Genomic DNA, 70,059 nt, shown 5'->3' with positions numbered 1-70,059 from the left:
TCGCACCCCAGCCTCCTCCCCGCGAGCTGAGCAGTGTTCAATAGAGAAGCCTGTTTGGGGACAACCCGGGCAGCGGCTTTTCCAGGGCTGGCATGCATCAGGGGACAAAGATGAGAGCCACACACAGGGCAAATGGAAAAATCCAACCAGCTCACCTTGCTAATGGCTAACGGAGGGTTATTCTTGGCCACCCCGCCCCGTATCAAGGAGGAGTGCTGTAAACACTGTCCCAGAGCATTCCCTGCCTCCTGGTACTGCTACCTAATTAATCCACATCCTGAGTTTCAGGCAATAGCTTAGTAATGGTTAGAAATACTCACCTACTTAACCTAATTCCCAATGCCCAGGTGCTCCTTGGCCAACAGAGGCTAGATGTGTGCCGTGCTCCTCGGGTCTGTTCTCAGACCCAGCAGTACTAGTGCATCACTTTCAGGTGTGACAGACAGGGTTCACCAGGCAGATCCTGCCTGCCAAAGCACAAGTTTCTTTCCGGTCCCTATGCTAACCACCAGGCAATGCTCCTCCCCAATGTCTAAGAGCAACCGCCACAAATATGCTTCACTCATCTCCTAAGCACAGTAGGAAATAAACAGCCACAGTATATTTGTGGCTTCTGTACAGCTGCTGTTGTAAAGCTGGCGTATGTAAAGACAGAGGGGACACGGGCTGGGAGTTAGGGATGTGTGCAGAGAAATGGCCTTCTGGATTGGAGACAGGACAGAAACTTCAGGAGAGCCAGAGGGATGTTCCAGCAGGGAGTATCAGGCAGGAAAAGGTACAAAGTCCAGGAGGAGGAGAAGAACAGAGATGAGCTCCCAAGAAAAAGGGATGGGCACAACTTGAATGTAGTGCTGAATGACTTGTGTGCTTTGCTTCACCTCCATAGTCCTCCATGCTCAACACCTCTAACTTTGTGTCCTCTAGCCAAGCACCACCATATAGCCAGACCAACACAGTACAGCAGCTGAGGCAACACATAAAGAACTGAGCAGCTGTTGAAATGCTGAATTATCCAGGTGCTGCCAGCCCACTTGTGGCGCAGTTAAATATGCTGATGCCCCTGTCAAGGATGAGGAGACCAGGTCATGTCACTTTGCCTTCAAAATCAGTGGCATTGCTGTGAATATAACCCAGGAGTCCTGACTGCCGGTCCCTATGCTAACCACCAGGCAATGCTCCTCCCCAATGTCTAATAGCAACCACCACAAATATGCTTCACTCATCTCCTAAGCACAGTAGGAAATAAATGGCCACAGTATATTCGTGCCTTCTGTAGAGCTGCTGTTCTGTTCTGGCCTTGCCCTCAGGTAACCTGGGAGAGAGTGGCTCTTGTAAGACACCCAAGACATTGCTGGCCGCAGAATGATGTAAGCTTTAAAAATGAAGCGAGCAGCAACAATAAGGAAGACAAACCAGCTGGCAGTGAGCACTTCATTTTCATAGGGAAGAGCAGGATTTGCAAGCAGGAGAGTCTTGGGAACAAGAGTGCCGGGCCACTATAGAGCTATTTGTAGCCAGCTAAATATGTGTAAAGCAGAGATTTTTAACATGGCCCTGGGCAAGGCTGTATTCTTCACTTCTCTACTTTTAAAGCAGGGATAATGGTACTTCTGTGTGTCACAAGTTAAAGTGACACCTCAGTGTGGGTGGAGAGCTCAGACAGATCAACAATAGGTGCCATGCAATAAGGTAGCAACATGGGTCTCCTGGACATGTCAGTCCTCTACTCCCCATAGCAGTTTCCTTCAAACTAGGGTAAAACAGAAACTCAAGATCTTAGTTTTCAGGGATCTCACTGAGCCCAAGGGATCCAAAAATCCCAACAACAGCAAAAAAACCACCTAAATAAGGTCATGCCTCACTCACACAACTTTCTTTTTGGAGAGAAACACAAACACAGGTACAGCGAGGTCCACCAGGGAACCGAGAACTCCAGGGGATGCAGAGCCCCCAGTGATGGGTTTCATGGAAACACCCGGAGAGAAAGAGGTCTATGCTGGGATTCTCACTAGAGTATGGACAATGTTGAGCAACTTGAATCTATCTTGGGAGTTTTTGCATTAAAAGAACTGCTGTTCTCTGTGGAGTGGGATCAGTAGATGGAAGAAGCAGGCAAGAGCTCTTACAGTATGTTGGAGAGGTCTTCGAGACAGAACGATTGGCTGGTTTTACCCACTGAGACAGGGCTGAAATTGGATGGATCTAGCTGAAGGAGACACCAAGGGTTTTGATACCGAGGAGTAAGTCGGGCTCTTGGTCCTTGCTCTCCTCCCTCCATAGGAGTGGTGTCTCACCCGAGCGCTCCACACCTGACCACCCAGGTTGGCAGTCTGCAGCACTCGCGGGGTCTGGGGGAGGGAAGCAGGGAGCATCACGGCCCGCAGTAGCTTAGTTTAATCCCAGACCCTGATGCACATGCTGCCCTCCTGAACAGTTTCTTTCTTGCAGCTTGAACACTCCACATTGTCCTTCCCCACCATTTTGCAGGCAAGGTCCTTCTCCTGGTTGCTAGTGTTAACACAGGTTTCCCTTGTTCTGTCCCTTGAAATTTCCAGTAAAGCGCCTTTAATACAATCTCTCTGTGGCTGCTCTAATTATGTGTGAAATATTTTTCCCCCCATAAACCAAAGAAAACAAATCAACACAGTAAGATCCTTTCTCTCGGGCTGTTTGGCAGGTCTCACAGTCTTCAAAAAAGTTACCCAAGGTCCACACAGTCTCTGCTGTCTTTTCACAACAGCTACTTTTGGGTTCCTGTAAAAGGACCCAACAAAGGAAAGGGTAAAACAAATCACAAAGCCCTGAAAGGCTATTTTCCCACCTGAATAGTCCCAAGCCAAAGGACAGGCTGTCTGCTGAAGGGCAGAACATGTGTGCTCCGTGCCAGGGCTGTTTCTGAAGGAAGGAGGGATACGGGATGGGTCAGTCAGTCCTTTATTCGCACAAAGGCCAAGATGCATGCACGGTATCCAGGAAGAGAAAGGGAATTTATTTTGTTTTCTGAAAGCAAGGGACTGCTTAATCTCCACCCCACACCAGTGCAATCTCAACACCTTGCTACTCCATCCCTGGGAAGCATCCAGGTGTGCACACATACCTGACAACGCACCTCGGTCATAACCTATGGACCCTGTGCCCTTCACGGTGCTCCTCCGCCTGCAGCCCAAGGCTCTCTGCTTGCACCTCCGTCCTGCCCCGCAGCAGCCCTGCCCCAGCCCGGCTCTCCTCAAGGACGCATTGCCAGCGCTCCAGAGTCCCCACAGCCCTTGCTACCTAGTGCAGATTTCCTTGGTCTGCTTAATTCTGCTCTGGTTCATCGTTTCCTTCTTTGCAACCCTCAGCTGCTGCTCAGTTCCACTTTCCCTTGCAGTGGCTCTTACTTTTGCTTGCCATCCAGGCCATGTAACTGGCCTTTTTCAATAGTGCTCGGGAGAAGAGGATCCAGAAAGTGAATGACCTTCAAAATGAAGCACGGATGTCACTCCTTCCACACAGAGAAGTATTCTTACATCTTTTTTTCCAAAACCAATACCAAGCACTTACCATTTAAGGGAACATTATCCCCATATTTAGGACTTACTTGAAACACCACAAAGAAGAAAGAAAGAAGGGAAGGAGGCCAGGCTTATATGCTATGGGAGCAGCTAGTCTTGAGCTTGTAACGACACCAGGTCTGTTACTCGCTCATCTGGGCGAGTAACAGACAGGGTCCTGGCAGTACGTCAGGTTCAGGCTCCTAGCCCATTCTTTCTGAGGTGGCTGGTCCCCTCCTGGGGACAGTGACGTTACTCTTGCAGCCTGCCATCAGCATCATTACGTCAAGCTCAGCTTCTTGCCTGCTCTCACCCGTTTCAGGGCTGTGAGATTCACGTCACTGTTAACTCACCCCTACAAGGAAGCAGCGTTTTGACACGGTGACCGCGTGTGCCGGAGCAGCATTATTCCTTTGCAGACATCAGGGCTCTTCCCCCATACCCTCGGGCAACTCTGCCACCGTATCAAAGCCAATTCACTCATGCGTTTTGCTGAAGCAGAAACATCGCAGCATCAAAGCAACGCTTGCTGTCTGCTTCTCTGAAGAACAGCATAAATCTCATCCAAACTTCAGAGGGGCAGATTTGGGTTGTGAGTAGAGCCATCCCACCTTCGCCTCCCCCAGCCTCGCAAGGGCAGGTCTGGCGGGGGCTCCTGCAGCAGCCCCAGCCCCGGGTGTCCCAGGCTGAGCCCGAGGCAGCTGCCCCAGCCCTGCACACAGAGGCTTGTTTCTGGAAATGCTGCAGCTGGCAGGGCCCTTCCTATTTCACAAATATTGACACTGAGACCTCTGCATCCCAGCTGAGAAATAACATTTTCAGGGAGCCCTTGATCTGCAGAGCTTCTCCGTTTAGCAGGGGGATTTGAATTTTAGACCTTTGCTTTCCTCTCCACTGTAGCAATGCCTCAGGTGAACCTGTCCAACCCTGACCCAGCTTCAGGCACCAGGAACCTCTGGAGAGCCCACAGAAACACCTCCTGGAGGTGCAGCTGCCACTTTTCAGGCCAATGAGGGATGTTTCACAAAAAAGGTACAGATGCCAGGAAGCAACAGTTGTCAAAGAGAGACCTGTTCAGAGCTCTGAGCACAGTCCCAGCTGGGTTTTTAAGAAAGCAACAGCAATTGGTAAAGTAGAAGCGTACAGACTGCTGGGAAGGTGTCCTGAGGACTTCTCCCCTGCATCCTTACTTGGTCCAGTATTTGGTAGTGAGTGTGGATCTAATCCCAGCATGGATGCAAAAACCTAGAGCGGTTCTGCTGACACAAGCAGAAGCCAAGGCAAGTTTTTCTTACCAGCCACACCGCGTGTGCCTTGGCCCAGGCTCAAACACCTATCGTTCATCGCATCAGCCTGGAAACTCGGGGTCTGAACTCAGCAGAGGGCACAGAGAGACATCGACATGTGGCGAAAGGCTCAGCTGCAAGGAGCTAAGGCAAAGGAGGATGTTGTCTGGAGGTGTGTTTGGTGAGGCAGAACCTACCTCTGGATGCTCCTCAGAAAGCCACTCCAGTGCTGGGGGAAGGATGGGAGGGTCACAACCTGCTCTCCAACCATGGGTTTTTAATGGAAGGTTTGATCTGCCCCCCTGAGTACTTAGAGCTAAAAGGTGATGCAGGTTATATCTTGCACTGGCAGAAAAAGATGAGGTGTGCTATTAGGAGTAACCCTGAGGTTATTCCTGGGCCTTCTGGATTAAAACTCCAGCTCCACCTACCCAACCTACAATCCAGACAGAGAAATGTCCTCTCTTCTGCAGCAAGCAAAAAGATATATTTGTTGAAGACTGAAAAACAAGGAGTGAAATGCTGAAACCAGAGGATGAGGTTTCGTAGGTAAATAAACCAAGAAAGAGAAAGACTAATAATAAGTGTAAGAGAAGTGGAAGGAACAAGCTGCCAACTCACTGCCAACCCTGGGGCTGGATAATTTATCAAGGTCTCCATGTGTCACACCTGGAGAAGCCCCTTACACTCTTCTCCTTCTGTACAAGTCTGCTACTGCGCTCTGACAACTCGAGCAGGAAAAGGGCCGGTGGCAGACAGCAACGTCCAGCAGTGATCTTAAATCCACATCAGTTATATGCGGGTCTGTATACATATTATTGTCAAATTGTGGAGCTTTTAGTGGGATTTAGGGTTTGAGATGATTGACTTTTTTTACATTTTCTTGTTTACCAGCGGGAAAGCTGTTTCACTTGCAAATTAGGAACTGAGATACAAATGGGAAAGGGAAAATGAACACTCCAGGGCAGGACTGAGAGGGTTAAAAGGCTCCAGGGGATTCTTGTGATAATGGGATGACAGAAAAGGCTGACCTCCAAAAGATGAGTGTACACCCCTTGCTGAAGGTCTGAAAACCCATTTAACTACAGTAAGAAAAGCCTACTGCCTGCTGTGAATGTTCTTGGACTTTCTGCTTAAAAAATGACCTTTGGGCTGTTGCATGCCAACGAAGCCGAGTCTGTCTGAGATCCCCTTATTTATCAGCTGAAGCTGCTCAGCCTGGAGGATTCCTGGAAAGCAGAATGCTCTTTGCAATCCAGTGCCTTGGCCTAGTCCTGCACAGGGATTTTAAAGCGTGGGCACAATGACCATGACCTTCTGAGTAGCAAATACATAAGATGTTCCTTCTAGCTCCTAGGAGGAAGCCTTTTCTCCTCCAGAAACAAGTGACTCTGGGTGAGGAGCACCTCATTCACCTCTCGGCACTGAGATGCACAGGTTCATTCCTTCTGTTTCTCAACAAGACTGGCCAGAGGACAAGCCATACCCAGAGCTGCCAAGCAACTCCAGCCATGGTGGCAAGCTATTGCTGTTTCTGTTGAGCTTCCTTTTCACTGCCGGCAAATCAGCTAAAATAATTCTTTGTAGAAGGGCATTGGTATGCTTGTGTCAAAAGCCTCTCCAGTGACTTCTCCCACCTCCAAAGCAGCTGAAGAGCCTGACAGCCCACCAAGGTCAGAGAAGCTTTTTGAAGGCAGACAGAGCTACACCTGCTGCCGGACCCTATTTGCTGCCTGCTCTTTGCACTCCTACATCCCCTCCCCACCTCTTCCTCGCTGAGCTTAGACAAGCAAACACCTTCCATTGAAACAAAACAAACACCACAAAAACCTTGTTCGACAACAAAAAAAAAAAAAAAGGGCAAACAAAGCAAAAGGAGAAACTCTCTGCAGAGTTTCCCCTGAGCAGCCAATTTCACTGGGGGTCAGGGAGACCTCCAGGCTCCCCCGCTGCCGCACCAGTGTGCAGGGAGAGGTGGCCAACCCCGCTTCGGAGCCTGGCACGCAGCTGAGTGTGCACAGCGTACGTCACCTCTACAGCCAAAGCAACAGGGTGCAAGACCGTAAATATCCAGTCCAGCAAACCTGCCGGGCTTGACGTAATCTCTCCACCAGATTCCAAGGTCAACAGTGACCTGTTTATACTGCGCGGGGCGAGAAGAGGCATTCTGGGAGAAAAGTAAACAGAGGAGATGTCCTGTGCCCGTACAAAAGGTGCTGTATTCCCGTGTTGCTTCGTCCCAGGCTGGGAGGAACATAAAATTAGCACTGTTTTCATTCATTCATTGTATAAATATTCTGCGTGGTGCCCACCCCCACGTTTCCTTGCTGAGCCTGCAGGTCACCTTCAGGGAGGCTGGGAGGGGGGCAAAGTTAGGTTCAGTCCAAGCAGCTGATTAACAAGGTGAGGTGAGGGCATGCATGTGTGCAAAAGGAAAAAAAAGGAGAAAGAGAGAGCCAGGGGCTGTATTCAAAGGCAAGTGGTGTGCGAAGGGAGCGTGCATGAGCAGAGGTGTGCACAGCATCACCCTGGCCAAGGGAGCGGTCCACACTGTGCCTCCTGGACAAAAGCTGTTTCACCAGCACCCAGGGATGGCCAGGAAGGCTGGACACGTACTGCACAGTCTGAGCATGGAGCTGTGCAGCAGGAGGGACAGCAGGTCCCTTGTACTGCAGGAGCACTGTGGATGGAGCTTGACTGGCCGTGCAGTCACGTCTCGGCCGATTAACAGCCCCACGCAGCCCTGCCACCCTGGGCTGCAGCCTCGCTGGTGCCCACTTTTCTCACCAAGGAGGTGCCAGCCCTTCCCTGCACCAGGGTACCAGCCATCCCCTCTGTGTGCCAAGCCCCAGCCCAAGTAAGCCCTAACGCCGCTCATGTTTAAGCTAGTGGAGCCCGTTCCCCCCAGACCTTCCCTTCACACCCTGCCTGTGGCCATCCAAGGATGGAGATGGGATGCTGTGCAGCCAGGACGAGCACAAGAGGCCTCATCTAGGCATGCCTGCGCTGCCCAGTGCCAAATCCGTGACCAGAGGTGTCCGTCCTTGCTCTCTCCGTACAACCCTATTGAGCAATTGGAAAGACACTGAGAGGACAGGAGAAGCAAAAAGAAGAAAATATTTTTTAAAAACTCTGCTGCCAAACAAATGCCGGTCTGTGAGCACCATCCCACTTGCCAGCCTGGGCTTCTATTTTTATCAGGTGATGAACAAGCCACAATATCGGGGTGGGGGCGAGCTCCGCTGTTTACGTCTACCGGCGCAGGGACAGCTGCTGCGAGCAGAAGGCAGCTCATTCAGCAGGATCCGGAGCGTCCTGGTCCCTGCAGGTTGAATAGGTACATTGTCCGGTGCAGGAGGTTCAGGAAGGGCACCGTTTCCAATCCAGGATGCAAACAGGGCTGGGAGAAGTTGTATGTGTGTATGGGGTTTGCTTTTTAAATATGGGGTGAGTTTTCCACCAGCACCAACAAGGCTGATATTCACTCTGGAAGAAAGGGGCACAGGTGCTGTGTTTGAGGGGGAGGCTCCTCCATGCCCTTTTTACCCCCAGATGTTGACTCATTTCTTTTCAGTCCCCTCCCATGCTCTCAGGATCACAGCCTCTCCTGGGAGGCTTGAGACCCATCCTAATTTTTAGCTAGAGAGGTTTCAACACTGTCTCTTCCCATCCCTCCAGCGGGACCCCAAAGTAAGACCATATAATTCCCCCCCCCCAGGACCCAACGACACGGGCTATGCAGGAACACGGACTCTTCTGCATCACACCATGCTTTCCTCATCCTGGGATCTTGGCTTGGAGAAGTGCAGTACCCAAATGTGAAGGTCAAAGCTGATGTCAAGGCACCCAGACAGCAGCACTTGGGCAACAGCTATTCAGGCTTTGCCCATGAAATACTGGAGGCAATCCTTGCTGTTGTAGCCTCAGCACCAGCTCTAGAGGGGTTTTCTCCTGGTTTCACCACCAGGACACCCAAGGCTGACCCCTGGGTAAGCAAGAGGAAGGTGCAGCACCCATGCAGCGAGGGCTGCATGCATGGTCTGGGCTGTCAGCAGTACCGAGCGGCCCAAGAGGATGCGTATGAGCACATAGGTGTGTGAGTGCACAAGTCAGTGCCTAAACCACCAGCATTTCTCTCCCATGCACGCCTGCACACTCAAGTTGAAAGCCAGAAAGGATGCAAAGTGTCAGGTACCTGAGCAGAAACAGGCCATCTCAGCCCTCTCCCCACCGTCCCAATTAGAGGCTCGTTTCTCCCATCATTCAGAGCACCAAGCGCGCTCGCTTTGGCAGTGCTTGTCTTGCTCCTGCTGTGGGAGGTGTGGAGGCTGTCAGCCTGCTTCCTCCGCTCCCTGTTTCCCAGCCACCACTGCTGGTAGGCGAGCTCCGGACTGGCAGGTAGGTGGGAGCTGGCTCTTTTTTTTTTCCCCCCACCTGGATAAAAGCACAGCAGAGTTTTCTAAGCAGCAGCCTCACCCTTGCAGAGCATCGCTGCCCATCAGCGCTTCAGAAAAGACAGCTTAGCAGTGCAGCAAACCTGCAAACCTCCTGAGCTGCTGCAGCAGATCAAGGCCTTTGTTAGCTTCAAAAGAAGAAATAGAGCTGGGACCAGGGTTGTTCTGGCTCCAACACTGGCTTCACCCATAGCCTTGAGCAAGTCTTCTGGCCTCTGCATGCCTCGGTTCCACACAGTGCCAGTGCTTCAGCAGCACCACGGGGCAGCGAGAACTCAAATACTGTTATCTAAAGGAAGCTGTGACGGCTGATCAAGAAACATCAGCCGTAATGTGTTTTGAACTCCTCAGCCACTGACTGTAAAAGCATGAGCAGTACTTTTTAGACTCAAGCTCAAAGCTCCTGGGTTGCCCCTAGGTCTCCAGTGCCTTTTCCTGAAGACAGGTCATAGATTTAAATTGTGCATCACCCACTCACACTGGGATCCCACACCCCCTTCTCACATCCCTGCTGTTTTGGGGGTTTTTAAAAGCCTAATTAGTTCTTAATATGATACAATAATTTTAGAAACAGTAAGTGTTCTAGGGGCACAAACTCCTCCTTTTCATCTCGAGAGTAAGACAAGCGTTTGAGCTGACAGCCCCAACATAGCTGCACTGGTAGTTGCAGGGAAGGAACAGTAGTTCACAACAGCAAGTGGTTTGATTTGCACAATTTTTAAAAGCACTTTGAGGCTTTTATTCTTTATTCTACTATTTGTTCTATTTCCCCCCCCCCCCCCCCCCACCTCTCCGTCTCAGCTGGAAAGCCATATAAGCCTGCCTTTCATTGCTTTTGGAAAACTGCAAGCAACTGTCACCTTAACTGATACAACCTTTTTCTGTCTGGTGTTTTTCCCTTTTTTGCCCATTTTTATTCAGTGACTGCTTCCACCGTAAAAATTCTGGATATTCTATAGTTTTCATGGCAAAGCTATTATTCACTCTGGCCACAGGGTTTGTTCTCTGTTCAAATACTTGCGCTCCCTGAAGGCTGAACTTCACAGAGAATAGACATAAGCCTCCTTTGAACTTTATAATGACATGTAAAAATCTTACCTAACTATAAGCACTTTTGCAATGTGTTACCTGTATTTCAAAGAGCCCTGAATTGTTGCTTCACTGCTTTAAACATAAAACAAAAGCCATCTATGTGACTTTTTTTGACCTGGCCTCTCCTTAGCTTAAAAAACAAACAGACACAAGAGCAGTTTATGAATCACAATTTCTCTGAACATATTTAGCTGTTTTTCCAATCGTTCCTGATGCAGACAAAAAACTGGGACAGCCAGCAGGTACTGAGCAGTTTCTACCCCTTTCCTGAAGTTGCTAAGAAACCATTTGTGTGGAGCATCACATTTTCCTAGCTGGTCAGCTCCAAAGTGGAATTTTCTCTGTTCCCTGGCTTCAGCTCACCAAAGGTTTAGATGAGGTTTTCTTCGCCAAACCACAGTGGCAGCAGAGGGTACACAGGGCTCACAGTTATTCCACAGCAAAACAACTAAACATACACATTTCCCAAAAGGTCTTTATGTTACAGAGAGAAAGGGCTGTGGTTGGGCCATGAGTTGGAATAAAAATCAGTCAGGTCATATTTTATAGCTCCTGTCTACATGCTTTTTATCCCCAGCTGGAAATACCAAGTCCTGCCTAAAGCATGAGCCATCATACCCCATCTGAAGTGTGTTTTGCCTGGTCCCTCTCATTGCTACAGCTACACCACGCTGCCCGGTGCGGAGACCCCAGCTAGCGATGGGGGGATGCAGGCGATGCTCAGGCACAACCTGTGCAGGTCTGCCTGTCCCAGCCCACCCAGCAGCTGGAGGGGGTGGCAGCCCCTGGGATGGATCCGATGCCCTTTGGTGGTGGGAAAGCCCCCGCTTGACCTCAGCAGATGGAGAATTAAATTTGATGTGGACAGGCAGCACACTTACACACTGAAAAGCATGTGAGGTAGGGGAAATAAAGTCCAAGAGTTTCAGATGGGGCTGTAAACGTACTGTCCTTTCTAATGGTTGCAAAGTTTTCCCTCACTGCCCTTTTGACTTTCAGCATAAGGGCACCTGGAAAGTTAAGTTAAAATCTAGTGCTTCACTGCTGGGGGGAAAAAAAAAAAGGGGGTGATCCAAGGGGGAGATTCACAACCAAAATCTGATCATCTAAGGTGAAATGAAAAATCTGGAATCTCTAAGATGGAATAAGGTACTCACGGGAAGAAGCAAGTCTCCATGCATTACCTGTCAGGATGATGGATGCACGGCTCTCACGAGAGGGCACGAACACTGCAGAAGGGTTATGAGCCTCAGGTTTAAAAGTGAAACTGTCAAGGAAGCAAGCTTTGAAGTGAGGCATGGGATCAAAATAATTCATGGAGGGAAGAAATTTATTATAACCCAGAAAGCAAAGGAGGGTGCTGGGAAGAGTGAGGGAAGTACAGATATTAAAGATCATAAAAGAGGTGGAAGGAGAGAGGCTGAGGGCTGGCATAGGGCTTGGGTACAAGGAGGGCCTGAGGAGGACACTCAAGTTGTACCCTTACTTTAGGCTGGTGATGCTCTCTTCTATGTTAGGGAAAACAGCTTTCCCTATCTTAACCCAGAAGGTTTCCAATATTTTAAAACTTCTTTAAGTAGTAAGGGCTTTAAAAACTTTTCCCTTTCCCCCAGGAACAGCAGTGCACAAAGTAGGCTGTTAAGATTTGATATAATTTGACCTACAAAATTGTTCATCTCTGTGTCTCCTGCTCTTCTCCCTGGTAACCCATGTCACAGCCTGCACAAAGGCTTTCCCTTGGGCTGAAGGTACTGACTCTCCTGCAGTGCAGGGACTTTCACTGAGGAGCTGTGAGAAGTAGTTACTATCCAGGCAGCAACCTACAGTTGCATTTCTGCACTCAAGATCACCTCACCTTGATCTCTTGAAGATCTCTTAGCAGCTGAAATGGTGATGAACAGGGAGGTGAGAAGACTGAATCACAGTATGGACAGTCTCAGCCTGAGCTGGGGCCTTCTTGCAAGCCTGAGGAACTTCAAACCCAAGACCTCTGTCCACCCTCAGGTTTCACCACTAAGGTACAACAAGTTTTTCAAGCAGAAGAGGTTTTCACAATTGTGAAAAATCTCAGTATTTTCCCACCTCACCCCAGTTGCCATCTGGCCCCTTACAAGCCAAGGCATGAACCTGCAGCAACAGACCCATTCTCTCCTCCCCAAAACAACTTTTTTTTTTCCACTCAAAGTTACCAGAATCCCCCACAGAAAAAAAATAAAATTTAAAAAAAATCAAAACACATTACAGCCTCTTCAGCACTTTCTCACAGCACCAGAACTGCCAAGGATTCAGTTACAGGATCTTCCTCAAAGTTCTAGAGGTGATTGCTCCAGTCTCTACCATTCCTAGATGCTTACAGGCTCTTGTAGTTCTCCCCAATTCACTCCAACCAACTTTTAGACAAACTCACTCCCAACAGCCTCCTTTCTCTGCCTTTATCTCACTTATCAGTTACAGATGCTCCAGGTGCTTTCCATTTCCCAGCACTGAGCAACCCCTCCCTCCCTCTGCGCTGAGCTCCACTGCCATCACCTGCCTCCTCCTCTGCAGCACCCAGTGGAGCCGTGCAAGAGAGTTCCCTAAACTTTCCTGTCCACTGCTCTCTTTGGGCTTCCCAGTAAATCTGCTCATTTCTGCTCAGACTGCAGTGATATTGACTGCATTGCAGACACACATACTTTGCTCAGGTTCCTTAATTAGCTTCATCTTATTTTAGTTTGCATAAACCACGTTCTCTTTTTATTACATAAACTATTTCTTCTCTCTCAACCACTTGTGTTTGCTTCCAAACCAGAGGGCTAAATTTAATCCCCCACTCCCCATTCAGCTTTCTCCATTTACAGTATTTTTTTGGTCATGCTTTTTTTTTTCCCCTTTTCTTTTCTTTTCTGGGATTTTTTTTTTTTCCTTCTTTCCAAGAGGCTGGGCTTCCTTTTCTGTCCTTAAGCCCTCCTATTTCCCCCTGCCCCCTGGATGCCTGCCTACCTTTACTCTAAAATCCAGAGGAGGATCCAATACACTTAGTGTGCCAGCTCTTCAAGAGGTATCTAAGGAGGCTGACAGGAGTTTGATGGTCTCTCTTGCAGCCAGTGGCAGCTAATGTGGTCTGAAACCCTCTCTCTCTTTTTTGCCATTCACACACAGTACTTACTCTTCAAGCCTGCTGCTGCTGCCACTGCCTGAAAGGACCTGAAATACCACACAGGGAATTTTGATTTCTTCTGGGGAACCAGGGAAGAAAAAAAAAAAAAAAAGGCAGGAAAACTCATCTGGAGATTGTGAAGAAGACATACAGTAACAGCAAGAAGTGGCAAGCTCTTTCCTTCTTGAACGCCGAAAAACACCTCATTTCTCTGCCAGGTGTATGGGACTTAGATTCTGGAAGCACTGCACTGAACTGTTAAAGGTAACGTATTGCACTTTCCTCTCTCCTCTCTCTTTGGTATCTTTTCCTTAACTTTCCTATTTCTTTCCTCAGTGCTCTAAAGATGCAGGCTCTCAGTCAGTGGATTGGTTGTTTCCCTGGTGAGCAGCCAGCAGAGAAATGTGAGAAAAGTTGTAAACTGATTGAGCCCGAGTTTCTCCACAGTTTCCCTTCCGCAAGCAGCGCTGCTGTGAGAGGGGAACCTGTGCCTGGAGTGCCTGTCGGCACGATGGTCCTCACCACCAACCCACCCGTTACGGGGAGCAACCCTATAGCCAGATGCAACAACTGTGTGTCAAGTTTGTCAGTTGGCCTGGGGATGGGAGGGAAAGCAAGAGATCCTATAGCCAAAACCACGAGGTGGGAGAGCTGAGACAGGGTTATCCCCATTCTCCCTCCCCAAAAGACCCTCCAACACATCGGTGTTTATTTGTGATGGATTTCAGCTACCGCTCGAGCCCTGGTGATGTTTCTGATCCTGCTTCTGAGCACTGGGGAAGGAGGCTGCCATCGTGCTGATTTGTAGCAAGTGTCCTAAATCGCTGCGGGCTTTCTCGTGATTATTGCTTTCATCGGTGTCATTGCTTTGCTACAGGGAAGGCAAAGAGTGATCTCTGAGCTACAGGGGTGCTAAGCTCCGAATAGGGGCTGGCAGGTCTGGAAAGAGAATGAAAAGAGCCTGGATGCCGGATGGTTTGACGGCGCGCTCCCCTTGCGTGAGGATGGCAGGGACCGGCGGTTGGCAGAGTCTCCTGGGTTATTTCCAGTTAGCTGCTTCGGGCGTTACTCGGTACCTGCCCTCTTTCCGAATCCATTCACAGATGAAGCATATTTTTAGCAATAGTTTGCAAGGAGTCGAGCTCTTCTGCAGAAGCGGACAGAGCAAAAAAGGTTTTATTTTTCAGAATCTCTAGCAGAAATTTGTTCTTTTTGTTCATTTACTACTATTTAAGATTTTTCATTTAAACCTTGTGCTGAGTGCCAGTCTACCCTGTGCATGTAGCAGAAAGCATGCATTTTAACCTTTCCCTTTTAGGTTGTTAAGCCAAAAAACTTCAGTTTGAAAAGCTTTCCTAGCTTTCTAAAATAAGTTTGCCAGATGTGGAAAGGGGGGAACATCCCACAACGAAATAGTTGGGAGAGAGGAATTTTTTAGCATTCCTCACTGCTTTGGTTTTCATCTGTAAGCTCCCGATACAGGCTGTTGGCTGGGCAGAGGGGACGGTGGTTTGGGGACTGAGTTTGGTGGGTTTTCAGATCCTGCAAAGGAGGGCAACCTCGTGCGCTTGTGGAAGCTGAGCTATTTGGTTTTTTGCTTTGGTTGTTTGACGTTATATTTTCCTGCTGGCTTCAGAGACCGTATCTGCCTGATAGGTCAAAGGGGAGATGTTGCCCCTTCCTGAGATGTTTGAAGTTGCTGTTAGAGTGGACGGGGCAGAGGGTGAGGACTGGAGATGTACCTGTGCTGGCTGAATGCTCTCAGCAGCCTGAACGGTCTTTGGGGGAAAACTCCATCTGTTCCACTTGAACTGCTGTTTAATGTTTCCTATAATCACCTCCGTGCACGGTAGCAGGGTTTGACAGCAGCACGAGGGCTGGAGGATGGATCGCAAAGAGAGCCGACGAGATAGGAAATTGAGGGAGTGAGATGGAGGGAAAAACTAGCTAAGGAAAAGAGGATATCAAATAAAGTTCAGCAGACTTAGCACTGGCAGTGTAAACAGCAGCTCATCACTGTAAAATACTACCTAATTAGTGAGGAACATTAAGGGATTTAGAGGAGAAGAGGATGGATGTTATCACTTAAAAGACAGAAACGAATGAATGAATGTGTAAATGAAAAGAGAGACCAGATTGTTATTTAGCGCTCTGGTATCACCCGGGGATGCGTATAATGGTCAGAAACCCTGGGCACTCCAAAATCCACTCCATTATCGGTCTTTTCTCTCCTTTCTCTCTGGGGCAGATCCTCTGCAAACATAAGTTGCACAGATCCAGTGATTTCATTGCCTTCCCATGCTGACTTACACCCAGCGGGAACGTGGGCTGGTGGAGGGCCAGCTGGTCACATTTTAAAAATCAACGGGACCTTTCTTAGCTGCCTGAGACATCTTTTCCACCGCCACCCTCCTCCGTCTCCTCACTTCCCTCTTTCCCTTGCCAGTGGTGGGACGGCTGCTCTACCACAAGAGAACCTTCCCCAAGCTGCTGTCTTCCTCCTCCTCCTCCTCCTCCTCCTCACCCCCCCGAACCCGCTGCAGCCTCCACGTGTGAAACAAGCCGGGCTGTGTGTGCTGCTCTCAGGCAGCTTCCCAGCAGCAGCAACAAAAGCCGTGTTCATAGCGGGTCTGGACCACATACGGAGCCAGCGCGCGACGGCTGCCGAGCAGCCCAGAGCAGCCGGGGCTGTTTAAAGAGTGAAAGAGAGAGAGAGAGACGGCAAAGAGAGGGAGCTGTTATATATTTAAAAAAAAAAATTAAAAAAAAAATAAAATACTTGAGCCCAGTGCAACAACGGAAACCTTACAGTTTACTTTTAAAAACTCAGTGCTTCCTTGTGAGAGGGCAGAACAGCTCAGCCTGTGTGCGTGGAGCAGGTCTGCGGGCTCTGCCTGTGTGCACAAGGGCGGGTGTGTGAGCGTTGCCTCCCCTCCCCTCCCTCTCAATGGGCTCACAGTATAAATCTAAAGAAGCTTTTTGTTGGCCTGATGAATAGGTGGGGGGGTTTTGTCGTGCTACCCGCGCAGCCTTTTTTGAGACGCTTCACACTGAGATTTTTTTTCCTCTCTGTGCTTTTCGTTGAGCTTTCCTTTTTTAATAAAAATTTCCATTTCTCCCTTGCATGATATTCTCCCTCCCCAGTGATTGCACTGTACAGACCAGAAAGCAGAAGGGTGGGGGGAATGACAAATACCAGAATCATTTGACTTGTGTACCCCAAGAGCCTCCATGTGCTGTTGAAATGCCCCGAGGTGTTAAGTCACAGCCCTATAGACCACCTCGCTCCGATTTCCTTTCCCTGCTTTACAAGCCCGACTGCTGCGCAATCAGCTTTAGTGATCTAATGTTCCCGGTGGCTTCAGCCTGTTGACAGAGGCAGCTGGAGCTGTGTCACTGCCCCCACAACCAAGCGAGGATAAGGGAGATGATGTGACTTGAGCACATTGGCCATGCAGTAAACTCCAGAAGCCACCAGGTCCCCGTTCCTGCTGTATAAGCTGCATGGAAGCGGCCTGGGTTTCCATGGCTCTGCCTTTCCCTGGGGCTGGCTGAGGAGGAAACCTTCTTGTGCTTGGGAGCTGGAGGGGAGGACAGAGCAGAGGCCACAGAAGGGCTTTGCTGAGAGAAGAGAGCAAGAGGTGCAAGTGGGGGAACGGGATACCTATAACAAGCATAACAGTCTGGGTTTTCACCTTTGTAGTTGCTCTTTATGTCAACCAAGGCATAGCAATTCATGGCTTTTCTCCAAACCAAGCCAGAGGACATCTGGGTCAGTTGAAGTAGGGGGAACTTTGGGAGAGACCTATAATTAACTCAGGTGGGGAGTCCTACCTCAGTGCTCAGTTCCCCCCAGGTTGTCACCATGTCCTGAGAGTGTGCAGGCATATGATGGAAAGGAGAGGTGATTGCTGTGAAGAACTTGGTGATGGCATGTCCTGGGAAAGGCAGGTCGGTGCTGTTTGACCTGGCAGCTGTACTTGCTGTGACAGTTAGTGAGGCACCGCATGAACCTTGAACACAGGGATAGTCCTGGTTGCCACCATGTTACCAGGGAAGTATGTGGGACCGCCAGGGATCTTCTGACGCACCTTGGAGCTGCACAGGGGTGGAGGAAGCTGAACCCAGCCCTGCTCCATGACCAGCCATGGGTAGGGCGGGTTCCGGAGGAAAGGCACTCACTTCAACAGAGGCCAATCGGACAACGTGAAACAAAAAGGCATCTGCAAGAGCAACCATGTTGTATCATAGGGACGAAGTGATCAGGACAGGAAATTTCTTCTGGCAGGGTAGTGCTCATGGGTTATGCCCGAGAGGAGTAAAACTGTCTATTAAGCCATGCCCAATAAACCTAGCTTACATTAGCGGGAGAATATGGAATGTAAATACTCATGCTTCAAGGCATAAGGTAACCACTAAATGCCTACTGTTAAAAAGAAACTTCCTCCTCAGCAATTTATTCCCTATTTTTCGATGATGAGAACTTTGCTCTGAAGCTGGTGATATAGGTCTTGTCCAAGACAGGATACTGGCCTGGACACACCATTGGTTTCATCTGGTCTGGCAATTTCCACGTGCCTTTGGCTTCTCCAATGCCCTTGGTTAGCACTGGGCAGAGGAGTTGGATGCTTTATTAGCAGTAGCGTAGAAAACCACTGAAAGACAGAAGGAATCATCTGTGATGGCTGTAGGAGATACCGATTTGATTTAATAGGCGAGAAATTTAAATAGGAATAATTTGACAGGAAAAAAAATCCACAGGGGAAACTAACAAGAAATAACCAAGGAACATCTCCTGGCTGAGGTTAGATCGCAGACTGGAGGAAAAAGGTGTGTAAAGAAAATACAGAGGCCAGCAGCTGATAAACAGGTGAAAATGATGGTGCTGATCCCTTCCAGCTGGAGCTCCCATCCATCATTCACACCTCCGCCGGGAAAGCAGCCGCTGTGCTGGGCGATTGAATAACCTGTAATCCACAGCAAAACCTGCTGCTCCTGCTGGGATCCTGCACAGGGTCAGGGATAAATACCTCGCCACAACCCTGGAAATCCCTGGGCACCGCAGGCTTTGCACAGGGCAGGGGCAGATTCAGAAGTTTTGCTGGCACAAATCTATTGACTTCAGAAGATTACTCCAGCTTAGCAGTCCTGTGGTACAGCAGCCGTAGATCTAAGCGTAATTAACATTACATCATCTGTACCACAGTTTCAAGGTTGAAATAATCACGTAGTTCACATATTGGAAATTACAGGATGGCTTTCATATAAATGATTAACTGTCACTATTACTTACCCCAGAAAAATAGTTTCTATGGTGTTTGGTGTATAAATAATACCCTGTACCTCTATAGCGCTCAGCTTCAAAGTAATACTTCAGTGCTGTACCATAACGAATACCCTCCCATTCTGTAATAACCGGTCTGCAAATGATGTCTTTTCCTCTGTTGTAAATTATACCGTGCAGTTACTGCCACTGCTGCTGTTGCACTCAGTCTGGTTAGTAAATAATACTTTTTCCCTACCATTGTATCTGGGGTTTAAATAATACCCTGTCCTCATATGGTAGTTGGCATGTAAGTGTCACCCTAATCCTGCTCGGTACTTTGGAGTGCACAGAACATCCTGCTGCTGCAGAACAAATTGCAGCCTTCCTCTCCATAGTATTTGCCCTCTAAATATTACCCCACGGTTTTGTATAGAACTTACTGTATAAATAATACCCTGCTGCCTTGTAGTAATTGATATGTAAGTGATACCACCAGACTGCAGGGTACTTAGTCTGCTAATACTGCCTACCACGCCGGCATTAGATGACACGGCAGGGCTGTGCAGCGGGGGATGCTGGGCTCCCAGCTCAGCCCTTCGTCACTGTTACTTGGGCCTTCTCTCAAAAAACAAGGTGGTCAGCAGCCACAGCCGGAGCTATCCTGCAACCTTCCCCGCGTGTCGGCAGGGCAAGGGGGTCACCCTTTGCTTAGCCAGCTAGCCTATGGGATCTTGACCCTTCCTGGTGTCCTTCACAATCACAAGCTACTTTCCAGAGACAGGGCAAAATCCTTGTCCCTTCATGATTCCCAGATTCCCTGCAGTTTACCTCCTAAAAAACCCCTTGATGCTAGCTAACAGCAGAGATCACCTTCCAGTCTCAACAAACGGTTTCCTGCCTGTTTTAGGACAGCACAAAATGATTCAGCACCACCAATAATGTTGAGTCGTGTTTAGCAGAGGACAGAAGGGTCTTCATTGCTCTTATTGTTCAGCTCTGAATCTGCCCAGCATTTTGAAATGCTCCAGACCAACCCCAGCATGCCCCTGAGACTACAGCTCTGTGCAGTGTTGTACTCATTTTGCCTGCAAAATTATTCCTGTATCAGTACCCCGATAGGCATGTGCACTTCCCTTTATACCTTTCTGAAGTATGTGAATGTTCATTTGGGCCATTCTCTTGCTGTATCCAGGCAGGTATGTGGGTTACAGGCTTGAAGATCTGAGAGTCAACCAAGATCTTCATTTCAGTTCATCTTCAATGCTGTGCTTCCAGCTCTCACTAAAGTACCCAAAGTAACTTTGAAGTAGCTAGCCCAGGCACCGTCACCACTCTGACCAAGACAGCACTGAGTTCAGTGTGGGCTACTAAACCTTCCTGAGAAGCTGGCCTCTGCTGGACATCACGCTGCCATGGCATGGTACTTAGCCAGGGGACAGCCAGCTACAACGCCTAGAGACATTCCCCTGGAAGAAATTAGAGCAAGTGCTCCTCAGTCTTCACCTATGTTCTCCATTAGGGAAAATATGTATTTTCCCCTAGAGACCCTATTTCAAAGAGTTAATAAGCTTCTGTCCTTTCTGCTAGCCCCACCAGATGTTTTTTTCTTTAGTCAAGGTTTGTAGGCAGAGGTGGTATCTCCAAGAGCAGCTGAGAATGCTGGAAAACAGAGATGCTTTGGCTAACACAACCCCTTTTTCCAGCTCTTCAATCCACACAGGCTACCTCGCTTCTGCTCTTGTTTTGGCCAGTTTCATAGAATTGCCATTGGCCTCCTACTTTGAATAAGCACATCAAACCGATATAAACCTTCACACTTTATGAATATTATGGTCAGCCCTTTCTTTCGCAGGTTCTAAGGTCTTCCACTCACCCTGTATCCTCTGTGGCAGCTCATCTGTTCGGGAGTTGTTGGACAGAGGGTGTTTTGGCCAGTTCAGAATCATAGTCTAGCATCAAAGACAAGAAGGTTGGGTTTGCTCATGCTTAAAATGGAAACATCTTTGTCATACTGCAGTCTCAGAGTAATGCTGAAGCCTTACTCTTGCCTCCATTATGTGTATTGGTGAAAGTGAAGATACTTAAATTGGTTGGTTGGCACCTCTTCTTCAATCCTGGCACAGTTTATTTCCCATTTCTTCTATTCTCCAACTGGATTGTTCTCCGTTCTGCAACTGCAGCTGGCTGTTTTTCTGTAGATCTGTGGTACCTCATCCGTTAGAGATGTCTCTCTCATCTGTGCTGTTGGTGTAATTAAACAATAATATTTTGAAACTGATTGGATGTCAGGGTCATTAGACACTCAGATAGCTGATTGGATTTATCTCCCTTATAAAATTATGTCCTTTTCCAGAAGTTGCTTTAGGGACTGAAGGCCATGTTTTGCAGAAGCAGCAGAGTGCCTGAAGACACAGAGAAGCACTCTTTGCAAATTCCATTAGGTGCCTCGCTCATCCATTTGCATCTTTAAATTCTGAAATACCTTGGACAATTTGGCAGGCTATCAGAGTTTTGCTAAACAATTTTGACATTCCCAGAAATCTCACAGCATCTCACAAGAATGCACTATATCATTTGCTATTGTATCAAAACTTGTATTCAAGATCTTTTAAAGCTCAGTTTAGAAGCCATCTGCTAATTTTGTTAACAACCAGTGGGGTTTGTTCCTCTTGCTCTCCAAAATACTTGCTCTTACTTTTCATTCTCTTTTGCGACATCCTTATGGTAGGAAGGAGGTTGCACTGAGTCTTTCAGAGAGCAGTCACAGAGCGCACAGCCTAAGGGGAGAGGATGTCCAACATGGCTTTTGAACATCCTCAGGGGGCTCAAGAGGCCCCAGACATTGGCTGGAGAAGCCTGGGGTCTGCATGGACCAGTCTTGGGACCAGAAGGAATATCAGTCGTAGCCCCTCACCTTGCCAGTATACTTCTATTAAAAATCATTAACTTAAAAGTATGACTCATTCAACCATGGTTGCAGGAATGCTCATCCTAAATGTTAGAGAATATTTTTGTTCTTAACATTTAGCTGTCAACTAGTTTTTTGGAACATCGCTCCCGTTGTGTGGTTTATTTAAATGGTGTGGATCAACGTGCATTAATGCTGTGACAGCTTTTCAGGCACAGCTATGGAATTACCATGATCTACAAACTGCTCCACGACAGTGCCCAAATGTTACGTATGATTAGATCCAGTTCTCATCCTGTGTGTAAAAGCCAAACAGGATTTTCCTTGTTATATTGTCTTATGGAATTCATTCTTCTTCTATATGAAAGCAGGGTGCTCTGTACAAATCTGTGTGGTTTAGACTTACTTTTCAGAGCTCTCCCTGCTGTCTGTTTGGGACTTGCAAGCAGTTACTTGTCTAGACTAGGTTTTAATACCAGAACTCAGGCTTAATGTTCCTAACCTCAGAGGTAAATGGCATCTTTTCTACTGATTCCAGTGGTAACTGGATCTGGCCACCAAATACTCTACCTGCCCATCTTACTGGAAGAATTACAAGATAGTTTGGTTAAAATAGATCATAATTATTGCTTGCCCTTGAATTGGTCTTTTATGCCAATAGTATGAAACAAATTTTACTTTTATACAGTTTCTCTTTATGAGTTTCTCTTGTGTCTGAGTTAAAATACTAGTGTAGCATGCCCCAGCATCCATTTTAAAGCCCACATGTCCTCCATCAATGCCGGACCATATTTGCTGGTTTGAAACGCTTTGCTAGGCAGTTATTTTGCCTACAAGGGGATCTATGTTGGTGCTTTTCTGTTCCCCAAAATGTGGGCACTGTTGGTTTTGAGCTGTTCCGCGTACCTCAGGAAAAACAAAATTTTTCTGTTGCCCTTATAGAACGCTTCACCAAACGCTGGGCAACATTTTGGCTCTCTCCCTCAACCACATCTCATACATAGGAATTTATTTGCCTCTCAGAAAACTTTGTATTCCCATCTAATTGCTGTTGTGGTTTCCTCCATACCTCGCTTTCTCTTTTTGAAGGTATGATATATGGACTTTGCTTAACAAACTGTAGATTTGGGCTTAACAGCAGTGGCTCTCCAAACATCTGTGGCTTATGTTAAGGTTAAATTTCTTTCCCCTCACAGTCTACACCTCACAGAATGATTTTATGTTTCATGTAAGAGCCTTGCTTTTATTCAGGATTCCCATGGTCTCCTCAAATTCATATTTGTGCTCTCTAGGCTTGGTCAGCAGCATACTTTCTAGATTGCAAGATCTTTGATTGCAAGACTGTTGTCTGCCTGTGCTGGGGTAATTCAGTGGAGCCCTGAGATTTGAGCTGTAATGAAAAGATTATTGATACACATTCATTGACCCTAGGCCGAAACTAATTTTGGAGAGGCTAATTATCTCCATCTTGCTCTCTCTTTCAATGTCACATCATCACAGTTGCTTCCTAAGTAATACTGTACCTAAACTCATTTATAAATTCATGTATATGTAGAGAGAATGCTCTCTATATACATAACGTACATTCAGGTCAAAGAGTTGGATTGTTTTTAAAGTGCAGTGTTTCTGTTCTTCAGGCTAGTTTCACCATGTGTTTGAGGGGAACAGACCTTTTAGTGTGGGCAGAGTTTTGTGAAGACATTGACATCTCCTTTGGAAAAAAGCAAAAGGCTGTGATTCAGTTTTGGATTGAACAATGGGTCTCATATAATTAAAAAAATATCCTTTTATATTTGTTGCTAGTTTAATAAAGTGTTTGTCTGAAGGATTTTCTTGGAGAAGTTTTGGACTGACCCAATATGGGAATCTCAACCAGGGAACTGAAACTCTTCTGGCAGTTATTCCCTTGACCCATGCTGAGGGGTCCTGTTATCTTTTCTGCTGGGTGGATGAACACATCACCCAGAGACCAACATCCACCTTCATGGAGGGGCCAGTGGCTAGAAGAGGACAATTTCTTAGGCATCTTTTCCATTACCTTGCTCCTTCTCTTCCAGCAATCTCATAAAGTAGGGCTTAAAGCTTCTGAGGTCTCTGATGGATGGTCTTTCTCTGTGGCAAACCCAAAACAAGCTTGTTTAGCTGTGAACAATTTTGTCGTTATCTTCTTTCTTGTCATGTTTTGTTTTCCGCTGTACTATTTGGCTTGGTTCAAAAGCATCACTATAGTAGAAAAAAACAAGAGGAAGATTTATTTTCTGCCTGGAGTCCCTGTTGGTTTCTTCCCAAGAAGAAAAGAACAGGCTGAACCAAAGGCAGGAATTACTGTTCAGATAAAGTGACTTGACAAGTGAATAGGAGCAGCAGATGAGTGTCTGTGCCCAATGGGACTGCCTCTAGCAAGGAGAGCTGAGCATCCCTTGGTGTTCCCAACATGGTGAAATCCCCTTGGAGCAACTGGTGCAGGACAGGGCAGATGGCTGTGTTTTGAGGTACCTCCGTCTCCCCAAAAAAGATGGAGCAATAGTAAAATAAACAGGGAACTTATTGATGGAGCCAGTTAAATTGAGTTAAATACACACTGTGTGTCTTGGCTAAGAGAGAAGAGGGCACTGCATGCCAGAATGGTCTCCTGGTACACGAACGGTTTGAGCACACAAAAAAAGGAAAGAATTGTACAGGGATGCAGAGCTACCAGGTGCCATGAGATGGCACTGGCTGAGGGAGTGACTGAGGATGAATATAAAGGAAAAACCTGAAAGAAGAGCCTGGTGAGATTTTAACAGGGCCTTAAACCCTCCACACACTTACAGGAAAGCCCCTGGTTTGTGCAGCCAGACAGTAGCCACGGACACTGCCCCTGCTGAGCACCCACCTGCTGCGTGACTTGGTCCCTGGAAGGGAGACGAGGGGGAGAGTATTGTCCGTGGTCCACATAATCTTCCACCACTACTAAAACTGTCAAGAGGGTGACAAAGAGGGCTGGGAGAACTGGTCTATGAGGAAATGAGAGGAGACAGCAAGCCATTCTCCTGCTGTCATGCATGAGGTGGTTTCAGGGGGTGCAATGCCCAGCCATTGATTAAGCTTTCCTAGAACCAGAGCTGGGAGTGAAAAGCTGCTTCTCTCTCTTAATCCATCCTGTACCATTCAATATCCTAGATTAGTATAAGCTGGCATGGCTGTGTTGTGCTCAGTCTAGTTGTCAGAGGTTTGCTGGCAGAGGAAACTGAGAAGTTGGAGAGTCTTCCTCAACACAGCCAAGGCAGAAAACCCCTCATTATAGTCTGAATGTGAAGTCTGTGGTCTCTGTTTATACCGTGTGCCTTCTCCATAAACTGGAAGGCAAAGCCAGCCCAGTGCCTCCAGAGCTGATGTTCATCATATCAGTCCCAGACAGCAGACAACTTTGATGAAAACCTACTCCGACATTTTGGAAAAGACCCATCTTCAGACTCTGGAGTGCATCAGATCCTTCACCAGCAGTAGCAAAACCCACACTTGCATTATGTTTGGGGGTTCATGTTGCTGCCAGAAAAAAATATCTGAAGTTCTAGTGACTACAGGCTTGAGAGGAAAAGCTGTTTTGCTCCTAGGAGACTCTCTGCTTGCCTGCACAAGGAGTGCATGTGCACATTAGATATGCATGTGCCTTTCTAAGGAGTCACAAATAGTTTGAGCATCTGGAAACAGGAGTAACTAGTAATCCGTTGCCTCTCCACTGAAAATGCCAGTGATCTGCTCAGTAGGAAAAAATGGTTCTCCAGCTTCTGGGGTTGCGAAGAAACAAATGCCAAGAGATTGGTAGATTTCAAATCTTTCAGATTATTTCTGGCAAGCAGTAACACTTGCTTGGACCACTAGCACTACACCTGAACAGCACGTGGCAGGATGTCTCCCCCCTTTCCAGCCAGTAACCGGAAAGCCCCAGGCCCTCTCCTGTGCCATTTGCCCTTTTGTCTTCCAGGTCATCCCAAAAGGAGGATCGAGTCGAGATTCCACCTTCCTAGCAAAACTAAACTGTGTATGTCTTGAATTTATGAGACAGGAAATCTATTTGGTAGGAAAGCTAGGGCTGAAACAGCCTCATTTAAGTAAATCTAAGCACAGTGTTTACACAATGTCTGGAATTAATGCAGAGAAAACTTTCAGGTGCCAACTTTGGAAAGAGAAAATGGGGAGCAAAAAGAGGCAGATGCTGAGACTGTGATGAAGCTGGAAGCTCTTCCTCCAGGATGGATGGAAAGTTGCTTTTACTGCTGTTAAGCACCAGCAGCATGTTATACGTGGTAACACAAAGGCCAGATAGGATGTGATTGCTCACCTATCTCTTTTGCGTCCAAGCTGTGACAGTGTGAGTATATTTAGTATTACCAGCTGTGTATAATCCCAGCATGGACGGCCTCACCAAAGATCGTGGTGCAGCATGATACATACAGCACATCAGTAGAAGGTGTCCTTAGCAAGAGGTTGCTGCAGCCTTTGTACCTTATAAGAGGTGCCTTTCACGTGAAGGGATGTTAATGCAAGCCAAAGCTATGCACAATATTACACGACTGATACCAACCAGAAATGTGGTCACACTACTTGTCATTAGCATGACCCAAATGTGTGGTTATTACAGAGACCCTACAGCCATGCACACAGTCTTGTGGCTCTCACCCTGAATCTGCTAAGTTTGTTGACTTTCCAAGCCAGCGTGATGTTTTTTGTCTACATGGAGCACAGCAAGAGGAAAAATCTTTACCATTGTGAAGCTGACAGGGATCAGCTTCATGATGTCTCTTCCAGTCCTGCCCAGTGCCTTGCTAGGTCAACTTTCATATCATATTTCTTAGGAGCACATATGTTGCATCCAAGGCAATTTTGGGTAGCAGAATATTAACAGATATCAGATTTGGCCAGTAACTGACAAAGTCAGTGAAGACTTAGGTCTCTGTGCCTATGGATTCTGTATTAAAACATGGTTTCAAAGGCATTATGGATTTCTGGAAAACCAGCCTTCTGAAGGGCTGAGCTGGGTCAGAGCAGAAGAGATGTGAGGCAGAAGATGCCCATGAATCTTCTGCCAGCGTAGAAGCACTGCAGAGATTTGCTTCTCTACAATCACATTCGCGTCTTGTTCTGTAGCCAGAGAGGGAGGTTTTCTCATTTTTAAGGATGCTTCTTTGCACAAATGAGGTTTCAGCCTACTCATAAAACAAGTGAAAAGTCAAATTCTGCACAAGTGAAAATCCCCAGGGCAGCCTGTGCATCATTCACAGCAGAGTAATGTGCCAAGGGGGGCTGTCAGTCAGCTGAGCTTTACACGTCCCACACTAGCTCTCTCGGCATCTGCAGAGGACCTACCTGCCCGTTTAGCTGATGCCTGCTTGGAGCAGGTAGTTATGTGATGATTTAGAGGGGCCTCACCAAGTTAATGGAAGGAGGGTTTTCCAGGTCCGTCAGGCTTTTCTTTCTCCCGCTCGGTACTGGACTTAGGTAGCTCAGATCCTAGGTGCACAGGAACAACAGCTTTTCTAACTCTCAGTGGGTTTTATAGTGAGCCAGTGCATTTGAATGGAAAAAGTTGTCACTTGCAGGGCTTGTTCCTTAGATGATGGCCCAAGCTGCCATCTTCACACCTGACATCCAGGGAAGATCTGGTTTCTCTTCTTTAGTGTTTTAGTGGGTTTTCTTATTGTGTCTAGGGGAGCTTTGCTCAAGGCTGACAGCAGCTCCAGAAAACAAATGTAGATTGTTACTTTCTCTCCGTGGGATATAATTTTTTACCTGCCTCTTGCTACCAAAGAAGGGTGATGGGTGATTGTCATTCCCAGAGACACCATATCCTGGAGGAAAGAGATTTCCAAGTTCCATTGCTTCTCTGTAGATTAAATTCTTCATTCCTATCCCAAGCAAAGGGATAGATCCCAATTACACCAAATTGTTGTGCATAAAGAAGTAGGGTATAAGGAGGCTTTATGAAGTGCATAATCACTCTCCCATCTCTAAAAGTTAGATGTCTAACAGTGCTCCAGACTCCCTTACTACCAGACAGAGAAATGGCTGAACCACTCTTTAAAGATTCTCAACCGAGACATCTATTTCATAAGGAGATGAATTGCTCTTTAGAACTTGCTTTTTCTCCCCTTGGAGTAGAGAGGATTTTGAGTGTGAGCTTCAGCTAGTCTCAAAGGCTCATTGTTCCCTTGAATTTAGAGGTTTTTAGGGGCGGTTTGAATGTGGCTCTTGCTTTCCATATTGAGCAGACACTCCGAGCCATGGCAGCTTGGGACTTGGTGCTGATCCCACACCTTGCATGAAAGGCTCCAGCTGTCATCTGCTCACCATAATGAACATTTTACAACTTCTCTGTCCTTGAAGGGTAGGAAAATTGTTGGGGTGTGTGTTGCCAGTGACAGACAATTCTGGTTTTCCTGCAAGAGAGCTACTTTTGGGGTGGCCAGTGGTATGGGTTTCTGCTATTCTGGAGCCTGTGTGTTTAGCTTGCTTCTGATCTCTTAGGGTGGAAAAAAAGAAAAAAACAAAAAAAAAGGAAAAAACAAAGGAGAAAAGCTGATGAAGTTAATGGAGATGTAATGAAAATCCATCATAAATCAGGGGAGAATGAGAGATGTTTGTGGTATATACCAGAAAAGAGATAAAATGCTTATAAATCTTTTTGTGTTCAGTAGGACATTTGTTCCAGACCGTATGTCTGAGCTTGGATCACTAACTGAACCTAGCATATGACTGTTTAGGTTTTGCTAAGATTTCCTGTGGCATCTTGCTTATTGAAAGCATGTCCATACATCCTTGAGTGTTTTGGCTTTTCCCATATTGTATATGCAATATAATTAGATAAACAATCAAACTATAACAGACTGCAACTCTTATTGAAAGAAAAATCATAAAGCCACTGAAAATGGTATAGCATAGAACCAAAATTACAGGTCCAATCAACTTTGGTTCTTTATGGAGAAGGACAGAGAGGAGCTCTGGACCGCACGTTATGGCTGAGGTGCACTCTGATACCATTATTCCTACTCTTCAATAAATGTTCTCAGTTTTGTGCCTTATGCACTAAGAATGTGTTGGCGCCGTCAGTTTGCCATCTCCTGTAGCAATCCAGGCAGCCAATGCTGCAGGACTGTCAGCGTCTGTAGGACTACATCCCTCGATGACAAAATATCTGAGCAGTTACTGCCGTGTGTCTTTCTGATTGGGGGAAAAAGGACTTTATTGTTCCAGGGATGGTTTCAGAAACAGAGCAGGCGGGAGCAGCATCCAAGCTGCTCTGTACATAAAGACCTCGCTCTCAGAATGGTTTGGAAGCCAGACAGAATGGAATATTTCTCCTATTTTCTTTACAGCTGAAAAAACATGAAAAATCACAGGAGTGCATTTATTGCCGTATTTCAGTTCCAAAGTTTGCCTTATTTAAAAAAAGAAGAAGAAGAAATAAAATTGGTTTTGCCCACCCCCTTCACTCCCCCCCCCCCTTCCTTTCCTCCCATTTCCTGGACCAGGCTGAGATTTTTAACAGAAAAGCTCTCAGTCCTGCACAGAGGCTGGGAACGTGCAGAGGGACAATAAAGTGTTTGTTCATAGAGATCATAGAGGAATGGTCTGTAGTTTTACATGGTGGAGAAACCACCGTTTGACGCTTAAGCCTACAAGGACATGGGACATGCTGTCTAAACATACATGAGAACCCTCCCCATGTCTCTGCTAGGTGATGGTGTCTCCTCAGACCTCACAAACCCCTTGGTCTCCAGTATCAGTCCCTGAAAATGGCAGCAGTGAAATAAGGCTGGGTGGAGGTGACCATGTGTCCTAGATAAACTAAGGTCTGTTCCCTGATGGGGACTAAACAGGGGACGGAAAACCAGTTGAAGAGAGAGAATCCAAGGCTAAATGAGTAGTGCTGGTTTTGACTCTTGTTCAGGAGCTTCTTTATATCCACAATTTTAAAGGAAACATTGTCTTTGGAAATACCTTTATGGCCAGGCATATCTTCTAGGTAATAACTGGCATTTTATTAGCTGCTAGAAATAATATGCAAGTGTATTAAAGGTCTTCCAAATTTGAGAAACAAGGAAGCTTAAAATGCCCCATCCGCCCCATCCAAAAAAAAAGACAAGAGCAGGATTAAGGGTGATGAAAATAAATTTAATTGCAACAAGGGTGATTAACATGGTCTGGAACAAGCAAAGGCCACAGGAGAAACTGCAGATGGGACTCAATTAAAATAGACTAGAACAGAAAATGCTTTCCAGCAAGCAAACAAGTTAGACTGTGCTGCAAATGGGCCATCTGGCTATTTTCCACTGTACAGTCTTATTGCGTAGGCACTTTCTTGGACTTTCACTGTAGTGACTTTTCCTTTTCTTGCTCCCTCCAGATTCTTCAGTCCTTTGAAAACCTGGGGACAGGGTTGGAAGAGCAAGGGATTAAACCTGTCTGTACATATGTACACACTTCCCTCCGCACACACTTAGATTCTCAAATAAACATATTTATATGCAGCCAATTTAGGACAGTCTGCACACAACCTGATACAGAAGCACGGCCTTAGGCGTAAAATAAAGTGGCAATAAATTTCAGTGAAAGGGACAGTTGTTCTCCGGGGTGGAGAGCTCCTGAACCTACCAGCATTTCCTGACTCTGTCTTTTTTGGAAAGGCAAGAGCTTTTCCTGAATTCTTCCTGACCCAGGCTGAATTGGAGAGGGTCTTGCTTCTGTCTCGGTCACTGGTTAGAGAAGGTAGGATGGCTAGGATTTTTGTGGCAGTTTGGTTGGATTCTTGTTCTTCCAGATTGCTTGGTACCCTGCACATGGACAGTTATTCTGATGCAGAGGTGTGGGTGTGACCTTGCTAACTGGTCCTACCTCCTCCTTGCCACGAAAGCTGCCTGCTCCAGCTGTTCTCCCAACAAGCACAAATGGAGTTTTGCAAGAAAGTAATCTGCAGGGCTGGAAGGTGTTTTTGTAGCATGGACCTTGCAGAAAGCATAGTGTTGCTCGTGTGTAGGGCTCTGTGCTGCAAGAATTAGTCCCTCCCAGTGCTCCCCACTAGAGCTCGGAAAATCCTCTTAGTAGTCACCCTAGGAGGAGCTCCACCAAAGTGTCTGCAGAACCTCTTCTTTTCAAGGTGACTTTTTCTACTAGAAGATAAGGACCCTGCAACTGAATTGGAGTTGGTCAGCAGTGACCTGGTAGCTCCTGTGGGTTCAGTAGTTCACCTTTTTCTAGTAGCCAGGCTACCCCGATGATTTTTCAAAAAAGTAGTCAAATGAAGTTATGTCCAGAAGCCTGTGTTATTTATGACATATGTGGTAGGGACATTATATCCCTAACACATTGTTCAGGTCCTCCTCTCTCAATAATCTGGTTTCGATGTTGCTTTGGAATGAGAAGAACAACCTCCACAGTTCCCCTGGGTAGACAGACTGGGTCTCTATCATCTGTGCTATCCATGTCTGCTCAGACAGACCTCTGTCTTTACTTACTTACTTACTTCCAGAACTGCTCCTTCAAGCAGCTGTTTGCTCATTATCACGTGCTTGGACATCCCACTAGAGACAGTGTGGAGTGGAACTATTGCAGTATGGAACTATTGCTGTAACAACGGGACATTAATCAAAGACATTCCCAGCTTAGTGAATCCCAACAAGAGCTGTGTGCAGACTCAGGGTTGGATCTCTTTAGGGTGCTTAAGGGGAATGAAAAATGGAGATCAACATTGCAAACAGCACCCTGAGGAATAGGTTGGGTTTCTTACTGGCAGGGAGTCAACACTTTCGCAGAATACACCCAAAACATTGTTATTGTGATTTGTTTAACCACTGCTCACAAGGAAAAGCCATTGTCTCTGGGCTTCAGTGGGACAAGGGGAGGCTGGGGGTTTTTCTCTATAGCTAAAGCAAACTGCAAAGATACCGCTGGTCCCAGCTGTTATCATATGACAGTATTTTTCCCTGTGAAAGACCAGCATAAAGCTTGAATAAAACTAGGAGTGCATGGGCTTGTCTTAGCTTTTGGGACAAAGTGAATTTCCTCTATTTAGGGCATTTTTTCTGTGATGTCTAACTGATGCATGGATGAACCCGTTCTACTCATTGCCTAAGCACACAGCAATAACAACTGTGTGGGACTCAGAACAATACCACTTTGCTGTAGACACAGACTCTAAAAGTCTTTTCAGCCAGCCAGCTCCTGTTTTATTTAAACATTTCTGTTTCCATGTTCTAAGATGTTTCTGTTCTTTAGTAGGCAATCCTGGTCTAAAGCTGCCTGCCTCTCCTGACTGAGCTTATCTCATGACACTCAGGGTTATTCACCTTGCTTTGATTCTGGCAAAACACAGAGCCAGCTGAAAAGTACCTGATTTAAGGAATCTGGAGAAGTAAGAGCTTTTATTTAAGGCTCAAGCAATTATCATTAGTAAAGACTTAGTTACTAATGGTAGGAGAGTGTCCTCCACCTGAATACCCTCCAAGTGCCTTCTGCCCTGGAGGGTCCACCCCTGCTCCCAGGACTCACATGATCTTTGCTTTCCTATTTCTCCTTTTATCCAGAGGATAGAATGGAGGATATCCACTGGAATGGCGGCTTTGGGATGGTGCAAGCAGAAATAATGTGATCCCACCCCACAACCTCATTCCAGGGAGAGGGTCCTCAGGTGATGTCAGGCTGGTCCATAGTGAAAGCAGTGGCCTACTCTAGGAGGGCTCTGGATGTATAGTCCCACAGGCACGGCTGGCTGAGAGTGAGCAGGGAAGGGGGTTAATTTTACAGGATGTCTTTTTGCCTTAGATCCTATAAGACAGGTGAAAAATGTGTGTGATATTCATAAACATGATTCTTTGTACTGCCTAGAGCCAGACAAGATGAATAATACAAGAGCAGAGATTGAAACATTGATACATTCGTATTTGTGAATTTTAATGTCAGAAGGGACCATTCTGGGCTGGTCTCTGAATGTAAGCCCCTTAAACTTCACCCAGTTACCTCTGTATTGACCCCACTAACTTGCATTTGCCCAGGCCATATCTTCCAAAGAAGCCTTCAAGTCTAGATTTGAAGCTACTGAGAGATAGAAACTCCGTTGCTTCTGTTGGTATCAGTTCCAATGATCCATCACCCCCTGTGTAAAATGTGGGCTTTGTTTCCCATTTGAGTTTACTTGGCGTGTGGCTCCCAGCTATTAGTTCTGGTAATGACTTTCTCTTAGATTAAAGAGTCCTTTAGCATCAGCAGCTTCTGCTTGAAAAAAATATTTGTGCACTGTTGTCAACTTCTCAATCTCTTTTTTTTTTTTTTTTGTGGTTACAATAATTAGATTCAGACTTTCTAGTCTCACCCCATAAAGCGTTTCCTCCAGCCCTCAGATCCTTGCTAGTGGATATATTCTGCACCACCTATTTCTGATATCCTTATGCCAACCCAGAGGTGCACATAGTATTCCTGTTGCTTACCACTGATGCACAGAGACGTATTCCTTTTTGCTTTATGTCAGGTGATGGCAGTAGCTCTCTCTCCATAGGACACAACATCCCTTTGTCAGGCATGTTTTGCATCCCTTGTATAATTTTATATTTAATTCTATTAAAATATACTCTATTTGGAAACACATTGGATCTAATACTGACCCCTGTAGATGCCCATTAGAAATACCTCCTTCAACATCAGTGTCACTCAGAGGCTTCTTTTAGAGACCTGCCAGTTAGGCTTCTGCTAAGTCATTTTAATGTACATACTACTGACATTACATATCTTCATATCACATGGAACCCTGTGAAAGTCAAACCATATCAAAATCTAATTACAGTGTGTTACAACCATGCAGGCAGCTTTATCAGACAAACTTAGAATCATGCCAACTAATATAATCAAGTTTGGAAGCACCTGTTTTATATACAAGTGCCTCAACTAAGATTAATATTATGCCTATTCTTCAGCGCTTAATGAATTGAAGTCTGTATCAGATTTTCCATTATTTTGCCTGGAATTTATGTCAATCAAACTAGCGTGTATTTATGAGGCTCATCGTTGTATATCTTGACTGACTGTTGGCACAGTGCTTTGGTATTCGGGACCTGCCCCAGTGCTCCAGCACAGATTATAAATGAACATCAGTGGCCCAGCAATTTACTCAGCCAGCTCTTTAAGGACTCTTGGGTACGGCTGTTTAGCCAAGCTGATTTCAGACTGTTTATCTGTGGCAGATGGTGTTTCCAATTCTTCTTTGCTTACTGATGATAGAAGGCACCTCATTGCCCCCCACAGCCCATCCTATGGGCACGTCCCCCTGCCATCATCCAGGTACTGACTGCCAAACACTTTGACCTGCAGCAAGGAGGTTGACTTGGTACTGGCCATCAGTAGGGGGAAATGGTGGAGTCAACTGTCATGCTGCAGAAGAGGTTTATAATACATAGCTTATGCAAGTATCATTCCTAATGGGAGAGACACCCAAAGAAACACACAACTCCAAGGTTTCCCCCTGAGGTTGGCACTTACCTGAAATTTTATTCCCAGGCCCAGCAGAAATTGAGATAAACCCATTTGATCTTGTTCAGCCCTGCAGCTGCAAATTCAAGCCTCCCTGCTTCTCTGCCAATGTGTTCCAGCCCTGTTCTGTTCTAATTTCTGCCAGTGCAAGTGCCTCTATTACCTAAAGATTTCACAAATACAAGATTTTGTGATGTGTCAGGTTGAAATGAATGGAGGCCAATTTTTTCATCAGTGAAAGGCTAATGCTGGACTGTACAGAATGAAGTTTACTTTTGGCCTTTACTTGTGCCAGTGAGGATATTTAACAGACTTTTCTGTGAGGTTGATAGGCGTATACTCAGAATGTTCCCTGTCGGCTGAAATCAGCTGGGATCTTTCTAGATCACAGGAGTTAAACAGCCAATATTTGGACAGGTGACCTCAAAGGAAACACCAGTGATTCAGTAGGTGTGGTCCTTCCTTCTGAGTCAGTGCTGAAATGTGATCCCAAACGATGCTGTGTTGTTGGAGAACATGGTTTTTATTTGAAACATTAAAACCAAATTGAGCATTTATGGCTGTTCAAAATCCCATGATATTATACTGGATGATAATCTAATTGGGATTAATTTAGTTGGCCTGCCTATATTGCTTCTGCCATTCAATGTCAGGAGGATGCTCCTTTCCTTTCCTAAAGCTTCCAGAAGTAGCAGGTTGCTCTGACTAATTGAGGGATCCCAAGAAGATATTTTATGGTGGATTTAAGATGCCCAGAACTGTGCCCTGTGGATCTCTTGTATCAGTTCAGGATCCATTTGCAGTTAAGGCTGTATATGCTGTCAATACAAGAGTATTGGACCAAAGCAATATGACCTTTGGCTTTTCCACCATATAGAGGGTAGATTTCCCTTCAGAGCATCTTAAGGTATACAAAATGCATCTAATCATGTGGCCCGAGAGTCAGTGCTGCCTTGAATGGAGGATGCTGGTGAGGGACAACTCCTGTTCTGAGGCGAAGGCTTCGTGAATGCGATGGTCCCTCTTGAGTAAATACGTAATAAGTGAAGATCTGTTGGAAAATTGTCTTTCTGCTCCACAGGGAAGACTGAATCACAAGAGAGAGAATGGGAGAGCAATATAATAAGTGATCTATAATAACACTTCAGTCTGTTGTACATAGCAGAGTATCTTATTTGTTTGTCTCACAGACTCATTTCCTGAAGCAAGAAGCACTTTGAGACAGCGTCCTTCCCCAAGGACCAGCTTTCACTGCCAGCCACATGTAGGAGGCTTAAGGGGTGGCTGAAAGCATTGCACTGGCCCGCAGCAGCATCCGCAGCACTCCACTCCCTAGGAACATATGGTAGTCATAAATCCTTTCTCCCTGTGTTGTTTCTTGCAGGTAAACTATGACCACTTTGCTATTAGTGTTTGTGTGTTTGCGAGTCATCACCGCAGCCGTCTCTGTGGAGCTCTCAGGTACGTGCCCTGTGGTGCGGGACAGCGGGACTGAGCAATGTGCTGCACTCTGGTCCCATCCCTGAGCATGGGCAACTGTCGGAAATAAGTGTACCCAAAATCTGCTCTGTGTACACACAGGGCTCCTTTATTTGGATGGCTGCTATGCCATAGCCTGTCCCTGTTCTTGTGCTTGGTGGGGGGGCGGGCAGGGAGATAGCTCCAGGCAAAGGCAGATTTATGGGGAAACTAAGGAAATTTCAGCATTCCCCTTTTTAAACCCTACCAGGTGTGATCTCATAGCATGGGCAGTAGCTACACTGCAGCAGAGCCCTTCAGTCCCATCATTCCTGCATCCAGCACTGGTCCATATCCCAAGAGCAACCATGGCACAAGGGTCATGGTTGCAACTTCCCTTTCTGCAAGTTATTTTCAGCAGGCTAGACCAAAAAGGGTATGTCTGAATATGTGGGTACAGGTTTGCAAAGCAGATAGAGGCATTGGACATATGGAAGCACTGGATGTTTTGGGTTAAATGTATTGTTGATGTAACCATTGCTTTGTTTGGGAACTGGCAGACAGTAGTGATGGCCTAGAAGTGAAGATACCTGAACAGTCTCCCCTGCGTGCTGTCCTGGGAAGCTCCCTGAACATCCCCTGTTACTTCAACATCCCAGAGGAACAGGACACCAGTGCTCTGCTGAACCCACGGATCAAATGGAGCAAACTCTCAAACGGGACCGAAGTTGTCTTGCTAGTGGCCACCGGAGGGAAAATCCGGCTCAATACGGAGTACAGGGAGGCGATCTCTTTGCCCAATTACCCCGCCATCCCCACTGATGCCACCTTGGAAATCAAGGCGCTGAGATCCAACCACACTGGGATTTATCGCTGTGAAGTGATGTACGGGATTGAGGACAGACAAGACACAATAGAGGTCCTAGTGAAAGGTGAGATCCTGCCCTTCGTCTTTCCTCTCAAGATCTTGCTGCCTGGCCTAGGCAGAAGGGAGGAAGAAATACATGGGCAGAGGTTTATGCCTCCCCAGGGGCATAAACCCTTTCAGTCAGGTCATGGATAAGGCAATGTACAGGTGAGCAGAAGCCATGGGCCAGGCATTTATTTTAGCAGGCTGGGACCAGACTAAACAAACCAGTAAAATATATAAGGTAATAAAATGGCTCTTCTGGCAAAAGGTGAGTTACAGAGACAGCAAGATGACATCCTTGGCAGGAGGTGGTACTGGATATGCTGGGCTGTTGCTCAGAGGGGTGAAACTGGAACAGGGCCGTTATAAGAACTTTTATTTCTTCCAAACATTTTAGGAGATGGGATGCCCTCAGCTGGAGAATTGGTTTGTTCTGGAAAAACTTTCCCCATAGTCTTGCAAAGCCCAAAGTGGATAAAATAACACAAGTTACGTTTCCTACAATCCTTGTCTTTATTGTGGCTTTTGCTTTCGGTGTAGGCCAGGGAGACAGCTTCCACTACAACAGTTAACCAGCAGGTCTCTGCTGGTCGCATGCACTGGAGTGTATATCTGACAGTAGGGGCTGGGAGCCCCCTCATTGCCTCCTGGTGAGTTTTCCACTTAATGGTCTGCTCATGCCAGACCAGAGCGTACAGATAGCCATCCTTTGTCCTTCAAAAAAAAAAAATCCCTGTTCTTCAAAAAATACAACTTAGATATGTTTGCAGCATATCTGGAGATTTCGAGTGGATTTGCCTCTTTTTACCTGGGTGTTTGTACAGTGGTTGACACTCTGCACCCGTGGTCCTCAGCAGGACCTTGAGGGGTCGCAGCTTTCAAACGTGCACAGCAGCATGGTGCCTGCTCTGCACCGCTGGCTGATTTCTGAACTGTGCATTTAAAATTCTGCACAGAGCTGTATCAGGAAAGAATCAGGTCCTTCTGACAGTGGTATAGCTCTGTGTTCTGGGTGATGGGTTTCCTCCCACTGCTCACACTACTATTCAGGTACTGGCTTTTAATGCACCGTGACTATTACAGCACCATGGGAGAGCAGTCGCTGTCCTAGGTCACTGATGTGCTCCACAAGGTCCTGTGAAAGGAGCCCACCAAGTCACCCTTGGCTTGAAATGCTCAAGTACAGACAATCGGAATAAATAGTTCATTGTTTCTAATTGACAGGTAGTATCTGTTCTTTGAATCCCTAACTTCTTTGGAAGGAAAGGGGCTGGTTCCTCTCTAGCAGACATGTGAGTGATGGCCCTTGTGTTTTCCAGGCATCGTATTCCACTACAGAGCAATCTCCACAAGGTACACCTTGAACTTCGAGAAAGCAAAGCAGGCCTGTATCCAGAACAGTGCTGTCATTGCTACCCCCGAGCAGCTGCAAGCTGCCTATGAGGATGGCTACGAGCAGTGTGATGCTGGCTGGCTGGCTGATCAGACTGTCAGGTAATGAACGGGGAAAGGAAAGCCACAGCAGGGTCGTTAGGGAAGAACTTCTGTAATGAAGCCACTGACAGAAAACAGTTGGGAAACAGTTGCTAAATAGCAGCTGTTGTAATTGCTGGTGTGCACAGGGAGGTGGTGGGTTGGAAGCCATTCTCTGTCGGGGGGAATCTATAGTAGAAAAGCAGAGTGACCACTATCCTTCTCAGCTGGTGGTGACAGCTGAGTGGACAATGGCTTAATCCTGATCCTTCATCCTCCCTGAACAAAACAGGTGCTACACCAAGTTGCGCAAGTGTGGCTCAACTGTACTGAGCTGTGCATCCCCCGCTGGGGAGGCACCTTGACCTGCTGTTTTTGGCTGGTGCTCCCAGGGACCTGCTGTGCTTCAGACCATCAGAGAGAGGGCAGGACAGCAGATCATCCTTCCCCTTCCCCATAACCCAGGAGAAGCCATAAAGCATCACACTGCACTGTGCTCAGCAGCTCCCTCCCAACCTCGCTGCGGCTGCCAGGGTCCTGCCCCCCCCACTCCTTATGCACCGTCTCTTCCCAGGTACCCCATCCACTGGCCTCGGGAGCGCTGCTATGGCGACAAGGATGAATTTCCAGGAGTGAGGACCTATGGCGTCCGTGAGCCAGATGAAACCTATGATGTTTACTGCTATGCAGAGCAAATGCAAGGTGATTTGGGGTTTTTATTGTCACTAGACACAGAAGCAGCCAAAGCTCTGATCATGCCTAGACTGGACAACAGTAAATACAGAGGCAAAGGTTCTAGAGGCAAGACAGGTTAAAGATGGAAAAGCACATACCCCAGAACGGCCAGATGTTCTGTACAGTCTCTTTGTTACACCTTGGAGAATTTTAACGTCAATGATTAATACAATACAGAGGGAGGAGTCCATTTAACCTCCACCAGAGGCCGTGCCATCCTGCATGTCTCTGGTCGCCCATATGACGGTGTGACATTCAGAGATGTCCATCACCCATGCTTATGACAGGCGTCCATCGAAATATTCAGCACATCAGAACTGAAATTGTCCTTTACTTTCCTCTTGCCCTGTGGCTCCAACTGGTTTGGTGTGTTTTGGTCCAATCTGTATTGGGTCTGTAAGACTCCCTTCTTCTGGTCTTTATAGACAGTCACCAACATGGGGTTGCAGTTCAGCTGCAATACACAGGAATTTTCATCTTATCCAGACTCTCAGGAATAGGAAGAGGAAAGAAAGGGAATTGGGATTAAATTCTACAGCTAATTCCTGTGCTAATGGATGGTGTGATTGCAGGTAAAGTCTTCTATGCCACTGACTCCAAGAAGTTCACCTTCCAAGAAGCTTTCAACAAATGCCACAGTTTGGGAGCCCGTTTGGCCACCACAGGAGAGCTGTACTTGGCCTGGAAGGATGGCATGGACATGTGCAGCGCAGGCTGGCTGGCCGATCGCAGCGTCCGCTACCCTATTTCCAGAGCACGGCCCAACTGCGGAGGAAACCTGGTGGGCGTGCGAACAGTGTACCTGTATGTCAACCAGACGGGGTACCCTCACCCCGACTCTCGCTATGATGCCATCTGCTATAGCGGTAAGTGCGTCGGGGCTGTGGGACTAAGCAATGTGTCATCTACAAATCGAGAGCATCTCAGCTACTCCCCCTTTCTTCTAACTGCACTCTTCCCCCTGCAGCAAGAAGGGGGCAAAGCACAGTGGTATGTGGTCTGTTCAGGATGAACAGAGGCTGATATTCAAATAGGACTGCCATTCTTAAAAAAAATAATAACAATGTTTTAAAATATGTTTTGAAACCCCTTTGATACAGACCGATTTTGCCCAGATGCATGCATGATCAGTGTGTCAGGAGGACCTGTAAAACCTCCCTGGCCCTTTGGAGTAATCCAGCTACGTGGCCAAGCTAAAGACTGGTCCACCAAGCCACAGCCTTCTGGTTATCTCAGGGCATGCATGTGAAACTGCTGAGCACAGCCAGCCCTTGCCTGAGCATCTCTGTCTAATTCTCTGAATCTCTTGAGGTCTGAGAGGTACTGGCTAAAGTGAACTAGCAGAAAAATGGAATTGGAAATAAATAGGGCAGGGAAAGCAGTATTAGGGGAAAAGCCTGACAGTGTCTCATTATCTCTCCCTCCCCAGCCAAGACCTGCCTCACTGCATATCCAAGATGTCCCATCCCTCCCTAACCTGCCCAGTTCTCTTTTATGCTGCTCTTTAAACCACCATCCTTACCGTAGGCTGACCTGCTCAGTGGCACATTAAACATGTTCTCCTACAGCCAGGGATGTGACTTGAGCAAAAAAAGTGATTTGGGAGGGGAAAGGTGTGGTGTTTGAATGTATTTGGTACAGCGACTGCCTTGGCTGCCTTGGTGATGAGCTTAGCATGCCTCTATGTGATGAGCTCTTAGGTCCTCACCCGGGCAGAGCAGAAGGAGATAGTGATCCTAGTAAGACTTCATGCATTGAGTGTGAGGATCCACTTGTCTTTCTCCCACGGCTCAGACCTGCTGTGGAGGTTGTCCAAGCTCCCCTACTTCCCTCCGGCCACCTTAAATTCCTTGCAGCAGGCACTAGAGGTCAGTGCAGACTTGAATATGGGCAAGGTGTTCCCGGGAAGGAGAGCAGCGAAAGTCCTCTCTAATTTACCGGCTGTGGGGCACGCCGTGCCTCATTGCCTCTAAGTCATGAATATGCTCTCCGTGCTGGGGTGTTGTAGAGAACCATAGTGGAGGAAGGAAAACCACTTGTTTTACAAGGACGTCATGATTTCCCTGCTCGTCTCAGAGTCAACAAACACCCAGCTTCTTCTCGGAGGCAGCACCAGTGCAGGACACCTTGCTAGACTGACCACATCCCCTCTGACCACTGCTTTGTCTCTTGGTGTAGGGGACGATGTTGAGACTCTGGTCCCAGGGCAGTTCATCGATGAGACGGGAAGTGAGCTGGGCAGTGCCTTCACTATCCAGACCGTCACCCAGACTGAAGTGGAGCTACCTCTGCCACGCAACGCCACGGAGGAAGAGGCTCGTGGCAGCATTGCCACCCTGGAGCCCATTGAGATCACACCCACTGCCACCGAGCTGTACGAGGGCTTCACCATCCTGCCCGATCTCTTCACCACCAGTGTCACAGTAGAGACAGCTGCCCCAGATGAGGAGAACGTGACCAGGGCAGATGTCACAGGGGTGTGGGCTGTACCTGAAGAGGTCACCACCGTAGGCTTAGGCACTGCCATCACCACTGGAACAGCAGAGGTGAGCTCAGTGGAAGAAGTTATGGGAGTGACTGCCACACCAGGACTAGAGTCTGCCTCAGCGTTCACAGTGGAAGATCAGCTCGTGCGAGTGACAGCAGCCCCCGGTGTCGGTCTCCTCCCCGCACAGCCCATCTCCCCCACAGGTAAGTCACCAGGACTCTGAGAAGCCTGAAGATCAATTTCTCTTAGAGGTAACCATTCAGCTGAAAACGGTCTGAGCTCCTGCCACCACAGAGGGCATCCAGGTCCCAGGAGGTGTGCAGACCTGTTTGGCATCAGGGACAGGCTAAGCGCCTCCCCTACGATAGGACAGAAGGGGTGAGGAGGAGGCTGTGGGTCACCCCATCATGTACTGAAAAGGGCTCAGCTGCCTGATGCTTGGGACTGCAGCAGTCACACTCTGCAGTCCCATGTGCATCTGACTCCAGGGAAGGGGAAAGTCGAGGTAGGAAGATCCTAGACGTGGGCTAAAGAGACCCCCAGAACATCACCCTTGATGGCAGCAGAGCTCAATGAATGAGGCATCTCCATCAAAGTGGGTCTGACAGGCACTGGTCCCTTGCACTGTTGTTGGGAAGACCCTTTCTGGTCACGTATCTTGGTGGAGGGGGGATCCAATATCTGCTGTCTCACCACAGCTTCTCTTCCCGCAGGTGTGGTGTTTCACTACCGTGCCGCCACCAGAAGATACGCCTTCTCCTTCGTCCAAGCCCAGCAGGCCTGTCTGGAGAACAATGCAGTTATCGCCACTCCGGAACAGCTCCAGGCTGCCTATGAGGCTGGCTTTGACCAGTGCGATGCCGGCTGGCTGCGGGACCAGACAGTCAGGTAAATCTATACTGACTTGAGGAAGACTCAAAATGACTATTCAGCCATGAAATTGAGGCTTTACTCTGGTCTGTCCTGCTGCTCTGCTCTTCAGCTTCTAAAGCTTTCCTGACCTAAGGTTGTCTCCAGGCCATGATATCTAGTGGCCAATAGACCTGTTCTTCTCGACCTGTTCTACCCGTTTCCTAACCTGTGTATACATCCTGCAGCAGTGAGCTCTCCTGACATGTCGCAAAAGTGGAGGAAAGTTTGTATTCGTTGCCCCAAGCTGTAAGTGGACTCGTTGCCAAGTCATGCTGGGGGCACTGAGCACCTCTGACAGTGAAGTGTTCGTGTCCTGCTCCCGAGTACACAGAGGTTTTTCAATCCAGGGTAATAAGGCTGACCATAGGTTACCTCCTCTCTTCTTTTGGTAGGTATCCCATTGTGAATCCCCGAAGTAACTGCATAGGAGACAAAGAGACCTCTCCAGGCGTGCGGTCATACGGCATGCGCCCAGCCTCAGAGACCTATGATGTGTACTGCTATATCGACAGGCTCAAAGGTACATTCTCCCCCTTCCTCTGGGCACGGCTGTGGAGCAAAAACGTGCTTCACACCTCCACATCTGCGTGTGCATGGGTGGGATGCAGGGACTCACGCCTGCTTTCTCTCCCATCCCTCAGGCGAGGTGTTCTTTGCAACCCAGCCAGAGCAGTTCACCTTCCCAGAAGCTCAGCAGTACTGTGAGAGCCAAAACGCCACACTGGCCTCTGTTGGCCAACTCCACGCTGCCTGGAAGCAGGGCCTGGACAGATGCTACGCTGGCTGGTTAGCCGACGGCAGCCTCCGCTATCCCATCGTGAGCCCCCGTCCCGCCTGCGGGGGGGATGCGCCTGGTGTGAGAACGGTCTACCAGCACTACAACCAAACGGGCTTTCCTGACCCGCTGTCCCGGCATCACGCCTTCTGCTTCAGAGGTACCCTCCCACCCCTTGTAGGACTTGTAGACCGATGTCCTCAGGGAAAGGGATTTCACAAGGGAGGTTGGGCACATCGGGGTGTTGGTTTGAGCAAAGCAGTTCACCAGCATCTTGGACTGTGAATTTTTGGAAACTTCCTCCAATGCCTTTCTGTTCCAGCTCTGCCACCTGCGGAGGAGGATGGTGTCACCTCGTTCTTTGAAGAAGATGTGCTGGCAACCCAAGTGATCCCTGGAGTGGAGGGGGTACCCTCTGGGGAAGAGGCGACCATGGAGACAGAGCTTGCCACTCCACCTGAAAATCAGACAGCCTGGGGGACAGAGGTCTTTCCAACCGACATGTCGCTGTTCTCAGGTGGGTCAGAGCTTCCCCATCTCCTGGGTCATGCCTGGCTGGTGTTGTAGGTTTGAGACACTCCCAAAATAAATGGGCTGTGTCCTTGCTGAAGGGGATCCTCTCTGAATGCAGCTAATTATCACCACATTAGCAAAGTCTGACGCTGTGCACGCAGGTACCACAGGAGAAGCTACACATGTATATTATTGAACTTTTGTCGAGGACTCTAATGAAATGACCAGCCATCCTGCCATGCTGCAGACCAGCACACACAGCTTTGCCAGAGCACCTTACAAAATGTTGGGTACCCAGGATGGGGAAGGCAGGATAGAAACAGATCTCAGGTCATGTCTTCTAGGGAGGACAGAGCTGCAGTGTGGTCAAAGCAGCATCAAACTTCTCTTCCACATGTTATCTCTGAGGAAGCAGTAGCTTGGTTTTGGCACCTGGGAATTGATGTCATTGTTGCCATCATCCCATGTCAGTAGATTATATGTTCTGTCAGTTTCCCAGATATATTTAATTTATAGTTAACATAGTTAACAAATTTGAAGGGACCAAATGAACCATAGAACTTTGTGCCTTTATCCCAAAGGTGTCAATTTAGAGGTAAAGTCAACCAGGAAATTGTTTATAGCGCCTTTAAAACAATTTAGTAAATAATTTTCCTTTCTCCTTCTCTTTGTTCGCTCTTTCTTTTCCAGTGAGTCCATCTGCTTTTCCTCCAGCTACCATAATACCAGAGGAAACAAGTACTAATGCTTCCATCAGCAAAGTGTCAGAGGAGGTGACTGAATCTGGAGAACATCAAGTCAGTGGTGAATCTTCGGCATCCGGGTGGGTATCTGGAGTCCCAGATACAAGTGGAGAACCAACTTCTGGAGTTTTTGAACTTAGTGGAGAACACTCAGGGATCGGAGAAAGTGGATTACCATCAGTGGACCTGCATACCAGTGGCTTTCTACCTGGAGAAAGTGGGCTACCCTCAGGGGACCTGAGTGGGGTGCCTTCTGGCATTGTTGACATCAGTGGCTTACCTTCTGCAGAGGAAGACATATCAGTGTCAACTTCAAGGATACCAGAAATTAGTGGGATGCCCTCTGGAGTGGAAAGCAGTGGGCTGCCCTCTGGAGTGGAAAGCAGTGGACTGCCTTCTGGATTTAGCGGAGAAATCTCTGGCACTGAGCTAGTCAGTGGCGTGTCATCTGGCGAGGAAAGTGGACTCACCTCTGGTTTTCCTACCGTCTCTCTTGTGGATACCACATTGGTGGAAGTTGTAACAGCAACACCGGAACGGCGAGAGGAGGGAAAAGGATCCATCGGAGTCAGCGGTGAAGGAGATCTGTCAGGGTTCCCATCTGCTGAGTGGGACACCAGTGGAGAAGCCCAAGGGTTACCCTCAGGAGCTGAGATCAGCGGGGAGCCCTCTGGGGTACCTGAGATCAGCGGGGAGCCTTCTGGGGTGCCTGAGCTCAGCGGGGAGCCCTCTGGGGTGCCCGAGCTCAGTGGGGAGCCCTCTGGGGTACCTGAGCTCAGCGGGGAGCCTTCTGGGGTGCCCGAGCTCAGCGGGGAGCCCTCCGGGGTGCCTGAGCTCAGCGGGGAGCCCTCCGGAGGGCCTGAGATCAGCGGGTTGCACTCAGGACTGGATGTCAGTGGAGAACCATCTGGAACACATGAGGTCAGTGGCCTGGTGGACCTAAGTGGCCTTACTTCTGGTATCGATGGAAGCAGTGAGGCCTCGGGCATTACCTTTGTAGATGCCAGTTTGGAAGAAGTGACAACCACCCCCTCAATTACGGGAGCAGAAGCAAAAGAGATTTTGGAAATCAGTGGATTGCCTTCAGGAGGTGAAGATGCATCAGGCATGGTATCTGGGAGTTTAGACATGAGTGGTGAGCCTTCTGGGCATGTAGACTTTGGTGGGAGTGTTTCTGGAGTGCTTGAAATGAGCGGACATCCAAGTGGGGTGATTGACAGCAGTGGAGAAGTCTCTGGAGTTGATGTCACCAGTGGCCTACTCTCTGGAGAGGAAAGTGGACTCACCTCTGGCTTTCCCACAGTCTCTCTGGTGGATACCACTTTGGTGGAAGTTGTAACACAGACATCAGTTGCACAAGAGGTGGGAGAAGGGCCATCTGGGATGATAGAAATCAGTGGATTTCCTTCTGGAGACAGAGGACTATCTGGAGAAGGGTCTGGAGCTATGGAGACTAGTGGGTTTCCTTCAGGGACGGGAGACTTCAGTGGAGAGCCATCCGGGATCCCGTATGTCAGCGGAGACATTTCTGGAGCCACAGATCTAAGTGGACAATCTTCAGCAGTGACTGATACTAGTGGGGAGGTCTCAGGGCTTCCAGAAGTCACTTTAGTCACTTCTGATTTAGTAGAAGTTGTGACAAGACCAACAGTATCACAGGAACTGGGTGGGGAAACAGCTGTCACATTTCCCTACAGTTTGGGGCCAAGTGGTGAGGCCTCTGCATCTGGTGAACTAAGTGGTGAAATATCTGCCTTGCCAGAAAGTGGTCTAGAAACATCAACAGCTTATGAAATCAGTGGTGAAACATCCGCATTTCCTGAAACTAGTATAGAAACATCCACGATTCAAGAAATCAGTGGGGAAACATCTGGATTTCCTGAAACATCTGCATTTCCTGAAACTAGTGTAGAAACATCCACGATTCATGAAATCAGTGGGGAGACATCTGCATTTCCTGAATTTAGCATAGAAACATCAACAATTCAAGAAATTAGTGGGGAAAGTTCTGCATTTCCTGAAATTAGAATAGAAATATCAACAAGTCAAGAAGCCAGGGGTGAAACATCTGGCTATCCTGAAATTAGCATAGAAACATCCACAGTTCAAGAAGTAAGTGGGGAAACCTCTGCATATCCTGAAAGTAGCACAGAAACATCCACAGTCCATGAAATTAGTGGGGAAAGTTCTGCATTTCCTGAGATTAGAATAGAAACATCCACAGTCCATGAAATTAGTGGGGAAAGTTCTGCATTTCCTGAAATTAGAATAGAAACATCCACAAGTCAAGAGGCCAGGGGTGAAACGTCTGGCTATCCTGAAATTAGCATAGAAACATCCACAGTTCATGAAACCAGTGGAGAAACATCTGCCTTTCCTGAAATTAGCATAGAAACTTCGACGGTCCACGAAATCAGTGGAGAAACATCTGCCTTTCCTGAAATGAGCATAGAAACTTCGACGGTCCACGAAATCAGTGGAGAAACATCTGCCTTTCCTGAAATTAGCATAGAAACTTCAACGGTCCATGAAATCAGTGGAGAAACATCTGCCTTTCCTGAAATTAGCATAGAAACTTCAACAGTCCACGAAATCAGTGGGGAAACATCTGCCTTTCCTGAAATTAGCACAGAAACATCCACAGTCCATGAAATTAGTGGGGAAAGTTCTGCATTTCCTGAGATTAGAATAGAAACATCCACAGTCCATGAAATTAGTGGGGAAAGTTCTGCATTTCCTGAAATTAGAATAGAAACATCCACAAATCAAGAAGCCAGGGGTGAAACATCTGGCTATCCTGAAATTAGCATAGAAACATCCACAGTTCATGAAACCAGTGGAGAAACATCTGCCTTTCCTGAAATCAGCATAGAAACTTCGACAGTCCACGAAACCAGTGGAGAAACATCTGCATTCCCTGAAATCAGCATAGAAACTTCAACAGTCCACGAAACCAGTGGAGAAACATCTGCATTCCCTGAAATCAGCATAGAAACTTCAACGGTCCATGAAATCAGTGGGGAAACATCTGCATTTCCTGACATTAGAACAGAAACATCCACAAGTCAAGAAGCCCGAGGTGAAACATCTGCATTTCCTGAGATTAGCATAGAAACTTCCACAGTCCATGAAATCAGTGGGGAAAGTTCTGCATTCCCTGAGATTGGCATAGAAACACCAACAAGTCAAGAAGCCAGGGGTGAAACATCTGCATTTCCTGAAATTAGCATAGAAACATCCACAGTTCAGGAAGTAAGTGGAGAAGCCTCTGCATTTCCTGAAGTTAGAATAGAAACATCCACAAGTCAAGAAGCCCACGGTGAAACATCTGCATTTCCTGAGACTAGCATAGAAACATCTACAGTCCATGAAACCAGTGGAGAAGCATTTGCATTGCCTGCTGCTAACATTGAAACAGCTGCCACATCTTTGGCCAGCGGTGAGCCCTCTGGTGCTCCCGAGGAGAAGGAAATTCCTGACGCAACATCTGGAGCTGTGACACACTTGATCACAGGCATTTCAGAGGAAACATCTGCCCCAGACATTGTAATTAGTACCAGTACTCCAGATGTTGAACCAACACAGGCACCCAGGAGCCCTGAAGAAGCTCAGCTCAAAATAGAGCCCTCCCCTCCCGCGGTGTCAGGACAAGAGACAGAGACAGCTGTTGTTCTAGACAATCCCCATCTGCTGGCCACTGCTACTGCTGCCCTGCCTCAAGTCTCACAAGAAGCAATAGACGCATTAGGACCCACTACAGAAGGTACCGTGTCTTCTTGTATGGAAGGGAACGTGCTATGGAAGGGAAGGGAGGGAGGGGGCATAGCTGTCACATTTTGCTGCTTCTACAGCAGAGAACATTAACACGGAAGCAGGCTTGAACAAAATATTACTATGATGGGAAGCCATAAACATGTGGGGTTTTCCACAGGTCATATTAAATAGCTTCTGTCTTAACAAATGATAGTCTCTGTTTGGGCAGGTAATGCAATTATCCAGCCAGGGTAACCATATCCCCAGAAGCCTCCAGGGCCTCCCTTCTGCCTGCCCACAATAATTACATGCCCCTGGGGAGAGCGGCAGAGAACCAGTCTGAGGGAAGCACCAGGAGATGCTTATCTGGCCTTCCCACACTGCACCATAGCAGTAGGCATCAGCTGCTCCTCTGCATTGCTGTTCCTGGTGGACACAGCTGCATCCCAGCCACAATGAGCAGCCTGGTGGAGCTGGCACCTGCCAGGAACATGATGGAGGCATCATCTGCTTGTGACCCCAGGGTACCTGACTGATCGGCGGGCACATAAGTGAGCTCTCCCCTCCATGCTGTCAGAGGTGGGAGCTCAAAACAGAGTATTCTGTGAATGGTCATTGAGAGCTGCCATGACCAGGCTCCTGGGCGTGACATAGCTGGGGAAGGCACTAGGACATTCACGCCCTCTCTGAAATTGCTCTTAGCCATTGCTATAATCTAGAGGAAGCAACAACTTGTTTTCTTCTCATGTGGAAACAAGAGCAAAGACAGCTCCACCAGCCAGAGACTTCCACCCTGGCTAATGAATGCAGATGAGAAATTGGATAAGATGGGCTGCAAGTCTCTGTCCTGTTTTATTTCTCTTTCTGTGATGTGTTGACTTGTTCCCTGTATCCCCGAGTGCTTGCTCTGGGGTAGGAGGCTGGCCATCAGCAGCTTTGCAGTGCCTAGGGGCAAGAGGCAAAGCAAGCCAGCCGGGGACAAAAATCTCTGCTCTCAGCATCATCTGTGCTGAGTGCAATGTCTGCGTCAGGCAAACTGCTCCGGTGCCTTTGGCACAGAGCGTGGCTGGCCTCTGGTCTGCATCTTACTCTGCTCTCTGCAGCTAGAACAGGCTAAATGTGTGACACGATGCTTGGAGCATCACTACCTTTTGTCAGCTCTGCTGATAAATGCCCTTCCTTCCACCTAGCCCCTTTTTGGTGTTTTAGCACTGTCTTTGGTAGGACCCCTTGCTGCCAAGTATAAACAGATACAATATTTAAATCTGAGTAACCATTTATGGTGAAAACACTCTACTAGCTTTCTGACAAGCAATCCCCCAAGCAGTGTTCACGTGCTGTGGAGGCATTAGGGTACTGCAATGAGAAGAAAACGAGATGGGACATTGTGCTTGCTGATGTTGCTTCTTAGCCAAGGGAGGAGCCCAGTCATGGTTACACAGGATGTCCTGTGACATCCCTGGCCACAGCGTGGTTTCAATCAGGAGCAGGATCCTGGGGACGGGCCTCATTTCAAAACCGTCAATGCTTGTGCTTTTTTAAGAAGGGCCTACACATGTTCAGTTCTCAATGGGCTGGCTGTGTGTTCATGTAGGACAAGTTGCTTAACTACGGTACAAAATGTACATGCAAAGAGATTTGCTCAGTTCGTTCTAACAAATGTAATATTAATTCCACTCCCTTCCCACATTACCTCCTGAACTGCTTCTTTTTGGTTAATTTATACCATCCAGCATAGGTAGCTCTGGACTCAGTAAGAGTCTACAAGTGCAGAGCTTTGTGAAGCCCAGCCTGGTTTCTAACTTCATTTCCATCCCCAAAGTGTTTCAAATGAGTCACTGCATTTCCCTCTGCGTCACTGCTCTCCCTCTGAGAAAACAGGTAATCACAAACCTTTGTTCCATCCTGCTCAGAACACATCTGAGGTCCTGTCTGTCTCTGCTGAGCAGCTGCAATGCAGATGCTGCAGGAGTGGGTGAGGGCGAGTCAGTGGGGTCGTTCCCGCAGCACTGGTCCAGCCTGGCACGTCATTCGGGGCTTGGCAGGGTGCTGCAGGAGTTACGCACCCGAAAGTCCTGCTTGCACATCTAACGGGCTCTGCTTTTGGGCCATGCCTCCTGCCACGTCCAAGCCTGGAGACAAAAACAAGCCAGCAAAGGCAGGATTGAGGGGAAGGAAGGAAACTAGTCAGTGAGGCTCAGGAAAAAAAAAAAAAATTGGCCCCAAAGTATGGTTTTATTTCACTGCTTTTTCTTTTTATAAATTACCCACAAGGCGATTGCCAGATTCTTCGGAGCATTTGTTAGCCAACATTCTTGTGAAGTATTTTGAAAGAAAACCATGTGTTCAGCAGCTCATGTGTGAAGAAGCTTGAAAAATGTTCTGAAATTGGAACACTTTGTGTATTTGCAAGTCACAGAGATGACGATGTAGCAGCTGGGGTTTCTGAGCAGGTGACAGGGAGAGGTGAACGATGGCTGCACGAAGCTTAATAGTAGACTCTTTATAGACTAGACATGGGCTTCATTATAGATGTGTGGCTGGTGCTCCCACCAGGGAAGATATTCCAGGGTAAAACTTCTATCGGTAAGCTGCTTTACTACCGTGTCCCTGTAGGGTTAAATGCAGTCCTGGTCAGGGTCTGAAGGAAGCTCATCCAGTCGGCAAGAAAGTGTATTGACCATGAACATACAACACCCCTGCAACAAGGCGAACTTCTTCTAGAGAATTAGAGCAAAAAGATGACAAAAGAAGGGGAAAAAAAAGGAAAAAATAGTCACAGATTTCCTTTTTTGGGTCATTACTCTTTACAGTGCTCTGGGGATTGTGAACATGGAAAGTCTACAAGGAAGAGCCATAAGCTGGAACCCAAAATTATATTTCCCATGCTGCAGCTGCCTTTTTACCTGAGGCTTCCCAGTCTTGAAATTTATCTCTTGCAAAAAAATCAGTTCTAATACCTATGCCTTGCTCTGTGCTCTGAGTTTGTAGGATGTCGTGAATGCCCATTAAGTACAAATAATTTTGACTAATATTAAAGCACGAATGAAGCTCATTCAGTTCATAAAAGCAGCTTAGAGTGAGGAGCGTGTGGCTGTTGCCCTCTCATCATATCATTGAAGGGTTCCGGTTAGATCCAGCAATCTTTTTAGTGGGATAATTTACAAAGAATGATATTTTTCTGCTCTGCTGTAGCCTCTACTTATTCCTAAAAGCCAGAGCCAGAAGCACAAGACAACCAAAAATTAACGCTTGGAGTGCCAGTATTTTTTAGTATTTAACCAAATTGAAGGCTACACATGCACATGTCTTTAGTCAGCAGTTTGATTCCTCTGCGAGGACAGGAACCCCACAAGCTTGAAGAATTGTCCATAGGCTTGGCTTCTTCACCCAGAGTTTTGCGAACTCAGTGGGTCTTTTTGCTTCTGGTAACATTTGAAGACAAATAATTATTAGCTGAAAAAAGCATACTGGCACTTCAGTGAAAGGCTGTGGTTTGGACCAGTCGACAACTTAAAAACTTCACTAAGGTCAGGGGAAAAAAAGAGAAATGTGCTGAAGTGGCAGCTATTCATGTCAAGTTTTGCTTGTCTCTGGTGAAAGGAGTTTATGGACTGCTGCCTACAGCTCCAGCACAGCTGAAGGTTAGAATCCAAATGAGGAAAGGTCTTGATGGGGTTTCCTCCTTCTTCACACCCTGGAAGTCCAAGGGATAGAGTTTCGTTGGTCCAGTGAAGATCAACCCAGAAGAAAAAAGTCTAGAAAACAGTCACCCGTTTCACCTAACATGGACTGGAGAGTATGCTCTCAAGGAGGACATAAAGGTACCAGTCCTTGCTGAGGGACAGGCAAAAGCAGAGCCATTCGTGGCTAACCAGATGATTTGATGTCTCCTGAATATACTGTCCATTTTGCACCAGAAGTTTATTAGCTTAATTAAAACCTTTATCTGAAGAGGCCACCTACAGTCCTGGACTATTTTTTTATACACATCAGTTTACTTCTGCATATAATATTTTGGAGGCAGTGATGTCCGAATTGCCTGAGCTCTCCTTCCATGGGTGTGTGGGACAAATCAAAGGTCCCAGCAGATCGCTAGATTCTCCTGGAAAGTTGCTGTTCTCTAGATGAATATAACTTTTTAAGGCTGTAGCAATATCTGCCCCTTCTGCTGCATGGAGGCTTTGGTTTAATTATTGTAGTTAATTATTATAATGACTTAATTGCTGATCATAAGTCACTAGCTGGCTATGTGATGTTCAATACTAGCACTTTACTTAAAATGTGAGAGAACTGTTTTCCCCAACTCTTCCTGTTCTTTTCTTGTAGGAGTCACCCTACTATTGATCCAATGTTTCTCTTCACTGTTTGAGCTATCAGATCAGCAGTTCAAACTTCCCAGGAGTCTCTGGAAAGCAAATTTAATTTGTATCTGGATTTTTTTTTCCCCTCGGTCTCTAGAAGATAATTATCTAGCTGGTCTCTGAGTCCCCGTACGGATAATTGCACTTACAAGGAGGCCTGTAAAGAAAGAGTGAGGGGCACAACAGGGACCATAGGACATCCTGAAAATGCCTTTCCTCTCTACAGAACAAAAATAGGAGTTTAAATCCTACAGTATATTTCTTCTCTGTTCTCAAGCTGATTCTGCTTAGTAAATGTTTTAAGCACAGAGCTGACCTTGTTTAATAGGTATTCTTGCTCAGGCTGCCATTGAGAGAAATGCACAGACTGTCTTGTTTTAAAAAGTGTTAGCACTGTTTCTGGTATTGTCTTCTTAGCTTGGGATGAAGGATTTTAAAAGCATTTCCTTCTCACCACTGACACTGTGTGTTCACTTTTGCATGCCATTTGCCTTCTGAGCAAAACCAGGACCAATCTATTTCTCTTTCATTTCTGAAGGATTTCTCTTTCCAATTTCCATGACCTAGTACATCAAGTTGTTTTGAAAAGCACTGGGAGAATAATTATGTTGTGTTTAGTTGCACCAGAAGAAAGTAGTTCTGACTAAATATAGTATGTATCTGGCAACGTAAGAGAAAGCTTAGGAAGAAAATGGTGAAACAAATTCAAAGTTTGCATTGTAGCTATGTAACTCCCCTTGCTTTCTCCAGGCAACAGTTTACATCCTCCAGATGCAAGACCCTGTTTACATTGGATATTTTGTTTTAATTGTTTTATTTAAAAAAAAAAATCTAGAAGTTAGACCTTAGGTCCTGTTAGTAGCAAAAAAAATAGAAACTGCTGTGACAATAGATTTGAATAATCTTTTGCAACTTCTAGGCAATATTAACTGCAGTACAAATCATCTTCTAAAGAGCTGCTAATTTTGCATTATCCTCAAGAAGTGAGTTAATAATATGTTCTCAATTGGCTTCCTATCCTTGGCACTGCAAGGCATTTTCTTCCCTGTCTTTGTTTTAGAGCTGAAGCTCTTGAAAGTGAGCGCTGCCTCTGTTCTGCATCCCGTGCCACATCGCTGTCCTTTGTTAGCACTGGGTAAAAATAGCAGTAGTCTTGTCTTCTTGTTGGTTGATAAGCACTTGAGCTGCATCTCAAAGCAGAGCTGACTTTTTGAATGACTGCTCACCCAAGCAAATAAATAGCTCGTGTCTGCATAAGATCTTTGGGTGTCAAGGTGCCCGGCAGTCAGTGCTGTGAAGTGGGGGCTCACTCCATGCTGAGCAGAGCTGGCACACCTAGCGTGCTGCAGGCCTTTCAGCTGGCTGAAGAGGTGTACAGTGATTTACTAACCTCATCTAGCTCTAAACTCTGTGGAAGTGGACACATTTATGGTATATAAAAGGTTATGAAGAAAATAGCCAAGCGTTGTGTGATAGATGGGATTTTTTTTTTTTTTTTTACTGGAGTTCTCACCTCCTGTAAATCCTATGGCTTTGATGTGATATGCTAGAGACACCGACAAACTGACTTGCCAGGGTTTCCAGAGACCTCACCACTTCCAATTTTACCATTTAGAACTTTTCTAAAAGCCCTCCAAGACCCTGATTTTCTGGGAGGATCAGAATCAGCAACGCTTCCTCCAACTCAGCTGATATGTTTGAGTTTCCTGTTATCAGCTTGGTGAGATGATTCTACATCCAGATGGAGGTAGGGTCACTGCCACAACAGCCCAACAGGATGAAGGTGAAGTTTCATGTTTATGGTCATCGTGTGTTTAAAATGTCTTCTCTCCAGCCTTTTGCAGCATACTTCTGGGGAAAAAAAAAACCACCTGTCTGTGTCTCACTTGTATTTGTTGTCTGCTTTTCCAACACTACCTACAAGTACACACCCTTTGTCTGTGTGTGATATATAAAAAATATATATGTATATGTATGGAGAGATATATAACATATATATTATACACAGAGATTTGTTTTTACAGCATATATAATATATGCAGTCATGTTATATACAATATCTGTAAAAGGAAATTCTGTTCCAGTGTTATTTCCCAGCTGGAAATTTGTGGCAATGACTTTGCACGTGTGTGTGTGCTCCCTCCTCCTCCAAGACCAGGGATGGCAACTCGCAGCAGCTCTCCTGCATCTCAGAAGAGATCTTGGATGTGTCAAGTTTTAGTCCACACTGCCGAAGACAACTGAAGACTCATTACTCCCTGTTAAACATTCTGCTTTAGCCCTCATATGTGCTTTGTTCCCACTTCTGCAGCATGCTCTCCACTTCATGGAGTCTAATGGACAAAGGACAGCCTTTCCTTACTTGTTCAGCTGGAGCTCACTGGAATCAGCACGAACTTCTGCTGCCACTGCTGCTGGGAAGCCCAGCAGGGCTCTACAGCTGTAATCATCCCTCAGGATATCTCATTTCCCCTTATGCTCTCTATCTTCTAGGAACTCCAAGCATGACTAATAAGCAATAGCCAGCCAAGTTCAGCTCCTCTCTTGTACTAGGCCCATGACCCACATTTTGTTCTGGAAAGTATTTATTAGTGTAATGGAAACAGGATCTCCAATTCTCTTCAAATTGCAGTGAACAAAGAAATCCAGAAAGCATTCATGAGTATTTAGAAGGGCAATCTAGAGGAAAAAAATTCCTTCTCTCAGTGAAGAACTAACTGCAAAAGTGGTGTAAGAGGTTCATCAGCCATCTAAGGAGCAATTGCATTGCTCGCAGTGATACAGTCTAGAATAAAGATGACAACCTTCATGCTCCAAAGCACAAACTGATTTACCATCCAAGGTCAGGAAGAATTTTCTCCGTCACTTAAGCACGTTACCGAACATGTCAACTTTTAGTCGACATATCAGACATTGGACACTGAACAACTAGACAGCCATATGGGGTATAACACGTGTCTGTTCTCATATGTCTGGGGTCACTGAGCAGATGGGCCATGGTTCTGCAAGGAGACAATATCAGACCAAATATACCCCAATCAGAAGACAAACACAGACCTTGAGGAGTCACTGCTCTGCTCTTCTATTTCCATAGCCAGCATGTTTATCATCTTTGAATGTTTCCTCACTAACCCCTCTCATCCACAAGAAGAGCATGAAGTGTTAGTCAGCACTTTTAAAGCCTTACATTTGTTCTGAGTGTAAAAGAGAAAAACATTTTCTTGCATGAGGATCTAACCAGTCATCATTTAACCTAACCTGCATGGATGTGCTCCCACTTTCTTCCTTAGGCTTCTTCCTTGTTTCTTGAGTTGAACGTCTCTGAAATCTTTCCATTCTGAATGATTTTTCTTCTGATTCAAGCTCAGTAAGTAGGATTAAGGCTCAGTCTGGAGAGATACTGGGAGAAGAGCTTTTACTTCCAGCACAAGCTAGATTTACAATATATAGATACAATCTGGCTACCTATGGCCTTCTTCAGAGCGTCCATGCTTCCTTCCTTCTGCCCCAAGATGACAGGGGATGGAAGTGCTACCCACATTTGTTCTAATTAGCAAGTTGAGAATGAATGGAGAGTTGGGGCCTGAACTCTTCCCATACCAACTTCTCTATTCACCTCTGGAAAAGCAGAAAGACTCTTAAGGGCTGCTCTAGGTAGGAAACTTAAGAGTAGTTTCCTCCACCAAGAGGGATTCTACAGCTGAAAAAGACATACAGCTTCTTCAAGCCCCATCACAGAAAGAGAGAGCCTAGCGGGGACAGGTTTGGAGAAAATAGCATTGCACTCTAGTATTCCTTCACCGAGGAAGAGGCATCCATAGCTAGGCCTAAGATTCTCAAAGGGAAAAATTCAAGGGTCTCTGAAACAACTTTGAACCCACTTCTCTGCACTTCCTTCATCTTCACTGAGAAGAGATTTCTTGCCTCGGAACTTCATCTGAATTATGGTTAGGAAGAAAATAGTAGCAAGCACTGGCAACCAAGATGGCCGGTTAGAAGCTAGAGGTCTATTTCAGGATGTTTCCATCACTTATGAGAATTCCATGCTCTTCCTCGTAGACCCATAGTTTGTGGAGACACAGACACAAGTTTGCATGTTAGATGCATCAGGCAAAAACAGTGGACAAGGAAGAGTTACCACAGCTGCCAAAGATACTGAGTGCTGTGTATTGGATACATCTTGCTGAGCTTGTACTGATATCTTCAGAGTGGTGCTCAACAATCAAGTGACAGAAAACCAATGTCTTCCTTGTAGGGTGGGTTGGGTCTCTTGCCTTCATTCTTCTAGCACCAGCAGTAGCAGTATGTTTTAAAATAAGACCCTAGCAACTCCCAAGTTCCCCCAAAACACTCATATTCCCTCCTAAACAAGCAAGGAAGCAAGTTCTCCTGTTGGTGGAGTTGTCTGCCCAGAGCCCTAATGGAAGCCCTTGATTTCTTGCAGACACTGATGAGTGCCACTCAAGCCCCTGTCTGAATGGAGCTACCTGCGTTGATGGCATCGACTCTTTCAAATGCTTATGCCTTCCCAGCTACGGAGGGGACCTGTGTGAGATCGGTACGGCCTACCTGGCTTCAGCTAATCTTACTAACTGCTGCACTACCTCATTCCCACTCTACCCCAAAAAAAAAGCTGATCCCAAGTGCTCCCATCAGTCCTGTCTTCTTCTCAGTAAGCTAACCTCTAACAGCAGCTTAAAATACACTAGGGAAAAGCTTTGAGACTTTTGCTTATGTATTTTGATTACTTTGTTCATCACAGCACCATGTCCTCTAAGATTCCTAAGCAGAAGCTTCTGGTGTCTTCTTCAGCTTTGTCTTTTTCTTGAGTTTCTCTAGTGAAGCTCCATACAGATCATAACAGTGTTGATCACAGAAGTCACAGTGACTTCTGGGTCAAGGGTCTTTCTGTTCATCTGTAACAGTAGGGAAACATCTGAGTACATCTTCACCCCAGGCAAACTTTCTCTGCTAGACTGGAATTTCATAGAAGGATGCTTCAACTGAGCCATGAAAAATGATTGTGTTTCTCTCTGCGAAGATGCAGCTGAGAGAAGCCTCGTTCACTCCAGGAATCTCCACCGATTTGACACAGCATGATATTTTTGTCCTCTCTTCAATGTGGCTTCCCGTGGCAAAATCAGCGGGGAATGTATATCTTTGAGAAAACATGAAGTGACCTATTTTTCCATCAAAATTAGGTACTCTGACCTGCACTAATACTTCTTTTTATTTCTAGAAGGAAAGAAAAAAAGGATTCTTTTTTTCTTAAAGCTGATGAAAGTCCAAACTTTTATCAGCTTAGCTGAGAGGGAGCTCTCCTGCCTTGCTCAAACAGAAGAGGAATAAGGTTGCAATGTCTTCTTCACCTTGGCACGAGTAATGATAATATATATTGGATTTTCTCCTCCCCTTTCTCTGCTTCTCTTTTTCTACTTCCGATATGAACACATGGAGTAGACCATATGAAGGTGGCTCAGGATCATTGAATCATCTGAGCAGGAATTGTGCTGTCTTAACATCATTTTCCTAATTCAACCTAATCAGCTCCTGATTTACCCATCTCTTCTACCTGTTGTTGAAGATCCCTGTAATCCAAAAAGACACTTTCTACCCTGTGGCTGCTTACAATCTTGTTTAGTCCAAGCCAGACTTAATTTCCTCTCTTCTCTACTTTACGGGCTCATGATGCCTGGAGGCCATTGGGAGATGCAAAAGGAAGCTAGTGCCCCAAATTCAGCGGGGAATCTAAATCTTCACTATTCCCATGAGGCAGACCATCCTTTCTGTTGGTCTCTAAGAACAGCAGGACACCGTAGGTGAGCTCTGCCACCTGTGCACACAGCCAGTCCTTCTTATCACAGGGACAGTGTCCCTACCAGAGAACAAACTTTTTTTCCAAGACGATTGCTATCGTATTTCCCTGTAAGTAACAGCTATGTAGGAAAGAGTGGCCTTCCTCCTAGGACATGTCTTGCTAAGGTTCCGTGCCATGTGCTGTCCCATCCCCAGGCTGTGATGACGAGGGGTAGCATTCAAGCTGTTGGAAAAAAGTCTTAAATCTCAAAAGACAGAGCATGTTATCTGCTCGCCTTGTGCAAGTGATCTGCCTGCAAAGATCAAGAATCCTTAGAGCTTCAGCTACTTCCAGATAATCCATTTGATCTGTTGAAGAAGGCAGAAAATGTTTTTAATGCTTCAACTAACTACCAACGCTTCCAACATCTATGAAGCATCTGCAGTCTCCAGCTGGAAGAACACCAGAAGGGTGGGCTAGGAGGAATTAGAGTGACTGAAGGTGACAAGTGCTTTGACCTACCAAGTTTAACAACGGAAGAAAGAAACTGAGTACAGAAAACCTTACTGAAAAGGGAGAGAGGCATGAGGACTCATGAAAGCCCACCACTGCAAGAGCAGCAAGTGCCTGAAAAAGGATGGTTGATCGGGCATCTGAAAGGCTGAGATTAAACACATTCTATTTTCTGTTTCCTTCAGTCACATGGAGCAGACGTGTGATGTTGCATTGCACGGGAGCTGCTGAAGGTCTTTTCTGGTGGTTTCTCCATTCGCCTCTGTTCTCCCCCATCTGTGGTTTTATACTTTTTAATTAATGGGTTCAACTCTTTAGTGTTTCTCAGATGGTAAAAGATGTTCTGAAAAGTTGAGAAATTTTTGTAGTTCTCTAGTAGCTTCCAAACTTTTCCCTTGAGATTTCATTTTCTCTCTCCACCATGGTAAGTTCCTGCCTTTGTCCCTTTTCTCCATCCTGGTAGGCTTGCTTCTCTTCCAGAGCCCGAGAACCACACTAAGTGATGCAACCACCCAAACCTGAGCTCTCCTCTCATCTTTTCTTTTCAACACATACATGTTCATTCTGGGCATCTGGATTCAGGTTTTGGAGTTTCTTTCCAAAGCAACAAAACTCTGCAGGCCAGCACAAGCGGGAAGAGAGGGGTTCTTGGTCAGTTCCTCAAAAACAGAGTCCAGAAACATGGGGATTGAATTGCTTAGGAATAAGTTTGTATCACTCAAGTTTTCTAGTAGCACTGGTCACGTTACTGCAAACATGGGGTCTTCAACACAGGCTCACCCCCTCTGTGTGTCTTGGATACCTTCTGATCATTCACCCTGGAATTTCCCACAGGCAACAGTGTCAGGGTTTGCTTTTTAGTGGAAGTGACAATGTGTTGTCCCATGCCATGAGAGCATGAGCCGCTAAGAGGTGAGTTGCAAGGCTTCCAGACCCATGCACCAACTCCTTTTCATCCCCCCTTTGTGTGTTTCAGACCTAGAAAACTGTGAGGAAGGCTGGACCAAGTTCCAGGGACACTGCTACAGGCACTTTGAAGAGAGGGAGACTTGGATGGATGCAGAGACTAGATGCCGACAACATCAAGCCCACCTGAGCAGTATCATCACCCCAGAGGAGCAAGAATTTGTGAACAGTGAGTGCTGAGGGCAGCCTGAGACTGGGCAGGGATCCATCCGTTGGACTCTGAGTCTATGGGCAGATTCATCAAAAATGACATAAAAACCACCATTTCCCCCGCTGGTGCTCAGATATTTCCTAATGAAGCCTCACCCTTCCATGGGAGAGGAAGAACTGTCCAGCTGTGAGAAAGAAGAGGGTCCTTTCCTGGCTAGGACAGATCTTCGCTCTTACCATGTTGCTGATGTGGTTTGTTCACAAGATGTTCACTTGATGCAACAAGCACAGTGACCCATGACAACGTGGGTGAATCCATGTTCATGCCATACTGAGTGGGGAGGGACATGGACAAGCATGATGTGGGGGAAAAAGGACATCAGGGACTAGTGACCGGGAAGAAGCTGAATGACCCAGAGGCTCCAGGGTCAGAGACAGCTGAGATGGCAAAGAAACGCTTCCAACAAGGTGTAGGGGATCCATGACCCACTTTTCTCTCCCCCTCTGGCTCTTTCAGGCCATGCACAGGACTACCAGTGGATCGGCCTCAGTGACAGAGCTGTGGAGAACGACTTCCGCTGGTCCGACGGGTACTCCCTGGTGAGCCTGCAGCCCGCGGTGCGGGCAGGCACTGGCTTTCGGTGGCGGGGAAGAGGTTCCTTTTGGGTGGGAAGAACCCCATGAGCTATGCGCTGTTTAAGTCTGGCATTGGGTGGAGCCAGGCCTAAACTTTGTAGGGCTCATGGTTTTTCCAAGCCTCTAGTAAAGCTGGTCAGCTAAGCTCCTGGGAACCATCGCGATAGAAATAACAGCTGCAGTAGCAGTGTTGGCAACCCATGGTCTCTGCTGGTGAGAACCACGGGGCAGTCAGCCGCAGGGATGAAGGAGGGAGTGGGAGAGGGGAGGGCTCAGCCTTAGGCAAAGGGCTTTCCTCTCTCGGCAGCAATTTGAGAACTGGCGGCCCAACCAACCCGATAACTTCTTCTCGGCGGGTGAGGACTGCGTTGTGATGATCTGGCATGAGCAAGGCGAATGGAACGACGTCCCCTGCAACTATCACCTCCCTTTCACCTGCAAGAAAGGAACGGGTCAGTACCCTGCACCACACTGGTGAAGATGGAGGGGTCAGGCAGCAGCTGTGGGACTGGAGCCAGGGCCAGGGTTTCATGTCCTCAGGCAGAGCTGACACTCCCGCACACCAGCTCCATGTTCTTCCGTGGACGCAAGCAGCTGTTGTGATGCCCAGGCTCCTGCTGCCCTTCTGGGAGGCAGGAACGGAGCCCTGAGGCGGACTGCTGCTTTATTTTAAGGACCATCACAGAACTTCTATTTCCCCCGCCCCTAAATTTTGTAGACAGAGGCAATCTCAAAGGGATTTAAGGTTTTATGAACTTTTTAATCAACTGTCCCTGTTTTGTATTGCCTTCATCTTTTTTCCACCCGAACAAAGGAAACGACCCCTCTTTGGATGTTGCAAAAAAAGTCCATCAAGCTCAGGTGAGCTGGCACCTCCCAGACACCTTCTAGATCAGAGATGTTATTCCAAGGGGGGAATAACAGGGGTAGGCATCCCTCCCACTGCATCTCAGGGCTGGGCAAGGATGGCTGTGGACACAGCTGCCTCTTTCCACCCCAGAAGTAACTGCCCTTCAAGCAGCCACTGATCACTCCCTCTCTCCAGCTCTTAGAGACCCCACAGGACAGGGTGTGGGAGAAGTGGGGCAATGAGGCTGTGCATGCGCCGGGCAGGCAGGAGCTGCCCAGGTGTGAGGTGCCCACTCAGCCAGGCAGGAATCCTCAAGCTCTCCATGTCTCTGCCCATCTCCTGCAGTGGCCTGCGGGGACCCCCCTGTGGTGGAGAATGCCAGGACCTTCGGTCGGAAGAAGGACCGCTATGAAATAAACTCCATGGTGCGGTACCAGTGCGACCAAGGGTACATCCAGCGCCACGTGCCCACGATCCGGTGCCAGCCCAACGGGCAGTGGGAGGAGCCGCGGATATCCTGCATAAACCGTACGTCTCGGCCCCTTCGCCTTCGGGTTAGGGTTGACGCATCCCTGCAGCAGGGAGGAGGAGCTGGGGATGAACGGGGAAGAAGGGGACATCATGGTGCCCTTGACTTGCTGAAAGCTGCCCTATGATGGGGCCATGGGAACTGGCATCTTCTGGGCAGATGTGGACCACAGGGGCTGGCTGGAGGGACAGCCTGGGCGATTCCTGCCCTGGAGATGTCTCCACCTAGGCAGGGTAGGGGCAGCTCTGAAGCCAGGAAAGAGCAACAGGGAGCTTACCAAGGGCCCAGGCTACTTAAAGAAATTAAAGAAAAAGAAACAGCTTCTGAAAGGGTGAGTCTGGGCACTACCTGCATCAGCAGAGAAAATAGGAGCAGGGAGCTATGGTCCCCCTGCCCTGGGAGCAGACAGGAGCTAAGCCAAGGGGCAGGGCTGGGCTCCTGACCCTTCTCCTGCCAGACCTCCAGCTGTCAGCAGCCAGCCCTCTCCCACTGGTGTCCCAGCCCACTCCCAGGACTGCCTACATCCCTGTCTCATCCCTGCTCATCTGCAGCTTCCCAATCATTTCATCGGCCTCAGCCAAATCGCATCTGTCCAGTGGCCTCCTTGCCAGGTTCTGGTGCAGCTGGGCAAGTCCAGCTAAAGCAACAGTCCCACGGCCAGGGAAAGTCGATACAGACTTAAGTGACAAACCTCCGCCCCAGGGAGGAGTTGGAAGGAGGAGGGATGGAGGAGGTGTCCGCATGGTGTGGACCAAGCCGCTGATTCCCTTGGCTTTGCCGTGGATCCGGAGAGCTGCAGGCTGCTCCCAGCAAGGACCACCAGCGATCAAGAGACCAAGGCTGTTCCCAACCAGCTTTTGCCTCTTCCATTAAAACCCTCCTGGAAATATCACACTGGAGTGGTGTCAGCTTCGAGTGAGACTGGCGGCAAAGATCAGGCAGAAACCTTGTCCCTGCCAGCCAGATGGGGCTGTTTCTCCTCCTGTGCCCTGAGCGCATCCCACCACTGACGGATATTTCCCTCCCTGTCCCAGGGGATTGGGGAGGGACTGGCAGGACAGTGGGGGAGATGGGGAAGCGGTCCCCATGCCCACCCTGTTAGGAGAGCTGCCCTCCTGGTCAGGCACAGGGAAGGGATGGGACAAGCATCCACGGAGAGGATGCTCCTGCCCAGGCCGTGGGGAGGCACCCAGGGACCTTCACCCCTGGGTGAAGCAAACCCCAGCTGCGGGGGTGAGAGAAGGGCAGATTGGGGGGGGGGGGGCACACGCAGCCACCCACCAGGCAGCACTGCCTGCGGCTGCCCGTGTTTTTCCAGGGAGCCAGGGACCGGGGCAGCCAACTTGGGACAAGCAGCATCTCTGGCCCAGTTCCTGTTAACAAGGTGCCTTTTCTTCTCATGCCCCTTCCGCAGCCTCCAACTACCAGCGCAGGCTATACAAGAGGAGCTCCAGGAGCCGGTCGAGACCCAGCGGCAGAGCCGTGCACAGACCCACCCATTAGAGCGGGGTGAAAGAGACCGAGGGGGAAAGTGAGAGAGAAAGAGAGATTTTTAACAGAACAGTTATATTAACAGAGTCGATTTCTTCTTCTTCTTGTTGCTTTTTTGTCATATAAGGAAAAAAAAATTATATTAAATACAAACCCACCTTTGTGTATATATATAAAAAAAAAAAAAAAATTAATGTTTTTTCCAAGCACCAAAGCAAAGCGAATTAGATCTCAGCATTTTTACTAACCGTCCGGTTCCAATTATCTTCGTGCCTTCGGGGACAGGGAGGGGGGTGGGTTTGCAGAGGGCAGGGGGTTAAGTTAAATAATAAAGATGATTATTTTTTCCTGATTTTATCCACGAACAATGTAATTATTTCTGTTATTTAATCTCCGGGGTGAACAGCACCTTTTGGGGTTTTATTTTTATTTTTTTTTTCCAGAATCCTCCTTGCTGCAGCGCGTTGGGGCAGGTGGGGAGGGCTGGGGGGCTGCAGTGGAAGGAGCTGCGGGAGGAAGGAGGCGAAGGGATGCTGAGACCCGGGACCTGGGCACTGGGGGCTGCAGCCCCTCTCTGCTTCCCCGCTGCCCCCCCTGCGGCACAGCGCCCGTCCCGGGACAATGTGCTCTTTCCAGGGGACCGTGCGGGGCACCAGCGTTCCCTGCACCTATTTATATTTTTGAACATATCCTATTTTGAAAGAATGATAAATAATAAAGAGAGTGAAATCGGAATGGGCACTTTGTCAGTGTTGGTTTTTTTGGGGAAGTGGGGGTCTCTGAGGGTTGAAGGGGGGAGTCTCCCATGGGAAGGAAGGGGAGCCCAAACAGGGTCCTTCCAGGCTAGGTGGGACTGGCTCAGCCCCAGCCGGCACCCAAGGGTGCAGCCCTGCAGACAACAGGGTTGTGGGGGGGTTTCCCAAGCCCCAACCAGAGAAGGACCCTGGGGTAGGACATTGCCACCTCTGATCAACTCTGACCCCAGGAAGGGGTTAACCCATACGCCTAAAACCCATTACCAGCAGGAAATGCTTCACCCTCCATCTTCCAGTCTGGACACCCCAGGGGTTAATTAACACTCATTAATGAGGGAGCATGTGTACCCTTGCAGGAGCTCGGATGGGCACAGGGCTGAGCTGGCAGTGATGAGATGGTGCTCAGCCAGGGATGAGACAGTCCCAGGTGTCCAGCCAGGGATCCCCAAATCCTCTCGCTTTGGCAGACCCCTCTCTCATGCTGGGACAGAGATGGGGACACAGCCACGTTGCTCCAGGGCTTTCTCCACTGATTTATTAGAAGAGGTCCAGGAAAATACATCTTTTCATTACCAAACGCTCGAAGAAGAAGGCACCAGTGTTCAAGTGGCGTCCGGGCAAGGGGTGCATGGAGATAAGGCACTGGCACCCCCACAGGGACAGGCACAACAGCATCCTTCAGTGGGATGGGGACAGGGCTGGAAGAGGAGGCGGGATGCAACAGAGGCACCCGCTCTCTGCCCCTGGCCAGATCCAGCCTCGCCTCGCTCCCACCCTGCGAGCTCAGGGGCAGGACCAGCCTGGAAGGGCAGGTGGGTGCCGGTGATGTGCTGCTGCCGCGGGAAGGGGCCACCACCCACAGGGTGGCAGGGGCCAAGCGGGGTGGCAGCAGCCCATGGGGGTCATCCTCGTGCGCACCCCATGCCAGGGACGGTCCCGCACTGCCCCAGCCAGCAGCCGGCCCGAACAGCTGCATGTGCCGGCTGCTGAGCAAGATGTGGAAAATATAAAGGAAGGAAACAAAATAAAACAAAAAGAAGCCTCCCCCCGCCCCACCTCCCCCCAGTCACCCCCAAAACAGCCCTGGGAAACACCCGACGCCAGGCACCGTCAGGCTGGAAACATCCTCCGGCCATGAAGGAGCCCTCCCGGCTCCTTATCTCTCTTTGTAGCAGAAGACCCCAAACCTGCCCTTGCTGGGGAAGCCGAAGCTGCGGACGCCGGGCTCTGCGGGGCCGCAGTTGGCCCGGGGCTTGACGATGGGGTAGCGAATGCTGCCGTCCGCCAGCCAGCCGGCGTCGCAGCGGTCCAGCCCCAGGAACTTCCAGGCAGAGTAGAGCTGCCCCACGCGGGTGATCTCAGCCCCCACATCCTGGCAGCTCTGCTTGGCTTCCTCCAGCGTCATCCCGGCCGGGCGGTCCAGGTAGAAAACCTCTCCTAGGAGGGACAGGGGAGCATCAGTGCTGAGCATCATCTGAAGCATCCCTGCCTGAGCTGAGCCCTGTGCCCTGAGGGAGGACATGGGATGCCACTGATCAGGCACAGCATCTTCCTCAGAATCCCACCCCCCAGCCCCTGGCCCAGCACCCACCTTTGAGTGCCGAAGAGAAGCAGAAGGCATCAAAGCGATGCAGGTGCCGGTGGCGCGGGCCATAGCTGCGGATGCCCGGGGCGAGGTGCAACCCACCGCAGGGCTTGCGGGGCTGGCGGATGGGATACTGCACGGTGCCATCAGCCAGCCAGCCCGCGTTGCACCAGTCCAGTCCCTCGCTCCAGGCCTGGAAGAGCTGGTTGAAGGTGGCGAGGATGGCGCCCTGCTCCTGGCACACTTGCTCGGCTTCGTGGAAGTTGAGCCTGTACTGCCCACGGGGAGGCTGGTAGGGGAACACGATGCCTGGGGGCAGACGGGGTGTTCAGCCGGTTCCGTGGGCAGCCCACCTGCCCTGGGTCCAGCCCCGACAGGAGCCACAGGGGTCCCTGACCCATCCCAAATTCAGGCTCTGGGACAGGGACCACCCCAGAGTGGCTCTGTCCCAGGCTCTGGCATGTGGGGATGGGGCTGTTCTGGGCATGCAGCCACCAGCGGCGAGTTGCCAGCGACATCTGGTGGCACGGGGACACAGGAGCTCTGTCCTGAGGACATGCGGACCACCTTCATGGTGACAGCACCAGCACGTACAGGGATGAACAGATTATGATGATAACAGGGATGCAGGGACCACCACCACACAGATGTATGGAGCACAGTCCTGGGGACACACAGGTAGTGGTCCCAGGGAGGCATGGACCACCCCTGTGGGGATGTACAGACCATCGGCATGGGGACACACAGGACACGATGCCCAGCATCATGGGGACATATGGGCCAGGATTGCAGGGACACATGGACCACTGACATGGGGATGCATGGACCACTGTCACGGGGACAGAGGGACTGTGGGAACATGTGAACCACCACCACAATCAGAGGGACCGGTGGGGACAAGCCACCATAGGAGGGAGGTCCGGAGGTCAAGGGGGTGGGCAGAGGCACAGCAAAGGGGACATTTCCCCACCTCTGAGCTTGGCAGTGGAGCCAGGGCTGAGTCAGGTCCCTTATGGCAAGTGAGCAAGAGGGGTTGGACCAGTCATCAAGGTTCATCACAAGATGCATGAGGACACCCAGAATTGGGAGGCAAGGGGGAAGCTGCACATGATGCAGCACAGTGGGAAGATGGGTGGGTAGAGGCAGAAAACGCTGCAACCACGGGGTCACCCCCAACTCTGACCTCACAGTAGCATCCTCAGCATCCCAGCTGGGCAGACTGCTCTGGCCTCACTCGGTGCTGAGACCACACAGTCAGACAGCCCCAAGCCACCACCCGTCACACTGAGCATCCCAGCCCCTTTCTGCCCACGACTGGCCTCCCCAACCCCCCTGCCTTGCTACCTCCCCCAAGGAGGGGGTGCCCCGGGAAGGCCAGGCTCACTGCCTTTGCACAGGGGGTGATGCAGTCCCCGCCGCGCCCCCCACCTTGCAGCCGAAGGTCCACCACATCGCTCTCGTCCTCCAGCCCATCAATGACCTCACAGCGGTATTTGCCATCATCCTGCAAGCGCACATCACTGATGACCAGCGAGGCCTCACGCCGGCCAGTCTGGTGGAGGTGAGCACGGCCCCGGAAGTCCCCAAAGGCCAGGTAGGTCTTGCCAATGGCCACCAGCACGTCCTGCTCCTTGGTGTAGTCATCCCGCAGCTTGGACCACTTGATGCGGATCTTGCGCTTGGCCTCTAGGTCAGGCTCGTAATGGTAGTGACAGGGCAGGGTGACATTGGCACTGCTGGAGCTGTAGACGGGGTCTTTGGGGGTCTCCACCACCAGCTTGGCCCCGTTGAAGGAAACCACTGGGGACAGGGAGGGAAGGCACTAAGTGTGGGTCAGGGTCCAGGGCTGGGCAGCGTCCCCAAATCTCCCTCCCTCCAGCCACCTCCTCTTCTGCCTAAGCATCCCATGAGCATCCCCCAAGCATCCCTGGAGCACCCCTACCTGCTCCTCTGAGCCTCATTTTCCCCCCATGAGATGGGTCCCAGCCCTATCCCAGAGGCGGGGGGGACTTCAACCCCTTGCACCAACCTGCCAGCCCTGCTTTCCGTCAGCCCTGCCAATCCCCGATATACCTTTCTCCTGCCCGTTGCCCTTGTCGTTCATTATGTGGTTGTAGTAGAAGCCGTTGTAGAAGGGGTGGTAGGAGCCACTGGCCAGCTGCAGCAAAGTGGCCTCCAGGAGCAGCGGGAGCACCAGCATGGCTGGGGACCGAGGCCGAACCCTGAGCCCAGGCTGTGGAGGGGGAAAGGGATGTGGTAACACCCCAAAATAACCAGAAGCACCCCAGTGCTGCCCAGCACACAGCAGCAGGCAAACCCCGTTGCAGGGATGCAAGGAGAGGAGTGGGAAAAGCCAGCGGAGTGGCTTGTCTGCCCACAGGGGAGGGTGCAGGCAACCTGAGACCTGCCCCACAACCGGGGCTCCCAATCCCCTCCATCCTCATCCTCCCGCCTGGGTCACGCTGCACACCACCGCGTTCACTGCTGACACCCGTTGGGTCTTGTGGAGCACCCAGCGTGGAATGGGGAGCTGAGACCAAGCCAGCGATGGGGCAGCGGGGGGAAACGGGATCCCAGGGCGTCCTTTGAACAAGGAGCACTGGGAAAACATCACACAGGGGGTGCAGGGGGAGAAAAGTGGCCGAGCCCCGCTGTAAGTCGCAAGCTCAGTTTACAGAGGCAGCCGAGCGTGTAACCCAGCCGAGGAGGGGAGGAGAAAGCTCGGAGAGCTCGGGGCTGCCTCCACTGCTCCGGCACCGGACAAAGCCTGGCGGCACCCAGCCAGCCTGGCCAAGGACCCCCGGCTGCCGCTTTGCACCACAGACACAGCTGTTGCTGACCCGTATCGCTCCCAAACCATGTCCCCTGGGCAGGGGGAAGCCTAGCTGCTCCACGGCACCGGAGACCTGCGCTGGCTCGAGCTCTGGGTGTCCCACACACCCAAGGGTGCCCCACATGGGGCTCACCCAGGGCAGCTCGCAGCAGCATTTACCAGCTTGCGAGCTTTCCCGGAGCCGGCAGAGGGGGCCCGGCACCCGACAAGCTTCCAGCATCCCCCCTCCAAGCCTGGGAGGGATTTGACATCTGTGCCCCCTGCTTAGACAAGGTTTACGAGTGAATGCCTGTAAAGGCGCCCCAGGCCAGGGGGATACAGGAGAGCGGGTGCTTGCCCCCGGCAGGGTCCAGCACAAGGGACAGCAGTGGTCTCTGGGGACTGGGATGTGCAACTGGCTGCTCTCGCCATGGGGGGCTCGTTCCTGGGCACTCCTCCATGCCACCCATGCCATCAGTGCCGCTGCTCACCTTCCCGCAGAGCGCAGCCCACGCTCACCACCCAGCTGAGGTCTGCGGAGCCAGTGCTGGGGAGCGCGGGGTGCACCCGCTCAATGGTCAGCGCAGCCCCGGGAGCCCGGTGCAGCGATGCGCAGTGCTGCAGCCCCGGAGCCCGGCAGGCACACTGCCACGTGCTGCCCACGCACGGCTGGGCGGGCTCGAGGCATCAGCAGCTTCACACCTTGGTTTGGTGGTCACCAGCCCTGGCCCCCTGTGCCCCCAATGCCTAGCCACCCCCCAGAGCCCAGCGTTGCGGTGACACGCCGGGGGGCCTGGCGTCCTCAACCACAATGCTGGTGAGCATCGTGCTGCAGCACCCACCGTAGCGATGCCCAGCACCTTCCACGGCGATGCCACCCCTCCTTGCCCTCCATGGCGAGCAGGGTGCCCACCACCCCGGGGTGCCAGCCCTCCCCAGCCCCGGCTCCAGGGCCAAGCCTTACTCACGCTGGTTGCGGGCAGGCTGCAAGGCAGGCGTGCAGGCAGGCTGCAGGCAGATGCACTGTGTTTAGGGCTCTTGCAGGGCTGAGAGGAAGCAGCTCCAGGGCCTGCCTCTTAAAGGGAAACACACGCCCTTACCAACCCCCTGCTCGCAGCCCAGAGCTGGGGTGGGTGCCCCTGGCCCCCCCCCCCCGCCCACTGTGCCCGGGCAACAGTCTCGCTGTGTGCCTGCACGCTGCCTGCATGCTGCCTGCACATTGCCCACATGCCTCATGCACAATGTGCCAGCTGCCAGCACTGCCCCCGGCTTGGAGGGGGAGCAGCAGGGAGTGGGGTGCCCTGTTGGGGCTGATGGGACCTGTGGAAAGCCCCGGTGAAGCCACGGTGCTGGAGGAGAAGAGTCATCCCTTGTCCCATGTCCCACCGGGGGGGACTGGCCACGGTCCCCAGGCGATGGTGGTGTTGGGCACACACGTGGCAGGAGCACGGCGCGGCTTGGGACGAGTGGGCTGTGGCAGGGGGGTGGTCTGGGCTCTGCCTGGGACATGCGGGCAGCGCCTGCCTGCTCTGGGGTCCAGCAGAGACAGCTGAGACGCAGGGTTCAGCCTCTTCAGGGCCCGCTCAAGGCCATGGGAGCAAAGCAGAGGCACAGAAACCAGGGCAAGAGCTTTGGGGTACCCGGTTGCACCCATGTGAGGGGGCATCATCCCTAG

The 70,059-nt window shown here is 48.7% G+C and overlaps 2 protein-coding genes across 4 annotated transcripts; one reads left to right on the top strand and one right to left on the bottom strand.

Annotated features, from left to right (window-relative positions):
- Window positions 1-35,567: 35,567 nt before the first annotated feature.
- Window positions 35,568-63,261, top strand: ACAN (aggrecan). 2 transcript variants are annotated; one of them, XM_054836865.1, is made up of 19 exons: window positions 35,568-35,637; window positions 36,195-36,566; window positions 37,864-38,038; window positions 38,592-38,719; window positions 39,325-39,618; window positions 40,931-41,443; window positions 41,954-42,128; window positions 42,545-42,672; window positions 42,794-43,087; window positions 43,250-43,444; window positions 44,131-46,021; window positions 46,160-46,789; window positions 47,150-47,946; window positions 56,745-56,858; window positions 59,587-59,745; window positions 60,244-60,326; window positions 60,670-60,814; window positions 61,558-61,740; window positions 63,156-63,261. In XM_054836865.1, the coding sequence occupies exons 1-19, from the start codon at window positions 35,568-35,570 to the stop codon at window positions 63,242-63,244; spliced, it is 6,435 nt and encodes a 2,144-aa protein (XP_054692840.1). In that variant the 3' UTR covers window positions 63,245-63,261. The 2 variants fall into 2 exon arrangements, with proteins under 2 accessions (XP_054692840.1, XP_054692841.1); XM_054836866.1 differs by lacking the exon at window positions 56,745-56,858.
- A 493-nt stretch (window positions 63,262-63,754) lies between these two features.
- Window positions 63,755-69,435, bottom strand: HAPLN3 (hyaluronan and proteoglycan link protein 3). 2 transcript variants are annotated; one of them, XM_054836830.1, is made up of 5 exons: window positions 69,353-69,435; window positions 67,646-67,805; window positions 67,001-67,372; window positions 65,579-65,881; window positions 63,755-65,424 (listed from the first exon to the last, which is right to left on the bottom strand). In XM_054836830.1, exons 2-5 carry the CDS (start codon window positions 67,770-67,772, stop codon window positions 65,144-65,146), a joined length of 1,083 nt encoding a protein of 360 aa, XP_054692805.1. In that variant the 5' UTR covers window positions 67,773-67,805; window positions 69,353-69,435; the 3' UTR covers window positions 63,755-65,143. The 2 variants fall into 2 exon arrangements, with proteins under 2 accessions (XP_054692805.1, XP_054692806.1); XM_054836831.1 differs by having other exon boundaries at window positions 65,063-65,424; window positions 69,349-69,384.
- Between the last annotated feature and the right edge of the window lie 624 nt (window positions 69,436-70,059).

Source organism: Grus americana, chromosome 10 (assembly GCF_028858705.1).
Source record: "Grus americana isolate bGruAme1 chromosome 10, bGruAme1.mat, whole genome shotgun sequence".
NCBI classification, from domain to species: domain Eukaryota; kingdom Metazoa; phylum Chordata; class Aves; order Gruiformes; family Gruidae; genus Grus; species Grus americana.
Note: the sequence above shows the minus strand (reverse complement) of the source record. Positions and strands in the feature narration are given on the sequence as shown.

Excerpts from the sequence above, each read along its gene's own strand:
- HAPLN3 (XM_054836830.1), bottom strand. The coding sequence starts at position 67,772 with ATGCTGGTGCTCCCGCTGCTCCTGGAGGCCACTTTGCTGCAGCTGGCC. Across the intron at positions 67,373-67,645 it reads GGGCAACGGGCAGGAGAAAG|TGGTTTCCTTCAACGGGGCC; the intron begins GTATATCGGGGA and ends CCCTGTCCCCAG. Across the intron at positions 65,882-67,000 it reads GGTGGACCTTCGGCTGCAAG|GCATCGTGTTCCCCTACCAG; the intron begins GTGGGGGGCGCG and ends GTCTGCCCCCAG.
- ACAN (XM_054836865.1), top strand. The coding sequence starts at position 35,568 with ATGACCACTTTGCTATTAGTGTTTGTGTGTTTGCGAGTCATCACCGCA. Across the intron at positions 38,720-39,324 it reads CTATGCAGAGCAAATGCAAG|GTAAAGTCTTCTATGCCACT; the intron begins GTGATTTGGGGT and ends GTGTGATTGCAG. Across the intron at positions 39,619-40,930 it reads TGATGCCATCTGCTATAGCG|GGGACGATGTTGAGACTCTG; the intron begins GTAAGTGCGTCG and ends CTCTTGGTGTAG.